This window comes from Sinocyclocheilus anshuiensis, unplaced genomic scaffold (assembly GCF_001515605.1).
Source record: "Sinocyclocheilus anshuiensis isolate Anshui unplaced genomic scaffold, SAMN03320099.WGS_v1.1 scaffold1865, whole genome shotgun sequence".
NCBI classification, from domain to species: Eukaryota; Metazoa; Chordata; class Actinopteri; order Cypriniformes; family Cyprinidae; genus Sinocyclocheilus; species Sinocyclocheilus anshuiensis.
The window spans coordinates 2,039-55,554 of NW_015541046.1; the positions used below are offsets into that span (position 1 = coordinate 2,039).

Sequence of the window (53,516 nt, forward strand, 5' to 3'; positions counted from 1 at the left end):
GAATGAAGAACCTGCTTCACAGACTCGCAGACAAACCTGTTTTTTAAACACGTCCACATCAAACATTCAAGTGTCTGTAATCAGATGGGTTCTTAAATGCTGCTTTCACACCGCTTTCAGTTTTTGTTGTGTTTATTTTGTTATTGAGAGGAAAGCACGAAGGCGCAGCATGTTTACATATTCATCCAAACACCACTCAGCAGCTTCAGGTTCAGCTGTGTTTGCTCTGAAGCGCTGTCTTCTCTTGAATTGCATCCAGGAGGGCTGAATTACAGTCTTGGGCTACATTGCCACACTGCTCAAATCACATTATTGCCACTTACATCAGGTCATATGAGATCAAACGAATACTCGACAACAAAAATTATTGTTGACAATTTTTATTGTTGACATTGTGATAATGTTAACTAATTGTTTCAGCCCTATATTGGACATTGTTCCCCAAGTGTATTCACGCAATGTGAGAAACCATTTCGAAAGAGAATGCTGGCTTCTGAGCATCATGGCCTACTAATCATCCCATATATCTACTGACGGGCTTCATCACTCTGTGTCCTCTCTACTAATAAGCTGGTGTGTGTGGTGGGTGTTCTGGTGATCTTATGTTAAACAGCTTATTCAGGGCAGCTCTAAATAAAACCAATAGGACATTTTTGTATCAATTAACTGTATCTATATAGCAGCCTTAAATATTTGTAATCTTTTAAAGAAATTCAAAATCTGTTTTAATAAACTTCACTTTTCTAGTTATTTCAACTGATTTTGACTCTACTTAAGATATGATTATCAGCATGTGTGTGTGTATAGGAGACTCTATAGGAGCAGGAATGAGGAAACTGCTACAAAGACTTGCAGACAAACCTGTTTTTTTTTTTTTTAAACACGTCACACAAACAGAAAAAAAAACAGGAGTCACCTGATTTCAGTAGAAGAGAAGCTGAAGAGTAGTTGAGCTGCTGTGTGTTTGTGTTTCTGTATTCATGCAGTAAAATGGAAGAAGACAGAATTTCAGTAAATAAGAAGGAGTTCTTGTGTCCAGTGTGTCAGGATCTCCTGAAGGATCCAGTGGCCATTCCCTGTGGACACAGTTACTGTAAGATCTGTATTACAGACTGCTGGGATCAGGAGGATCAGATGAGAGTCTACAGCTGCCCTCAGTGCAGACAAACCTTCAGTCCAAGACCTGCTTTAGCTAGAAACACCATGCTGGCTGAAGTGGTGGAGAAACTGAAGAAGACCAAACTAAAAGCTGCTGTTCCTAATGGACCTGGAGACGTGGAGTGTGACATCTGTACTGGAAGAAAACACAAATTTGTCAAGTCCTGTCTGGTGTGTCTGGAGTCTTACTGTCAAACTCACTTTGAGCGTCATGAAGAGTTTCGCTCAGGAAAGAGACACAAAGTGACTGATGCCACTGGACGACTGCAGCAGATGATCTGCCATCAACATGAGAAGCTTCTGGAGGTTTTCTGTCGTCTGTCGCACTGACCAGAAATGTATATGTATATGTGTGCTGTGTACGACGGATGACCATAAAAACCACGACATTATACCAGCTGCAGACCAGAGGACAGAGAAAAAGGTATTTAAAACTAGAAATCAAGTTAATACTCAGTGCAGTAATCCAACAATCTGTTTATTTTCTGTGTGTAGAGCCGCAGCTTAATTACACAGAACACAGAAACACTGTCAGTGTGAAGCTCTATGTCCGTGTCAGTTTCACTTTTATAATACTTACACTTGCAGCATGAAGCAAGCCTTAATCTTCATGTTAATTAATGTACGATGGTGGTAAATGATCAATCATCCTTTTTGGACTTTGAACTTACAGCCATTAGTTATCAGCTCCACTTTTACTGGATTCATCTGTTCACATGATGATTTAGTGCCAGTAGTTTTCTGTGATGTTCACTATCATCTGTTTGTCCTGCAGAAGCAGCTGAAGGAGACACAGAAGACGTTCCAGCAGAGAATCCAGCAGAGAGAGAAAGATCTTCAGCAGCTGAGAGAGGCTGTGGAGTCTCATAAGGTGAGTCTGGAGAAGAAGAGAAGTTTGTCTCAGTCTCAGTTCAGACTCACTGAAGCCTGAATCACTGTGTGTCCTAACAGCGCTCTGCACAGACAGCAGTGGAGGACAGTGAGAGGATCTTTACTGAGCTCATCCGCTCCATTGAGAGAAGCCGCTCTGAGCTGATACGGCTGATCAGAGATCAGGAAAAGACTGCAGTGAGTCGAGCTGAAGGACGACTGGAGCGACTGGAGCAGGAGATCAATGATCTGAGGAGGAGAGACGCTGAGCTGGAGCAGCTTTCACACACACAGGATCACATCCAGTTCCTGCAGGTAACAGAGATCTAGAAGAACAGGATCATAGTGGACTTGAGCAGATTCTGCTGTGACAGAGACTCACAGAGAAACATTTCAGAGCGTGTTTTATTATATAATCATCAGTCAGACTCTCATCTGATGATCTTCTTTTGAAAGAGACACTGCTTATAAATGGCTTTCAGCTCTGGAAATCTCTTAGGAATCATTTCTCTGAGCTCTTTCTTCTGGAAGATATATTTAGCTGTCAAACACCACTAGCGCCACCAACAGTTCAAAACTTCACTAATGTTTAGTTGTGTTTTTATCTGATTTTTCCTTCTGATTTATTACTTCATGGAGAAATCAGTGAACTCAATAGTACTGATTCTGAGTAATGTTCATCAAAATTGGATCAGGTGATCCTCAAAACTGATAAAACTGACATTGATGAATTTGTCCATGAAGACAGCAAACATGAAATCAGGCTGTATATTAGCAATGCTTCAGCGTATTGAAACCAAAGCAAACCTGAGCGTGTCTTAAGGGGCAGTGGTGGGAAGAGTACTAAAAATGTTTTACTTATGTAAAAGTATTGCTACTTAAGGAATCATTTACAAGTAAATTATTAGTAAATTTTTACTTGAGTACAAGTAAAAGTACTGACAAACAATGTGACTCAAGAGTAAATAAGTAGTTTGCTGAAAAACGTCTCAGGTTACGTATGTAACCATGGTTCCCTGAGAAGGGATTGAGACACTGCGTCCTCTAGAGGTCGCTATGGGGGACGCCTTCAGCGTGACCGGTGTCTGAAGCATACATCTAAAAACGACAATAACATTGGCCGGGCGACAGCCTATGATGTCATTACCCTGCACGATCACAGTATAAAGCTCTTGTTCTATCCAGGCTGGACTATTGCAATGCTCTCTTGGAGTGAACGATTATGCAGATGATGCATTACTGTGCCATGTCAAAGAGGCACAAAATCACTTTCACTGACTTTTACATTAACTGTTCCCTCCTGGTGGAATGACCTGCCCAACTCAATGCAGCGATTCGTACGTATAGGTAAATTTTTTCAGTTTTGCAGAAATGTATTTAGAGGCACGAATTTTTAATGAGCCTATGTTGCTTTATTTACATTCGCATTCTGATATTTGGCAACATTTTTGTGGACAGAAGTTTACAGCATTTCACCAATATTCTGCCAAACTTAAAGCTCAAGGATTTGTCACGTTAAAAGCATGAGTAAAGTGAAGTGAAGTGAAGCATGATTTTAAGTCTTAAGGTATTCACTGACAAATAAGTTTGGGAACCACTGATATAAAGGAAGGTGTGACCGCAACATAACATGCACTATTTTTCCAAGTTGCTTTCAAGTGCCAGTCCTCTAGCTGTATTTTTAAGATCTACTCAAAAACAGAAATTGATTTTTTTTTTTGTAACCTGCATGTGTCAAGCCACCAAACCAGCTGATGCAACGAATAGAATTTATATCTACACAGAAGAAAGCCCTGTCTAGACTCTGCCCCGGTACGAGTTGTGTCGAGCTATTCATTAGTCTGTTTGATGAGAAAAATATGAAATTGATCAAATGGGTTATTAATCCGTACAACTGCAGCAGTGGAGGACTATTATTCTGCTGTCTGATACTGCGGAAGAACTGATGAAGGCACGGTTTGATCTTCGGCTGACCAATCAGCAGAAAAGAGCGTTTAATTCCCACCCACATGTAGAAATCGAATATTCAAGCTGTTTATTCATTTTTCCACCCATGAACGAAAAACGAAAATTTAAGCTGAATTCTCATTTTTCGTTTTTTGGAAAAAAACAAAAAAACAAAAAAGGAGCCATTTTCTAATTTTTCTACTTTCAATATTAAATCAAAAAACGAATGATACATGGATTCTCTAACTCTAGCACTTTCTATTCTATTTTAATTCTACTTTATCTATTTATCATCTTTTTGTTCCCTTTTTTTTAAACTAGCTTTCTATTTTTTCTATTCTATCAATTTTTTTTCTTTGTGTGTGTGTGTGTGTTTATATGTGTATATATGTGTGTGTATTTTATTTATATATATATATATATATACCTTGCTACGTGTACTGCGATAAGCTAACCGAGACTTGTCATTTGCACTTATATATTGTTGCTCTTTTGTTAGTTTTGACTGCTTTTATTCTCCTCATTTGTAAGTCGCTTTGGATAAAAGCGTCTGCTAAATGACTAAATGTAATGTAAATGTAAATGTATAAAAGGGCGCCGGGATAACACGTCATCCACTTCTTCGTCTGAAGCTAGCATCCGCAGCATGGCAAGGAAACTAGAGGACGCAGTGTTTCGTTGCCTTCTCAGGGAACCATGGTTACATACGTAACCTGAGATGTTCCCTTTCGAGGGAACTTCGAACTGCATCCTCTAGAGGTCGCTATGGGGAACGGTATACCCACGCCACCATGCTGAGGGGAGTGCATGCCAAACCACAGGCTAGCATTAAGTACCAACTCTACCAAAGCTTTAAGGGAGTTGCCCCTGGACAGTTAGACGGCTGTCAGTGACATTATCCCCTACGGCCAAAGGCCTAAGCTACATACCCCATAAACTTACCTGTTAGGGCCAGGACTCCTGGGCCCAGGGTAGAGCTCAAAGGTTTGGAATCAGGAAGAGATTCCTTTAAGGGGATACGACCAAGCGCCTAGAACCGTAACTAGGTCTTGGCCTGTCACCCAGGGGGCTACCGCTTGCTCTGCATGAGCTTGCTGAAGGAACTGTCTCGACAGACCCCTAGTAGCAACACCCTGTTAAAGTAGGTATCACTGAGGATACATAGGTATAGTGGTGCCCAAGGTGGAACCGGGGCCTGAACGACTCAAAGTAAGGGCACGCGTGTAACCACTACCATACAGGATTTTTAGAAAGAACGCAAAATGCTTGATGTGCGAACTTACCACAGCATGGATTTTAGGAAGTGCACAGAGACTTTGTGTGCGCACTTACCATAACATGGATTTTAAAGATACCGTTGCTAAGGGGTCCTAGAGACTGTTTACCAGACAGATCTAGAGCTTATGTGAACGTGACACTCTGAGGGAGCAGTCCACAGCATACACAGAGCGCACATAGATGGAAATGGCGCATCCCATAGAACAATACGTCTGAGAAGTCACCAACTCATCATCATGGTCATAATGCTGGTCTGGCTAGCAGTAAGTTACCTAGCTGATGGAGCATAACACACAGCTCTCAGCCGAGAGAGGGAGGCAGATGCTCGACCTACATGAGGGGAGCACTGCTAAAGTCCACCACGAGAACAGCCCACGGAATGGGGAATTCAACTCCTCTGAAGGGGAGGGAACTCGACGCTCGGAAGGAAGCAGCATGCTCATAAATAACCCTCTACAGTGAGGGGAGCGATGCTGACTAGATTAAAGGCATTGTAACCCCAATCCAGCCTCGTGCTCTCTACCCGCTAGAGAGCATGGGTCCTGCTTTAACCAGACCCGCAGAGCCTGGAAACAACAGGGCCCAAACATGCATTTTTTTTCCACCCTGCTCAGAATGTATCAACAGAGATACATTAGTTGAGTGGAGCCCAAGGCGACCGGGGACCTAAGCCAACTCAGAGAAAGGGAACAAGGCTGACAGCACGTAACCCTTACTATACAGGATTTTAGAAAAATGGGCAAAGCATAACGTGCACACTTATGTGGATTTTAGAAAAGTGCGCAAAGCATAACGTGCACACTTACCACTTATGTGGATTTGTAGAAAAGTGCGCAAAGCTTAACGCACTTACCATAGTATTTGGATTTTAGAGTTTTCCAAGCATCTGCATGCTCATAATATCCCTCTACAGTGAGGGGAGCGATGCTAACTAGATTAAAGGCATTGCATTGAAACCCCAATCCAGTCTCATGCTCTCTACCTGATAGAGAGCTTCATACCTCAGAGAACCCAGTGTACTCAGACCCACTCCACAGAGGGGCAACTCACTGGCTCACCATGATGACCATACAGGATTTTAGAAAGTGCGCAGAATGCTTAGCGTGCACACTTACCACAATGTGGATTTTAGAAAGTGCACAGAGCTTAGCGTGTGCACTTACCATAGCATGGATTTACCCTGCTCAGAAATGTATAAAAGAAATACATTAGTTGAGTGGAGCCCAAAGCGAGTACCGGGGCCTAAGCCAACTCAGAGAAAGGGAACGAGGCTGACAGCACGTAACCCTTACCATACAGGATTTGAGAAAGTGTGCAGAGTGCTTAGCGTGCACAATTAGCATAATGTAGATTTTAGAATGTGCACAGAAGCTTAGCGTGTGCACTTACCATAGCATGGATTTAGAAATATCCCGAAGCATTTGCTCACAGATGCCCAGAAGTCCTCAAACACTCAATCGGGAGCGGCAGGCTCAAAGACAACCCTCTGAGGTGAGGGGAGCACTGCCTGGCTTGACCTGAATAGAGGCAGCTTATCAGGGAAGCAGCAAGCGGCCCAACTACCTGATGTCACTACCACGGAGCTCAAGAGCGGAGAGTTCAACCCCTAGCGAAGAGAGAGAGGAACCAAGCTCGACTGAAGCGACCAATAGCCCAGGATAGAGGACCTAACTCTCGAATCAAGAGGAGGACTCACCCAGTCTGTCCAGGACCGGTGAGCTCAAAGGGACCCTCCTGCAGTGAGAGGAGCACAGCCATGCCCAGGGCAGATAGATCACAAATGGGACATCAGAAATGGGATCCTGCTAGAATGGGATCACACATTACAGCCGGAGTGCAGTATAATGTGGTTATCTGAGAAGGACATGATATAAATCATCTGTCCAACAACTGCAGACAGATCCACACTATACACTTCCTATATAAACAAAAGGAAATTACTGATAGGGAGAAATTTCCCGTCAGGTCCTTTCCATGTTCTCACCGCGTCCGCAACGTGCAGCATGCATTCAGCTCCCGCGGGAGCTAAACACGCTCCGCCCAACCACTAGATTACCTTGGAAATCAAGCGCGAACAAAAACCGCTGCCGCAAATGCGTTGCTATTCCCGCGAACGCACTCATGCAAACACTATCTACAAACTCAGGTAAATGCTGAAGTACTCACATCCCCCTCAGTAGTCCCGCGAATGCATCACGATGAGTACAAGCCGTCTTCTCGTGAGACAAGCACGTTCAATTAATGCTTATCCCTCACAAGAAATAATCAATGAATGCAGAGCGCATCCAACTCCTTCGAGAGCTGAACGTGCTTGCTCTTCACCACACACACACAGCAAGCAAGCCATTTGAAACTGCAGGTATCAGAGCAAAGCCTCTGGCAAGAAAACATGCACTCCAAGTCGTGTTTAGCTTAACGCTAACGTAAACAAACGGTCAGTGAAGACGACGAAGAGGATGACGTGTTATCCTGGCACCCTTTTATACTGTGATCGCGCAGGGTAATGACGTCATTGGCTGTTGCCGGCCAATGTTATTGTCGTTTTTAGATGTAGGCTTCTGACACCGGTCACACTGAAGGCGTCCCCCATAGCGACCTCTAGAGGACGCAGTTCAAAGTTCCCTCGAAAGGGAACTACTGAAGTTACTGCGTTACAAAGTACTTTAGTATTCTTTTTCTATTTTTACCCAAAATGAGGCGATGTGAGCATTATGGATTATTAAACACTCTCATGTAATGTCTGTTTCATAAGTGAGACTCATGGACCCAATATATTACATAGATCCAATATATTGTTGCACATGTGTTTTCTTTCACAACTGTTTACGTTCACTTACATAACTGACTGCGTTTACGAGGATATTTTGACATATCTGTGTGTGTGTATTTGTCCTTTCAAATGTAAAAAGACATGGAAGAGGACTCACACACTAGTATCACACACTATACAGTATGAGAGGCAGCGCGCAGGTCTTGGATGTGTGTGCAGCAGAGAAAACAGTGCACGAGTCTTATTGGCTTGAATAGTTTAAAATAGCTTTTTTCTGTGCATGAGTCTTCTTGCTTGAGTGATTTAAAATCGTATTAAATTGGCACAAAGGAATCGATATAAGGAATTTAAATTTTTATTTTTATAACAGGTATCCAATTTTTGATTCCCAAGCCTAGCTACGGGTTAATGTTAAATCAAATATTACTTTTTCGTTCCACCGAAAATATGCCTGGAGTCCACCGTTGCTATTCTAACAAACAACACTTTTACGTGCATCTGATTGACAGAAAAATCATTGTTGATGTTGAGGTTATTTCAGCTTTGTACTAAGTTTGCTTTGTACAATTAGTTTAAATGTGCTTTACCATTCAGCTGAACTGTGTGCATGCATGCATTTTAGACACTTAAATTGTTCGTTCTCCGTCCATGCAATAACTGCGTCCTTCTTAGGGTTGGGTATCGTTTGGGGTTTTTTCGATACCGGTGCCAAATCGATACTTTTAAAACGGTTCCAGTGCCTAAACTGTGCCTGAACCGATACTTATTAAAAATAAATAAATAAAACTTTCCCCAAAAAATGATGGATTGGTCATTAGCACGTATGAACACATGATGTCGGTTTCATTCATACTGGACGCCAGAGAGCGCCCTCGCAAAGAAAATCGACATATCCAGTCACAGAGGTAGCGGAACTCATGACCCTCCAGGAAATCCCTTATATGGACAAAGGCATCGCTACTATAGCTGTAACTGAGTAAACAGAACATATAAACGGTGCCATATTGGTACCAGGTTTCGGTACCCAACCCTAGTCCTTCTATCAACCGAGTTTTCTCTTTACTTAAACTGCTGAGTGCTCTGGTAATATCAATGGTATGACCCATTTCAGGAGCTGTCAAAATTACAATTTCAAATGAGAGCATAGCTCATACATTCACTAAAACATTGAAACGTTAATGATACTGATTAAAAATGCCAACGCCAGTGATTGACTGTCAAAGCAAAGCGTGGTTTGAATGCCCCGCCCCCAGCTGAACTGGAAGTTTTGTTTGGTTTTGCACCCGAGTCAGACCTGTCTGTTATTGTCTGAAGCGCAGTGCCCATCAAACGCCAGCTTGCCCTGTTTCTCCATCGGCACCTTTGTCTATTTTGTACTTTTGCCGAAAAATAAATGTAGCGAAGTTGAATATTTTATTTTTATTCAACTCAAGTAAAAGTAAAAGTACCACAATTTAATTATACTCAAGAAAGTAGAAAAAAATGAAAAATGTACTCAAGTACTGTAACGAAATTATTTGTAATTAGTTACTTTACACCTCTGCTTAAGGGTCCTTGTGAAATTTCTAAAGTTATAAATAATGGTCAATCTAATCGTAGCCTTTGAGCTGCTTTTCCTGAGCAAATCTACTCAACTCTACAATGAGACTCCATTGATGTGCTTGAGCTGTTAGATGGACATTTATGTTCTCAGCAAATGTTTTATCATCCAAACTATTTCCTAGAAAATTCACATAGAGTGTAAGTGTCAAATACTAGAATCTGTAGCCCTACTGTGATATAATGAATATGAGAAGAATGAAGCTGATGTTGTGAAAGTGCTAGATTGAGGTGAGTTACTAAAGATCAGTCAAGTCAACAAGAGCTGCGCAAATCTGATGTCGGTGCAGGTAATTGGGTGAAGGGAGGAGCTGATGAGTTTTGATTTCTGTTTTCTGTAGAGTTTCCAGTCTCTCTCAGCACCTCCTGAATCTACAGACGTAAATGACGATCTCTTCAGTTCTCTCGTCTCTTTTGATGGCCTGAGAGAATCTGTCCGTCAGCTGAGAGACAAACTGGAGGATTTCTGCAAAGAGGAGCTCGAGAAGATCTCAGACAGAGGTAAAGTCCTGGAGATTCATCTGCTCTCAGAAATGAGTCCATCTTCATCTCATATCATGGAGAACATCGTATTAGAAATGCCTTAGGAATGGATGCAGGATCATGAGAATCACACTATTCATGTCTGTTGATTTCCACAGTCACATTCACCAACATTGTTCCCAGGACCAGGAACCACTTCCTACAATGTAAGTCAGTAAGAAAACCAGCAGAAAACTCACTCAGGACTAGGAACGACTTCCTACAAAGTCAGTAAGAAACCAAGCAGAAAAACTCACTGTGTTCATGTTCTTCCTGTAGAAGGGGAAAGTAGAATTTTATAAATGATGTAAATGATAGGGCTGCCCTTGACTCAATATTTTTTCTGATCGACTAACAGTAGTTCATTTGAAGCGATTAATCGCACATTTATATTAATTAACCATATAATTCATAATAATGAGACTTTAATTGCCTATAGCCTATCAGTGCTCAAGCGCACACATAAAGCTTGCCACAGAGCACAGTAGAAGTAATGATTATGAATGTTTCAGGGAAAAAAACAGCAAGAAGACTCATAATAATTCATTGATAAACTAGGGTTCCCTATCGATACTTCACTCGTACTGCATCTTGCTTAAGACGCTAAGGGCAAACTTATTTTTCTCCGAATACTGAAGCCTTTTTCAATCACGCAGTGAAACTGCACAGCCATTGGTTCGTGCAGTGTATTAAAAACGAACCAATGGCTCGGCAGCACCATTTTGGGTGGGCCATCTGGCTATATAAGCGTGCACTTCGCCATAGGATCCTCAGATTTCTTCTCCTTCAGCGACGACTACAGATCTTCGCACTACAAGACTATGAAGCCTTCGCCGTGAACAAGCCTCGCAGCAGATCAAGACCCCTCTCTGCTCGGCTGACTTTGCCACTCTTCAGCTGCCTTTGGCGTCTGCAGCAGCGTGGTCTCCCGGTCCCCTGCCGCTATCCGGCGACTATTAGAGCAAATTTCTAGAGCAAATTTCCGGCGTTGTTACAAATGCAGCGCCACTACTGTCGCTCGTGCAGGGCTCCCCTGCACACCGCTGATGGTCACGGCAAGTGCGTTTCATGCTTGGGCGCTGCCCACGCTGAAGCTGCACTTAACGAGACGGAATGTCCCCATTGCGAGGATATGAGTCTCTCCTCTCTGCGCTCGCGGATAGCTTTCTTTTCAGAAAGCGACTCCGCCCCTCGCCCTCCCACTTCCTTCCTCCCAGGAACCTGTGAGGAAAATGCAGCTGGGCAGAGGATCTCAGCGCTCGGTGATGAGTGAGCTCATGCCGGCTGAGCCCCCGCATGCCTCACTCTCTCCACATAGAGAGGCTTCCCCTGTCCTCTTCTCGCACTCGGACCAGCATCCCTCTGTGGCTACAAGTGATCTGGTTTCGTTCGGTGGAAGTGAGTGTGACGCCATGGACGACGGTGTGTCTCTGGCTGCCTCAAATGCGGAGGAGCTGTCGGGCTCGTCTTTCGCCCCCGCCCCCCCGCCATCTGCAAAGCCCAGCGCTGCCAGCACAGGCATGGACGCCGAAGTCTTTTGCTTTCTGTCTAAGGCTGTTCAAGAGCTGGGTTTGGATTGGTCTCTGCCGGAGTAGCCCACCCGCAGCCGCCCGGATGAATGGTTCTTCGGATGAGTGCCGTCAAGCCCCTCGACAACGAGCTTCTCCATTCTTTCCGGAAGTCCACGAAGAGATCACCAGATCTTGGCGTGCCCCCTACTCTGCCCGCCTGCGTACCTCCTCTTCGTCTGCCCTCACTATGGTCGACGCCGCCGAAGAAAAGGGGTATGACAAACTGCCTGCCCTGGATGAGTCAGTGGCCGTGCATCTCTGCCCGCCCATGGCCATCAGCTGGAAGACAAAGGTCGCCCACCTGTCCAAGCAGTGCAGGACTAATTCAGCACTCACTGGAAGGGCCTACTCGTCTGCTGGACAAGCGGCCTTGGTGCTTCACTCCATGGCGGTCCTCCAGGTCCTTAAGGCCAAACTTCTCCAGAAAATGGACCAGTCTGGACCGGACCCCGCGGCTTGCAAAGAGCTATCCAGCGTGACCGACCTGGCTTTACGCGCCACAAAGATGACGGCTCAGGCGATCGGTAGATCCATGGCCAGCCTTGTGGTGCTTGAGCGCCACCTATGGTTGACCCTCACAGAGATCAAGGACACGGATAAAGTCCCCTTCCTCGACTCTCCGGTCTCCCCCTCTGGCCTGTTTGGATAATGATAATTAGGCGATATTTTGCTGAGTGTGTTATTGTACTGTGGACAGCTGACTCCTAAAGTTTTTGATATTCTTCTTGTGTGGTGGTCAGTTCATAGCAGAGACAGAAATGAATCGTTTCCAATAAGTTTAAATAGATTTTTACCTTTTATGGGCATTATAAAAAAAAATAAAAAATACTTTAAATGTGAAATTAAAACTGCCAACAGGAGGCAGTAAGTCACTGTTAATAGGTGAGTCATTGCGACTGAATCGAATCATTTAAACAGTTGATTCATTCAGGAACGAAACATGTCATGTTGCTCAGAGGTACAAAACTGTGCTGTGGCTTTGTTTTGAATTATTTTTGTTGTCGAAATAGAGCAGAAACTGGCGATATGGTGTCTAAAACGTAAATCCCTTAATATTAACTAACTTCTTGTTTATTGAACTGTTTTAAAAAATCAATATCACATTTCTAATCATGCTAAATTTTGGAGAAGAAAAACGGCACTCTTCTTGTGATATTAACTTTATGAAATTATATAAATATATACATTTTCTGTCTCCATGTCTTGAATTTGTGATCATTCTAAATGTTTTTAATAGACTGAATCAAGCACTAGTCTAACCTGCTATACTTCATCACGTGATGAATGTGTGCACTCTGTAGTGTGTTTTGCATGGTTTTTGCGATATACTCGGTCAAATCGCACATCGTTAAAACAACGATTACGAAATTGTCGCAGACAATATATGTATCGCACACCCCTTGTTCTGACCAATGTTCTTAATTACCACACAGACCATCTGTTAATGACCTGTCCGTCACGGACTACTGACTTCACCACTTTCTGTGGATTTTTTCCCCCTGCGTCTAATAAAATTGTGATCGACTATGCCTCTATTACGGGGCAGCCCTAATAAATTATGATTTGCACAGATATCTGTTCATCTGAGACACTGATGATACACTGAACATGAAGAGTTCAGCTACATGAAAAGATCAAACAGATTCATAATTTCTGATTCTGATGTGTTTTATCTCCATCAGATTCCCATCAGCTCACTCTGGATCTGAACACAGTGAATAAACGACTCCGTCTGTCTGAGAACAACAGAGTGATTACTAACACTGGCACAGATCACCAGTATACTGATCATCCAGACCGATTTGATGAGTGGTCACAGGTGTTGTGTAGAGAGAGTGTGTGTGGACACTGTTACTGGGAGATTGAGTGGAGTGGAGATGTGTATATATCAGTGTCATATAAGAGCATCAGCAGGAGGGGACGAGCAGGAAGGGATATGGTAATGAGTGTTTGTTTGGATATAATAATCAGTCCTGGAGTTTGTTCTGCTCTCCCTCCAGATACTCATTCTGGCACAATAACATAGAGACTGCTCTCCCTGTGAAGTCTATCAGCAGTAGAATAGGAGTGTTTGTGGATCACAGTGCAGGAACTCTGTCCTTCTGCAGCGTCTCTGACACAATGAGCCTCATCCACACAGTCCAGACCACATTCACTCAGACGCTCTATCCTGGGTTTTGGGTTTGTATTGGATCATCAGTGAAACTGTGTTGATGGATCAGAATAGACTGACATTCTACTTATAATGTAGAGAGATTCTACTTATAATGCTTTGAGCCGCATGATGAATCAGTAACAGTGAGATGTTATAGAGTCTTTTCTTTTCTCTTTATGACATTAATATTGCAGCTGAACTTCAGTCAGTGAAATAACATGTCAGAATAAATGTGTAATAAATCCTCATATTCACTTTTTTCTTCACCGCGGAAGCAAGCCTATGAGCGAGACTTCCGGGTCATTAACTGCTATAAATAACGACAAGAATAACAACGTGCAGTAAACGGTAAAACTGTTTGCACTACAAACCAGTGCGTTAATAATTAAGATAATAGATTAAAATAATATGCTAAGACACACCGATTTTCAATATCAAGCCGCAAAACTAACTGTTTTATACAGCTAAAAATAGCTGGAAGCGGATGAGACCGGAAGCTAGACCCATAGAATTTATGGCAAGAAAAAGGTGGATAGACAGTAAGATCTGTGTGTGTGTGTGTGTGTGTGTGTGTGTGTGAGTGTGATTCGGTGACTGTGTTTCTGTGCTTTTCTCTGTTTGTGTTGATGGAAATCAGTCTTTTACTTTTATTTTAGTGTCACAATTTTTATTATTACTATCAAAATTACTTTTTTTAGTTCAAATGATCACACAGAGTCAATCATTAATTTTCATTATTCACCTTATAGAGCTCCAGCACTTTTCAGCGTTTTGCGTTCTTCTGTCTTCCAGCGTCACGAACCGCTTTTTTATTGTCACACATCTAGCTGTTATCCTCAGAATTCATTTTTAGGTTACAGCTTGTTAATAATTTGTGTTACAGTTTGTCTCGATTGTTAGCACACTTTAACTGATTAATTTGGACCAATTTTTCAAACCCTAAATTCTCAAAAATGTAAACACATTTCACCTGTTTTCACACATGATCCAATTTGCTCAATGCTTTCTGCAAATCTCTAAACTAGTGCCTTGTTCAGACTGTCAGTATAAATATGATTAGGAATGTGTGTGTCCGATTGGACTGTCCGCACTGTGCATAGTAAGTGTCCTGATCTGATCTGTGTGTCCCGTGGCGCTCTTTCATTTTGCTGACAATCAGACACAGTTTTAAAATGACCGTGTGTAAAAATATCATCCCTGTGTAACTCTAGAGATTGTGTGGTTTCTGGTTCTCTGTGCTGCTTTACTCTCTTCAGATGAGTATTTCTGATCTAATGGTATCTTCAGCTGACAGTTTTCATATGATGCAGCTGAGACCGAATATTATATTAAACAGAAACTTTTGTGAATGTGTTTACTGTGAGGCTCACACATCTTCACATTGTGTTTTAAGGCTGTTGTGATTGTTTGGGACGCTGGTTTAATGCTTGTTTAAAGTCGGCATGACATTTTCTGGAATGATTCTTTTATTTTCATTTATTTTTATTTTTACAACTGACTTTGCAGACAAATAACTTAATTTTTCAGAGTGAATATGTGAGTGTAACTCATCAAAAGAGGCTGATTGTTACATTTTACATTATATTTATGCATTTGGCAGACGCTTTTATCCGAAGCGACTTATTATATTCAGCATTGCTAGTGCCTTGTTTGCGCTACAGGAATACTTGCCTATTGTTTCCTCTGATGGAGGTGTGTTTGAGGTGAGAAAGCAGCTGTGTGTGTGAGTGTGTGTGTTTTGTGAGTCAGCGTGTTTAATGGTCACCTGGTTAAGCAGCTGAGTGCCTCTATTTGTGTCTCAATATTTTACGGTAAACGCGGCTCTTTTCTGCCACTGGTCACCATTGCTAACGGTGAGTCACACACACACACACACACACACACACACACACACACACTTAGAGCTCAACAGGTGAGACAGTAACACCTGGAGAGACGAAAGAGAGATAAATAAGTGCACTAAAAGAGACAGAGAATTACTTGTTTTCTTCAGTTCTTTTTGGTTTTGTTTAAAGGGGTTCAGAGAAAATCCACTCATCTTTCACAAATCCTCATTCCAAAGGGTTTAATGCTTGCGCAATAGAAGAATACCATTCTGTAGGCCTACCTTTAAAACAAAATACATTTGAGTAATTTTTTATTATATTTGTAGGTATTTCGAGTCATTTCTCCCACTTCCCTCTCACGCCGCACAAACTCGAAGCACCGTATCCTTTTACCTGCTACGACAAATGCAAAAGAAGAAAGGGGTCAGAAGAAATGGGACCCTGTAATCTGCCTAAATCTCTACCTGTGGGATAGCGGATGGGAAGAACAATTTAGCAGGAACAGAAAAACGTAAAAGTTGCTGGCAGGAGCGGGAAGAAATATAACTTGGTTTAATAGGTGAGGAACTGAATCTTGCATGAAAGGGACTGAATTTATTTATTTATTTAAAGGACAACTCACATTAATCAACATTTCTGTAAATGTGCCAGTGTTAGCCAGCCGGCTAATTTTCAACTGCAGTCCTTTGGCAGGATGTTTCAGAACCCTGTAAGATATCAAGAATAAACAAAAAACAACAAGACATCAGTACACTAACACACTAACAACATGTTATCCATGTGTTTAGTGCTGTTTTATGTTTGATAATTAAAAGAGTTTCTGGTAAGTCGGCTAGTATTGTGGTTACCACTGGCTGAAGTATGAATAAGAGATATAAGTTAATGTGAAGTTAATTTGAAATGAATTAGATAATATATTATTATTAGTTAGAACAACTTAATCTTTTTGAGTAGAAGAACTGATGCTTCAAGAGACCTCCTGCAAAGCTCCTGAGAAACTCTGCTCAAGTGCACCGAGGACAAAAGCTGTTTTAAAGGCAAAGGATGCTCACACTAAATGTTGATTTAATTTAGTTAATAAAAGTTAATTAAAAAATAAAAGCTATTTATGCCATTATTTTTGAAAGCATCCTCACTTTACAGCATTTTTACACAAGTGCCTACAACTTTTAACAGCACTGTAGCTTTGCAGGAGGTTTCTTGAAGCGTCTCGGAGACACAGTTCTTCTGGATTGAGTCAGTCTCAGTTTGTTCTGTTTCTTCATGTCATTCCAGACAGACTGCTGATGATCAGATCTCTGTGTGGAGCACACAAAAAATTAATGGCAAAATTAATGTTTGAAAATGTAAACAGATATTTCCTACTGACACACTACAGCAAAAGATAGAAATATCTGATTTAAAACATTTTTTTTTTTTGGTGAAAATACTAGTGGCCTAAGACTTTTGCACAGTACTGTATATATAAATATCCTGCTATTCCATAAACACTAGGCTTGCTGCAGTAGTCTGTGTTACACGGTGTTTGGTTGTACACAGATTACATTACTTGCCCACTGCGCCACCACCCTCACTTTTGTATAGAAATAAAAATGTAGTTCAGCTGGTAAACATACGCTACAATTCTAAACTGAAAGCGTCTGCTCTGCTCCATACAGCCAGGATTGCCAGGTCTGCGTGACAAAGTATGTGACCCATACTCTGAATTTGTGCTCTGCATTTAAAACATCCAAGTGCACACACACACAGTGAAGACCTGGTATTGAAGGTGGAAGAGAGCGCTGGTCATTCACTCCGCCCACCGACAATCCCTGCCGGACCTGAGACTCGAACACGCAACCTCTGGGTTACAAGTCCGACTCTCTAACCATTAGGCCATGACTGCCCCCAAAACTAACCCATGCCAGTCAAAAATAGCCCAAAGTAGCACAATGGACAAATATCAAAACTCAAAATATATAATTTCAATACCTAAACATGTATTTTACAGCCACTGTTATCCACATTATGAACGATCCCGCACAGGGCTCTAAATGGAAGCCTCACACATAGATTACAGGAAACAAATTTAAGTTATAAAACATTGTGGGAGCATTATTTAGACATGTTTTTAAGAGTGTACTGTATCTATAAATTTATCAATATCTGATCATATGCTTTATTTATGTAAGATAGAAAGAAGAGGAGCTCACACATCACATAATTCACTTTATTAAACATTTTTAGTCAGTTATTATGAAATAAACAGTGGTAGCATTTTGATAGCTATATGAAATTTTACTTGTCAGATTCAGTGACAGCCAACTGCAACATTATTGAGTAATTACATTAACTAGTAATAAGAATAGAGATAAGATGTACATTTATCAGGAAATCAGAATATGTTATACAAGCGCTAAAACATCTCATAAGGAAACCATTCTTAGTAGTAGACTATCACATTAGCAGACAACAGCAGCAGCATTAATGTTTCATGTCTTTTCTATATAAGCATTTAGATGCTCGTGACAATATCTAGCTTGTTTTCTTTAGTCTTAAGACATGAAACATCTTTTCCAGCACTGATCATTCGGCTTCAGCGTCTGATCTAACGTGTGTGCTCCCGCACGAACATTTGCTGAACAGCGACCCCTGCTCACAGTTTTCGCTAGGTCACCGATTTCGGCACAACACCGGTATTCAGGAGCAGCGAGGAGAAGATGTCTGGAAGATTCTATTCGATTTGTTCAGTAAAGTTTCTCCTCAGATAGCAGACCAGCTCCTCTAAATGCTTGACTTCACACATAGACTGGGTCCTCGCTCTGAGGGAGCTCGCTCAAGCTGCTGCATTATCATACAATTTCTTTCACGCAAAGTCTGAGATCAAATCTGGAGGGATGTCAGAACCGCAACCGTTCTCAAAGAAAGGAAAATCAGGAGTTTTGAAGACTTGACGCAAAGCACCAAAGACACCAGGAACGATCTTTGGCCCCTTGTCGAACAAGCGAGAAAGCAGGGGAAGAGAGCAGGCTTCAGAGGGGAATAGAATCTAAAATTATAATAATCCGAAAGCAATGAAAACTGTATCTCTTTATTCATCATTTGTGTCCTTTTGAGATGTAAATATATTACTTTGTTGTTGTTTTTTTTTGTTAGCCTGGCAACACATCTGTTTGTATGTATATTCTTTTATTTTTTTTATTTTCTTTCTGTGTGTAATTGTAGCCTACTGCTTTTTTGCTTTAATGTTCATACCGTTTAATAAAATCTGGAAAAAAAAACAAAAACAATCTGATCTTCCGATCTGAAAAATTGGCGAACCTGCTCCCAGGCTGCGTTCCACTCCACTTTTAGGGTGCGTCTCAATCAGCTCCCTAGCTCCCGAGCTTGTGAATCAGCATATCTGTCACAATTCACTCGGGGAGCAAGGAACGAGGAAACGAGGAGTTCTTGAATAACAGTCTTTAATAATCCACAGGAAAACCGAGAACAAGGAGGACATTCAACAAGTAGACCAGACGAACAAGAACTGAAAGGACTAGGGCTTTCAAAGACAGGATAGAGACACACCTGGAATCAAATTAACACAATCAACATGAGGAAAAAACTGGGTCACAGGGGCAAAAACACGCACAGATAAGTCCATAATCCGGACAATATCGTGTACATGAATCTGGGCACTGCCGCTGTCGCCTCTGGCTTGCTTAGTTGGGGACACTTAATATCCAGCAATATTGTTGACTTGATTGCACAGATACTATTTAAACTGAACTGAGCTGCTTGATGACATCACTGAATTCAATAATGAACTGCCTTTAACTGCTCTCACATTGTCTGTTCTCTTCCTGTAGAGACATTAATCCTGACAACATCCTGCTGACGGCGGACGGTCACATGTGATTGGCTGATTTTGGCTCCTCTCCGGCTGTAGGATGATGGACTGCTGATGTTTGCGCTAGCGGTGAGCTAAAGGATCTGAAGCCCTGACTGTTTTATTACTATGCCCTGTAAGCATCATCACTGAGTTTTCATGCACATTAAAATCATTTCTATTAGAACCGCATGTTTGCTCTCTGCACATCCAACAGTGTCTACTTACATGTAGATACTTACATGCTTACATGTGTTCACTCCAGACAAGAACCGTCACTGAGGCTCTACTTCTTACCGACATGTAAACTGACCAACCATCTGTAAAAACTTACAGCAGCTGCTTCAGGAATCTGTAACTTACTGTAGAACTTATCGCTATAATACAGGTCTGTGACAGACTTTTCTTCGTGTCAGTGCAACAATTCAATAAACAAGAAATAAATATTAAGTGACTTAAATTGTTGAGACAATATTGTCTTTTTTACACTATTTCGCTAAAGAAAATGGTTCCAAACAAAGCCATGTTGTGTGACTCTGCAGCAACACACAACGCTGTTTCCTTACTGAATGAATTTGCGTTTCACAAATCAGGTAAACAAAATCTTATTGCAACTTTTTATCTGACAGTTCGGACTTCTCACAATTGCACAATTGAGTTTGTCTTGCAATTATGAGTTTATTTACGTGATTTGTCTCCTTTCTTTTGACGAAAATAAAGAGGTTTTTGGTAAAGTTTTTATCTTTTTGAATACCTTTTAGTATCGTCTTATTTAGTCAAAGAAATTGCATGTTGATATAGTCTTAGTTATCGTTTATTGACCTTATTGTCTTCTCGTCTTCGTCTCGTCTTAGTCAAGGGAAAAAAGCTCGTCAACGAACATTTTCCGTCATTGTCTTCGTTAACGAAATTAACACTAGCCCTGACAAAATCAAGCTTCCACACTCTAAAAATGTTGCTCATATTAAAAATTTAAAAATTCTACCTTTAAAATCTTACATTACCTTAATATTTATCGAAATATTTTAATTTAAAAATAAATGTAAAAAATATATTATACTGGCTTATACAAAAAAAATGGTGTAGAAACAGTTTTCACTCAGAAATTGAAAGTTAATTTCACGATTAATTACAAAGAAACGTCAAGTAACATGTTGAATTAAACATTAAATTTTGATGTAGAAAAACTGAAATTGTATTTTATTTTAAACTATACTTTCTTTGTTTTATTTACAACTTCAAAAAAGTATTTTTTTACAGTGAACATTTACTGTATAATACTGTACATGTTTTTTTTAAGTAAAGTGTATGAATGACCATTTCAACAGAATTTACAGTAAAAACCAGATGTCCAGAAGTCCCTCAGAGATGCATCACATTTGATTACATTGTTATTCCTTTTTTTAGGCAACTGTCACAATAGAAGAAGAGCACAGACAGTTATCTTCCAAAACGGGTGTTTATTAACATATGGGCAGAAACACAAGCAGGTTAGTGACTGGTTTCAATGAGCAGCAATGTAACTGAGTTGAGGACAACAGTCCTTTTAAATCCACAGGTGCAGTAGGACAGAACGAAGAAGACTGAAGACCGGATATAAACAGGTGTGTATCACAGGTAGGTAGTCAGGTGGGTAGTCCGGTAGGAAACAACAAGACCTGACAACTGTGAGTGACTGAGAGTGCTTATGTAGGAGTCCTTGATGAGCTGGTGCAGCTGATCAGAATTCAGGTGATCAGGTGATGTGTTAACTGCATTATTTTAGTGTCTTGCGTGTTTTTTGATGGAATGCACTGAAATGCCACTCCGTAATGCACTGTAAAGTAATTTTTTTTTAAATGTTTGTAAAACAAAGATTATTTGTGGTATATTTTACAAGAAAATACTATTTTTCATTTTTAATTCAAAGTATTTACTTGCTTTTCCTTTGTAAATATCTGTGAAATTGATGAGCAATTTCTGAGTGAAAATAGTTTCAAAATAAATCCATTGCGTCTGAAATGTTATCGCCATATTTTTACAGTGAATTTGTGGCGTCCACAGCTGCCAGATTTTTTCTGTTGTAACATACTGTAAATACGGTGGATTATTTTTACGGTGCATGATGGTAAAGCCGGGTGCAGAGTATTTTTAACACTTGACACATGAGACAGAGATTCTGCACATCTATCAGACCGCAGGAATATGAAGGTGTTACAGTACGAGAGAATGAGCACGTCTGGAATCTGAAACAGTGAGTTTTTGTGCTGACTGTGTTTCTCTGCCACTAAAAGGAATACATGCTATTAGAGAAACTCAATCCTCCAGCATTAAAACAGTGACGCAGCAGAGCTTCTTCTTCTTCTTCTTGGTGTTTAATGGCGGATGGCATACAACTTTTAGGTGCATTACCGCCACCTACTGATTAGGAGTGTGGATCAGGACCGTACTCTTCACTAAATTCGATTATATAATCCCATGTCCTTTAAATAACGCATTAAAAATTGAATGTTTTTATCCCCTGATTTATTCCCCAAAATGTTCATCAAATTAAGTTTTTCTTTATTTTCCTTGAGGACATCAATCTGTATCTTTCTTTCCTTTCCGTATCTTGAACACTTCATTATAACATGCTCTACATTTTCCTCCATAATACAATATTCACATTTTCCAGTTTCATGTCTCCCCATTCTCTTTAAACTGCTATTAAGAGCAGTATGGCCAAATCTAAGCCCTGAGATTATAGTTTCCTCATGTCTATTTCTTCCTGTTATTCTGTACTTACCAACAATTCTTTGAATGCTATAAAACCATCTCCCTGCTCTTTCTTCTTCCCAATATTTCTGCCATCTATTCTTCACATGTTGCTTGATTAAACACTTCATTTCACTCTTACCATACTTTATCTGCATATCTATGTCTACTTTCTTTGTTGCTTCCTTTGCATATTCGTCTGCTAACTCATTTCCTTTTACTCCCACATGCGCTGGTACCCAACAGAAAGCTACATAAATTCCCATCATCTGGATCCTATATATTGTTTGAAGAATCTCAATCATTATATCTGCTCTGCTCTCTGAATGACATGTTTTAATTGTAATTAAAGATGAACTTGAATCAGAACATATGAATGTCCGCATTGGCTTATTTTCCTCCACCCATTGCAATGCCAGTAAATTGCAATAATTTCACCAGTGTAAATTGACAAATTATCTGTGATTCTTTTACTGGACGCAGCAGATCTGACTGCGGCCCAAAACCTCCAGCGGCTCCTGAAGGCCTCTGTGTGTCCCAGCAAACTAAAATATGTTCTAAGAACGTTTTTCTAACGTTCCATTAATGTTATGAAAACGTTATTTCTGAATGTTCTCTCAAGATCTAGTTTTTAAATGTTTTAAAAAAATTCTCGGTTATGTGAATGATAAAAATAACATTGGAATATTATATTTTGTTGCAAACATTATAAAAATTTTATTTTTGAATTGTTCAGACTGTCAGTTTAAATCTGACTTTTGTGCATATCTGATTGGAATCCGATCATGTTTAGACAGTGTGAACAGAAATAAATCCCATGTTACCATTAGGACTCTTTTATCAGGTCTCTGGGGCTGGGCTCGCAGGACGGCTTTTTATTCTGAGCTTATTAAACCGAGGTCTTGACTTTCTGTGGTTATAAAAAAAACCCAGGATGTCTTTCGAACAGAGTAGACGTGTGAAGCTCAGCATCCTGGCAAATATGCCCATTGGCCTCTGAGCATCATGACCTCCTAATCATCCCCTTATATCTACTGATGGGCTTCATCACTCTGTCTCCTCTCCACCAGTAAGCTGCTGTGATTTGGGTGTTCTGGAGCACTATGGCTGCCGTCTCGTCGTCCAGGTGGATGCTGCACGCTGGTGGTGGATGAGGAGATCCAACCTCACAATGTAAAGCACTTTGAGTGTCTAGAAAAGCACTATATACATGTAACAAATTAATATTATTATTGTGAAGAGCAGTAATAAATTGTTAATTTGTGTAAAAACTAGCTAATTTGTGTAAATACAGTTAATATGTTGTCTTATGGACTATAAATAAGCATCTGTCATGTCAAACAGCTTATTCAGGGCAGCACTGAACAAACAAAAAAAAACAGGACATTTTTGTATCTGTCTTTCAAACGTCAAAATTTGTAATCTTTTAAAGAAATTCAAAGTTGATAAACTTCACTTTCTAGTTAAAAATTGCTTTGTATTTGAAAATGATTTATATTCTACTTCCTAGCATAATTCAAATTCATTAATTGTTTAGTAATTTAAAGGTGTTCTCAGTTAATTTTACTGACGCACAACACTGACATGAATAGAACAGACACTGTAAAAACTCACAACGCACTGCACTCTCAGTGTGTGTGTTTGTGTGTGTGTGTGTGTGTGTGTGTGTGTGTGTGTGTGACTACTGGAGCAGGAACGAGGAACTTGCTTTACAGACTCGCAGACACACCCCTTTTACTCACATGACTCAAACACAGAACCAGGAAACAGGAATCACATCAGTTCAGGGAAAGAGAAACTGAAGTGTAGTACCTGCTGACTGTGACGCTGGAGCTGGAGATATGCAGTGTGACGTCTGTACTGGAAGAAATTACAAAGCCGTTAAGTCTTGTCTGATGTGTCAGGAATCTTACTGTCAAAATCATTTTGACCATCATGAGGAGTTTCATTCACATAAGCCACACAAAGTGACTGATGCCACTGGACGACTGCAGGAGATGATCTGCCAGAAACATGAGAAGATCCTCGAGGTTTTCTGTCGCACTGACCAGGAATGTATATGTATGCTGTGTACGATTATTGAACATAAAAACCACGACATTATACCAGCTGCAGACCAGAGGACAGAGAAACGGGTATTTAAAACTACCGATCAAGTTTATACTCAGTGCAGTGATCCAACAGTATGTTTGATTTAGTGCCAGTAGTTTTCTGTGAGGTTCACTATCATCTGTTTGTCCTGCAGAAGCAGCTGAAGGAGACGCAGAAGACGTTCCAGCAGAGAATCCAGCAGAGAGAGAAAGATCTTCAGCAGCTGAGAGAGGCTGTGGAGTCTCATAAGGTGAGTCTGGAGAAGAAGAGAAGTTTGTCTCCGTCTCAGTTCAGACTCACTGAAGCCTGAATCACTGTGTGTCCTAACAGCGCTCTGCACAGACAGCAGTGGAGGACAGTGAGAGGATCTTTACTGAGCTCATCCGCTCCATTGAGAGAAGCCGCACACCACTAGCGCCACCAACAGTTCAAAACATCACTTTTTCCCATTTCCACATTTCAGCTTTTCACCTAATTTTTCCTTCTCATTTATTATGTCATGGTGAAAACAGAGAACTCGATAGTACCAATTCTGAGTAACATTCATCAAAATTAGATCAGGTGATCTTCAAATATGATAAAATAGATTTTTATTTGCCTGTAAAGCCCGAGACACACTGCATGATTTTCGGTTGTCCCAGACGAAAGACTGGCATCGTGAAACAATTGTGGCAATTTTTGTGATCGTGGCTCCTAATCCGTTGTCCTGTGTCTACAGTGAGAGATCACAGAAATTGCCACGATTGTTTCACAATGCCAGTCTTTCGTCTGGGACAGCCGAAAATCATGCAGTGTGTCTCGGGCTTAACACATTGATAAATTTGACCATGAAGACGCCAAATATGAAGTAAGGCTGTATATTAGCAATGCTACAACGTATTAAATCCAAACCAAACCAAACCTGAGTGTGTCTTAAGGGTCCTTGTGAAGCTTCAGTGTCTCTAACCGCTCTAAAGTTATAAATAATGGTCAATCTAATCGTAGCCTTTGAGCTGCTTTTCCTGAGCAAATCTACTCAACCCTACAATGAGACTCCATTGATGTGTTTGAGCTGTTAGATGGACATTTATGTTCTTAGCAGATGTTTTATCATCCAAACTATTTCCTAGAAAGTTCACAGAGTGTAAGTGGCAAATACTAGAATCTGTAGCTCTAATGTGATATAATGAATATGAGAAGAATGAAGCTGATGCTGTGAAAGTGCTGGATTGAGGTGCGTTATTTAAGATCAGTCGAGTCAACAAAAGCCGCACAAATCTGATGTTGGTGCAGGTTATTGGGTGAAGTGTGGAGCTGATGAGTTTTGATTTCTGTTTTCTGTAGAGTTTCCAGTCTCTCTCAGCACCTCCTGAATCTACAGACGTAAATGATGATCTCTTCAGTTCTCTCGTCTCTTCTGATGCTCTGAGAGAATCTGTTCATCAGCTGAGAGACAAACTGGAGGATTTCTGCAAAGAGGAGCTCAAGAAGATCTCAGACAGAGGTAAAGTCCTGGAGATTCATCTGCTCTCAGAAACCAGTCCATCATCATCTCATATCATGGAGAACATCATATTAGAAATGTCTTAGGAATGGATGCAGGATCATGAGAATCACACTGTTCATGTCTGTTGATTTCCACAGTCACATTCACCAACATTGTTCCCAGAACCAGGAACGACTTCCTACAATGTAAGTCAGTAAGAAAACAAGCAGAAAAACTCTCTGAGTGTGTTCATGTTCTTCCTGTAGAAGGAGAAAGAAGAGTTTTATAATTATGTAAATGATGATTTGCACAGATATCTGTTCATCTGTACTGAGACACTGACGATACACTGAACATGAAGAGTTCAGCTACATTAAAAGGTCAAACAGATTCATAATTCCTGATTCTGATGTGTTTTATCTCCATCAGATTCCCATCAGCTTACTCTGGATCTGAACACAGTGAATAAAAAACTCTGTCTGTCTGAGAGCAACAGAGTGATTACTGACACTTACACAGATCACCAGTATCCTGATCATCCAGACAGATTTGATTATTATTTTCAGGTGTTGTGTAGAGAGAGTGTGTGTGGACGCTGTTACTGGGAGATTGAGTGGAGTGGAAATAATAATGTGCGTATTTCAGTGTCATATAAAAGCATCAGCAGGCAGTAGAATAGGAGTGTATGTGGATCACAGTGCAGGAACTCTGTCATTCTACAGCGTCTCTGACACAATGAGCCTCATCCACACAGTCCAGACCACATTCACTCAGCCGCTCTATCCTGGGTTTGGGTTTAATGATGATAAATCATCAGTGAAACTGTGTTGATGAATCAGAATAGACTGACGAGAGATTCTACCCATAATGCTTTGAGCTACATGATAAATCAGTAACAGTGAGATGTCATAGAGTATCTTCTTTTCTCTTGATGACATTAATACTGCAGCTGAACTTCTGTGAGTGAAATAACATGTCAGAATAAATGTGTGTAATAAATCGTCATATACAGGTGCATCTCAAAAAATTTGAATATCGTGAAAAAGTAAATTTTTTCTTCTAACTAATTTCAAAAAGTGAAACTTTCATATATTCTAGATTCATTACATGTAAAGTAAAACATTTCAAAAGTTGTATTTGTTTTAGTTTTGATGATTAGTTTTTTTTGTTTTAATTTTGATGATTAGAGCTTATAGCTCATGAAAGTCAAAAATCCAGTATTTCAAAATATTAGAATATTTAAATTTGAGTATCATTAAATGACCATCCCTACAGTATAAATTCCATGTATCTCTTGTTCTTTGAAACCACAATAATGGGGAAGACTTGCTGACTTGCAATGGTCCAGAAGACAATCATTGACACCCTCCACAAAGAGGGTAAGTCACAGAAGCTCATTACTGAAAGAGCGGCTGTTCACAGAGTGCTGTATGAAAGCATATTATATGCAAAGTTGACCGGAATGAAGAAATTTGGTAGGAAAAGGTGCACAAGCAACAGGGATGAGCGCAAGCTTGAGAATACTGTCAAGCAAAGCCGATTCAAACACTTGGGAGAGCTTCACAAGGAGTGGACTGAAGCTGGAGTCAGTGCATCAAGAGTCACCACGCTCAGACGTCTTCCGGAAGAGGGCTATCAAGCCACTTCTGAAACAGAAACAACGTCAGAAGCATCTTACCTGGGCTACGGAGAAAAAGAACTGAACTGTTGCTCAGTGCTTCAAAGTTCTCTTTTCAGATAAAAGTAAATTTGGCATTTCATTTGGAAATCAAGGTCTGGAGTCTTAAGGAAGACTGGAGAGGCACTGAATCCAAGCTGCTTGAAGTCCAGTGTGAAGTTTCTAAACATAACTTTACATAACTTGAACTTTTCTGTTTTGCAGATCCTTTTTTTGATTGATCTTAGGAAATATTCTAATATTTTGAGATGCTGGATTTTTGACTTTCATGAGCTGTAAGCACTAATCATCAAAATTAAAACAAGAAAACTTTTGAAATGTTTTACTGTACATTTAATGAATCTAGAATATATGAAATTTTCTCTTTTTGAAGTAAGTTACAGAAAAACATGAACTTTTTAACGATTGTTTTGAGATGCACAGACAGTAAGATCAGTGTGTGTGAGTCTTGCTGAGTGACCATGTGTTTCTGTGCTTTTCTCAACCTCTATTTGTCTTGAAATCGGTCATTTAGTTTTTACTGTAGTGGTACAATTTGTATTATTACTATCAAATGACTTTTTAATTTAAATGATCACACACAGTCAATAAATAATTTTCATTACTCACCTTATGTAGCGTCCCTTTTCAGTGTTTTGTGTTCTTCTGTCTTCTGTCACCTTTATTTATATAGTGCTTTTTACAATATAGATTGTGTCAAAGCAGCTTTACAGTATTAAACAGGAAAATAGTGTGTCAATGCAAAAGGACTGTAACGCCCCTGTGGACTGTTTGTTGTGGTTTCTTCCCTTTGTGTTGGTTTAGCCCATCTAATCATTAGTTAATCACCGTCATTGTGCTCACCTGTCTGCCTCTAATTATTCACCCCATATTAGTTCCTGTCTGTCTGAGCATTGGTGTCGGTTATTGTTAATGTTACCCCGAGTGTGTGTCTCACCTACCTGAACCTGCCTTGTTGTGTCTACAATAAATGTCATTATTGGAATCCTTGTCGTCTTCATCGTCCTGCCTGCCTCCACACACCCGTTTCCGTGACAAGGACAGTAGTAAACACTCAATTTTTAAAGTCAGTTCATCATTGATTCAGTGATGTCATCATCCAGCTCAGTTCAGTTTAAATAGTATCTGTGCAATCAATTTGACTATATTGCCGGAAAATGTCATACATTTATGTGTTGACCTCAGAATTATTTTTTTATTTTTAGGTTACAGCTTTTCTCAATTGTTAACACACTTTAACTGATCCATTTGGACCAATTTCCAAACCATTCATTCAGTTCTTGAAACAAAGACACATTTCTCAAAACTTTTAACATATTGCACCTGTTTTCACACACGTTCTAATTTTCTCAATGTTTTCTGTAAAACTACACACAAAAATGCCCTCATTTTGCACAGGTTTGACCATGTTCAAATTCAGAAAACAAAAGTGCACAATATAATTAAAGAGATAGTTCACCCCAAAATGAAAATTCTGTCATTAATTACTCACCCTCATGTCGTTCCAAACCCGTAAGACCTTCATTTATCTTCAGAACACAAATTAAGATATTTTTGATGAAATCTGAGAGCTCTCTGACCCTGCATAGACAGCAAGGTCTACCACGATCAAGGCACTGAACATTTTATGAATCAGAATCAGAATCAGAATGAGCTTTATTGCCAGGTATGTTTACACATACGAGGAATTTGTTTTCGTGACAGTAGCTTCCGCAGTGCAACAGAATGACAGTGACAGGACAAAAACACAGATAATAAAAGTATAACAATAATAAGTAAATAAAAACATAGAACAAGTAAATAGTGAATAACAATATACAAATTGACAATTGTATGTACAGGTATATTATGTGCAAATTTGAAGCGTAAACTAAGTATGTATGTTAGATAAATAAGTGTATAAGTGTATAATTAGTGTTGTGTGTTCCACGTTTATTGTCAAGTGTTCATGAGATGGATTGCCTGAGGGAAGAAACTGTTCCTGCGTCTGGTCGTTCTGGTGCTCAGAGCTCTGTAGCGTCGACCAGACGGCACAGCACAGGATTTCAGACAGGCTGGTGTCACATCGTCTGGGCCTGGTGCTTTCTTTCTCTTCTGCTTCCAGAAGACTTGGCGCACTTGCGCAACAATACTTTTTAACAGGATGTCACAGATGGCTGCACCAGTGCATGACTCCAGGGCTCGTATGTATAAAACTTCTCAGAAATGCTCTTAAGAATAGACTTCAGCTTTGACTTAAGCATCAAAAAATTCTTAGTAAAAAGTAGGACTTTTCTAAGAGTAGGAGACTATTATAAAGAAGTAAAAACAACTTTCAGTAAAGTCTATGACTGATTCTTAAGTGTTGACTGAGGTGACACTTAAGTGTTGTGAACTAAGGACTTTTTTTTTTTTAATGCTTTGCACTGAGCAAAATTATCACAAATTATTACTGTTGCCTTGAAATGTTTTTTTATCGGTGTGTCTCCTCATTTACAATTGGAGCAATGATGTGAACATGAGTTCCATTAATCATGGCTCCAACAATTCTCTCTAGGAAAGCCCACAATCCTCATAAAATGGCTTGTTTTTTCAGCATGGTTTGATGGTCAGTTGTGGACCATATAGTTGTGGACAAAAGTGATGTCCGGCCTAGGAAATTCACACTTAATTAAAAAAAACAAATGTGTTAAAGGTTTTGTAAGCATATTGCCTAGAGTCAATTGTTTTATTTGTTATAATAATGCAATGAAACATGCCAAATTGTGTGGTCATAATTTTTGGACATTCTGTCATACAAAGAAATTATGAACACATGCAAAAACAAGAGAGGACCAACATAATATTAATAACTGATTATGTTGTAGCCATTGTCGATGTTGCCAATTTAGTGATTTTGTCACTAGATTTAGTGACTTCCTCACCCCTTTTGAGACAATTTATTGGACATATCTAGATTCCGAGAATCTTCCACCTATTTATATTTATATAGATCAGTGAACTCGCCTTTATGATGTAATCTAGCAACATTTACCGACTGTTTTAGCTACTTTCAATTAAAAGCAGTTGGCAACACTGGTCAGTGTTCTTTTTCCCCTTCATATTTTTTTTTATATTTTTATGGTTTAAGTGAAATGCGGGGTCATAAAAACCCCTCCAAACATCACGTTTGGCCATTGTTGTGATTGGTGGGTTTAGTGCCACAATATGTTAGACCCTGCTTACTGTGTCATCACTGGTGCATTGCTGCATTTTTCCAATTTTCCAGCCCAAAAAAATGTAATCACTTCTGCAGTTAGAGCATTGATTTGTAGAGTGGAAGAAGTTATTAAATGTCTTACTTTGTCAGTTACAAAAAAAAGACTATCATAACGATCAAGTTTGTATCGTTTTATCAGCTCCGTATTATCATATACTGTAACTCCAATACGTCATATCTTCGTTGGAAAGTGTGTGTCTCCTCCTCTTTGCTGCCATCTTGTTACTCCTAACTAGGTTAGGAGACCTCTTCAGCTCTCTTAAATAATTTAGGAGCTTAGACCTAATCTTAACACTTAGGAATCCTTTATGAATCACTCTTATTCTTAAGTCTAGGAATGAGAGTAAAATTACATCATTCTTAGAATTTTGACATACTTAAGATTAAAATTTTACTCTGAGCGCCTTTATACATATGGCCCCTGATCAACAAGATGAAAGAAGTAGATCTCACCTTCATAAGGAACTCTAATGTAGCTGATCAGGCATGCTTTATTTGACATAGACGCGCTCTCATTAGTGAGAATACTGCATTTTTCAGCTAACTTTTTGATGAAGTTCACTAACTGAGCTGTCATTTTTTCCTTCAATAGACATGAGCATATTACGACAAGCCTTGTCAGAATGAAGCATGTTTCCCAGGTTTACGCCATTGAGTTGTTGCAGTTCTACCAGCCGTGGCTGGATTTTAACTGAGAGGTCGTTTTGGAAGATCATATACTGTACACATGCAATTTTCAGTTGCTTTTAAACTCTTCTCATTATGCTTTGTCCACAGCGCTGAACTGCTTTCCATTGCGGTCTCTTGTCTTCCCTGCTAAATTTCTATGCACTTCACATGGGACTGGCACTTCTGATGTTTATTTTTTTTATGCCGTTAATGAATGCAGAATCAATGTGAAGCCTCTCTTTTGTATATGGCCCTAAATCTCTAATATCAGAGCAAGCTGTACACTGAATTGACCCAGCAAGCCTCTATCGACCCTCTCTCCATTTTGCAAAGCGTCATGCATCAATTTCGAAAAGACGTGCATGGAAGGCCACTGGAAGAGGATTGCGGTTTTCTCAGCTCTGTTGTCACATGAGCAGGACTGATCGTGAAAGTCCATTTCTTGTTTTATTATTGTTCACGCTAACAGCCTTTCAGATATATTTTTAAAATAATTTAATATTTTAGGCATTTTAAATAAGCTTTTTCTAAGGAAGTATTAATTACTATGATAAATCTTGTCCCCACCGGTGATAAGAATAATTCAGCAGAGGTATGGATACAGGGCAAATCACTCCCTGGGAATATACTTCAGAGATATTTTACTCATAAGAATTTCTAGGGGTGCCAATAATTGTGGCCAACATGCATTAGAGAAGGAGATTGATTTCATAATGTAAGTTGACCCCCACATTCAATTGTTTTACTTTAATGAAAGGTTAGAATTTTGTAAAAAAAAAAGAAAAAGAGCCTTTCCTCATATTTATCAAGAGTGCCAATATTAGTGCAGGGTACTGTATGGATGTCTGTAAGCCCCGGATATCTACTCACTCTATAACCACCGCTGGTCATGACATTCGTGAACAGCACTAAACACACACTTTAGCTGTACAACTGTAAATATATTATTCTTTTAAACTTTTCATTATTGGCTGTACAACAAATGAGTTGTAATTGTCTGTTTTTCTACAGAAAGCTAAACGTCTGATGTTTTCTGGATGATTTGTTGGTAAAGGTAAAGGCTGAGAGAGCCACATAATTTCTGTCGAAGAGCCCGGTGTGACTCACAGAACAGCGCCACCTGCAGACACAAATCAGCACAAACACAAACACCATGATGCTCTTTACAGAAGAAAGTCTTTCAGTGTGAAACAGCACGCTCATATTTGACAGCTGTCTACCTGCTGCTGCTCTGTTGCTGAAAATAAATCATTAAATAACTGAATTCTGAAATGAAAATGGAAAGTATAAAAATAACAGCTAATTTAAAATATTAACTATAAACTAGTGAGATGTGGCCAAGTATGGTGACCCATACTAGGAATTAGTGCTCTGCATTTACCCATCCAAAGTGCACACACACAGCAGTGAACACACACACACACCGTGAACACACACCCGGAGCAGTGGGCAGCCATTTATGCTGCGGCGCCCGGGGAGCAGTTGGGGGTTCGGTGCCTTGCTCAAGGGCACCTCAGTCGTGGTATTGAAGGTGGGAGAGAGTGCTGTACATTCACTCCCCCCACCTACAATCCCTGCCGGTACGAGACTCGAACCCGCAACCTTTGGGTTACGAGTCCGACTCTCTAACCATTAGGCCACGACTTAACTATAATAGTATACAGTATATTGAATACTAAAATTACTGCTATGTTAGACACTTTCACAGTATTTGTCATTATATTTAATAATTATTTATTTTTGATGGTTCTGGTGGCTAGAAAAATAATCTCTGTTTTACTGTAGTAACAATAAGTAACTTTAAAGTTATTGTTACAAATAAATTCAGCAACTACAATTCTTTAAACATTTTGTGGATGTTATTGTTTTCCTAACAGTCATTTGCAGTTTGTTTTAATTATTGTTAATTATGGACTCAGTGAGTTTTTCTGCTTGTTTTCTTACTGACTTACATTGTAGGAAGTCGTTCCTGGTCCAGAGAACAATTTTTTTTTTTTTTTTGCCAAATTTTTTTTTTGCATTTTTAATTGCATCTCTCAGTTCTGACATTTTCTCACAATTTCAAGTTTATGTCTTGCAATTGTGAGATTTTAACTCAGAATTATGAAAAACAGAATTGTGAGAGGAAAAGTCACAATCATGAGATTAAATTTAGAATTGACAGAAAAAGAGTCAAAAAATGTGAGATATGAACTCAAAATTGCAAACGAAAGTCAGAATTGTGCAATAAATTATTTATTTATTTATTTTAAGGTGTGGTGGAAACAAGCTTTGTTAGTTTGTCTCCTTATGGCCTTTTGATGTAGCCTATTCTTTATTGTTCTCTCAGATGTTCTCATCATCATGCAGTGAATTAGAGAAGCACTAGAGGCGCCGTTGAGCAACATATGAGCAACTTCTCTAATGCTGTCTCTTTAGAGTCTGAGACTGAGCTCACTGCTTGAGCTGCTAGATACACTGACATTATACATGCTGAAGGTATATTTCTACAGGAGAAGCTCATCTCTACACAAGCGTGTGTATCTGCTGAGCTATCATTGAGCTCCAGCTAATCTGAGATGAGACTGAATATGATCTCACACATGATCTGAGAGGAATGTGCTGTCGAGGAGAGAGAACCAGAGAGAGACAAAGACACACAGATTTATATCCCTAAACGCTGATAACTCTCATGAATGGAGTGAGAGAGAGTGAATGTGTTCATGAACGAGCCTCAGGTGCTTCATTTACTCTCTTTGACTAATTTTTAACGTCGCTGTAGTATCAGATCACCAATGAAAGCTCAGCCAGGTTTCCTCAGATTCTGACACAAACTCCTGCAACATCCTTTCAGCAGTTAAAGATGATGCTGAACAACTCTGTACAGATTCACACAGATCACGTCTCAGACTGTTCATTATCTCTTTACTGTAACCTTCTGAAGAAAACATGTAATTCATCATCTTAATCAAGCTTCCACACTGTAAAATATGTTGGTCATTATAAAAGGACTTCTTACAATTACCTTAATACGTGTATTTTTTATTTTTTTTATATTAAAAATACATTTAAAATAAGATTATACAGGTTTACACACACACACACACAAAAATGTGTAGAAATAGTTTTCACCAAGATGTGAAATGTTAGAGAGTCGGACTTGTAACCCAAAGGTCCTGGGTTCGATTCTCGTACCGGCAGGGATTGTAGGTTGGGGAGTGAATGACCAGCGCTCTCTTCCACCTTCAATACCACGACTGAGGTGAGACCCTCCCATTTACTCCCTCAATTCAAAATCATTCACTGGTTTGTAATTTAAAGGTGTTCTCAGTTCATCTGAATGATGCACAACACTGACGAATGTATATGTATGATGTGTACAATTATTGAACATAAAAACCACGACATTGTATCAGCTGCAGCACAGAGGACAGAGAAACAGGTATTTAAAACTAGCAATTAAGTTAATACTCAGTGCAGTGATCCAATATTCTGTTTATTTTCTGTGTAGAGCCACAGCTTAATTACACAGAACACAAAAAAGAGTGTGAAGCTCTATGTCTGTGTTAGTTTCACTTTTATAATACTTACACTTGCAGTGTAAAACAAGCCTTAATCTTCATGTTAATTCATGTACAATGATTGTAACCGATCATGACTTCTGGAGTTTGAACCTAACTTTTGAACCTTAAACTGCCTCACCCTATGTTTACTGGATTCATCTGTTCACGTCATGATTTAGAGCCAGTAGTTTTCTGTGACATTCACTATCATCCGTTTGTCCTGCAGAAGCAGCTGAAGAAGACGCAGAAGACGTTCCAGCAGAGAATCCAGCAGAGAGAGAAAGATCTTCAGCAGCTGAGAGAGGCTGTGGAGTCTCATAAGGTGAGTCTGGAGAAGAAGAGAAGTTTGTCTCCGTCTCAGTTCAGACTCACTGAAGCCTGAATCACTGTGTGTCCTAACAGCGCTCTGCACAGACAGCAGTGGAGGACAGTGAGAGGATCTTTACTGAGCTCATCCGCTCCATTGAGAGAAGCCGCTCTGAGCTGATACGGCTGATCAGAGATCAGGAAAAGACTGCAGTGAGTCGAGCTGAAGGACGACTGGAGCGACTGGAGCAGGAGATCAATGATCTGAGGAGGAGAGACGCTGAGCTGGAGCAGCTTTCACACACACAGGATCACATCCAGTTCCTGCAGGTAACAGAGATCTAGAAGAACAGGATCATAGTGGACTTGAGCAGATTCTGCTGTGACAGAGACTCACAGAGAAACATTTCATGACTGTCTTATTATATAATCATCAGTCAGACTCTCATCTGATCATCTTCTTCTGAAAGAGACACCGCTTACAAATGGCTTTCAGCTCTGGAAATCATTTCTCTGAGCTCTTTCTTCTGGAAGATATATTTAGCTGTCAAACACCACTAGCGCCAGCAACAGTTCAAAACATCACTTTTTCCCATTTCCACATTTCAGCTTTTTACCTAATTTTTCCTTCTGATTTATTACGTCATGGTTAAATCAGTGAACTCAATAGTACTGATTCTGAGTAACATTTATCAAAACTGAATCAGGTGATCCTCAAACCTGATAAAATATATTTTTTATTTGTCTGTAACACATTGATGAATTTGACCATGAAGACCCCAAACATGAAGTAAGGCTGTATATTAGCAAGGCTACAACGTATTGAAACCAAACCAAACCAAACCAGAGCGTGTCTTAAGGGTCCTTGTGAAGCTTCAGTGTCTTTAACTGCTCTAAAGTTATAAATAATGGTCAATCTAATCGTAGCCTTTGAGCTGCTTTTCCTGAGCAAATCTACTCAACCCTACAATGAGACTCCATTGATGTGCTTGAGCAGTTAGATGGACATTTATGTTCTCAGCATGTTTTATCATCCAAACTATTTCCTAGAAAGTTCACAGAGTGTAAGTGTCAAATATTAGAATCTGTAGCTCTAATGTGATATAATGAATATGAGAAGAATGAAGCTGATGCTGTGAAAGTGCTGGATTGAGGAGAATATCTGTTCATCTGAGACACTGATGATACACTGAACATGAAGAGTTCAGATACATGAAAATATCAAACAGATTCATAATTTCTGATTCTGATGTGTTTTATCTCCATCAGATTCCCATCAGCTTACTCTGGATCTGAACACAGTGAATAAACGACTCCGTCTGTCTGAGAGCAACAGAGTGATTACTGGCACTGACACAGATCAGCCGTATCCTGATCATCCAGACAGATTTTATGTGAATTATCAGGTGTTGTGTAGAGAGAGTGTGTGTGGACGCAGTTACTGGGAGATTGAGTGGAGTGGAGATGAAGGTGTGTGTATATCAGTGTCATATAAGAGCATCAGCAGGAAGAGTTGGCTTAATTCCTGTGGGTTTGGAAATAACAATAAGTCCTGGAGTTTGTATTGCTTTTCCTCCAGATACTCATTCAGACACAATAACATAGAGACTGCTCTCTCTGTGAAGTCTATCAGCAGTAGAATAGGAGTGTTTGTGGATCACAGTGCAGGAACTCTGTCCTTCTACAGCATCTCTGATACAATGAGCCTCATCCACACAGTCCAGACCACATTCACTCAGCCGCTTTATCTGGGGTTTTGGGTTTCTATTGGATCATCAGTGAAACTGTGTTGATGAATCAGAATAGATTGCCTTTCATTCTACCCATAATGCTTTGAGCTGCATGATGAATCAGTAACAGTGAGATGTTATAGAGTCTCTTCTTTTCTCTTCATGACATTAATACTGCAGCTGAACTTCTGTCAGTGAAATAACATGTCAGAATAAATGTGTAATAAATCCTCATATAGACAGTAAGATCAGTGTGTGTGAGTCCTGCTGAGTGAGCATGTGTTTCTGTGCTTTTCTCTATTTGTGTTCATTGAAATCAATAATTTAATTTTTATTGTAGTGTCACAATTTTTATTATTACTATCAAAATTACCTTTCATTTCAAATGATCACACACAGTCAATAAATAATTTTCATTATTCACCTTCTGGAGCTCCGGCCTTTTGTAGCGTTTTGTGTTCTTCTGTCTTCCGGCGTCACGAGCCGCTATTTATACTGTCATACATTTATCTGTTAACCTCAGAATTAATTTTTTATCTTTAGGATACAACTAGTTAGTAATTTGCATTTCAGTTTTTCTCGATTGCTAACACTATAACTATTAGTTATATAATCCCACCCACTTTGAAGCAGTACTAAACTGCAGTGGAAGCAGTGGTAAAGCACCATAAATGATGATTCTTCATTAAAGACAAATGCCATGCAACAAAACAATAAAACTAAACTAATCTGGAGAAGAGATCTCCAAAAAGATCCTTGCCCAAACTTCTCTCCTTACTCATTTATGATCCCCTTTCTCCCCTCTCCCCCATCAGGCTTCACTGAAAGTTCACTAAGAATATCTATATACCACATATGAACTATTTTGAGAATCTTTTGTTTTTTCCTTCATGTTTAGTATCATTGTAAAGGTCTCTGTGCAGTTTGTAAAATGATCTCAATTTCACAGCAGTCACTTAAATTATGAGATAGATTGAAAACTTTTTTAAGAATTCTGTTCTGCTTCTGAGGGGTGTGTATTCTGGATTGGATATATAAGGGAAGTGGCATTATAGTAATTTGGGATTCTGTAATCAGAAAACCCCCACACAGTGTGTGTTAGTCTCCGGAGCTCTGCACTAGAAATCTCACCTCTCACATACTGTTGTGTGTCTCTCTACTGTCAGGTATGCATTTATTTTTATTTTCAAATGTGCTCAAAGAACACATTCTAGTTGTTTGTGCTACTACATGTGCACATAGACTAGTCAGGATTATTCTTTAGAATACATGATTACTTTGCTGTAAATGTTGGTTTGTAGATGCTATGCATTTTAGACCACATGCCTTGTGTGAAATTAGAATAACTGTAACACTGGAATGGTCCAGTAATTTCAAGTTACATGTGTGACTATGTTGAATTCGTTTTGTGACTATGTTGAAAACCCTTTTGACTGCTGTACATTTTTGACAATATAGACATTAGTTATGTGGTGACTGCATTCATTTTAGGGGTGTAACGATTCATCGATATGGATCGATACATCGATGCCACGCATAAAATATCGATATTTGTAGTATTAATAGGCACCTTTATTTTGGCACTGTCCACATTTTCAAATAATGTCCGTCTAAGCATTACCGCCAACGCATGCATTCACCATGCAAATACTAAATTGAGCTCTCTTCAGCTTTTTTTGCATGGATGAATAAATACAGACAAAATTACTTCAAAATGTGCGTTTTGGCAAATATCCTAGAAAACACAGTCGGTTAGGCATGCATCTTAACGTAAAGAGTTGAGAAAGAAAAGGCATGTGTATCAGTATATTAAATCTGTGCTTTCCTTCTTAAAATGAAAGCAAACGAATAATAAATCTAATGCAGTCAAAGAAAAATACAAGTGCTCACTGCTCCTGACTAAATAACCTTTGTAACATCAAAAATGATTAATCTATATTTAATTTATACATTGAAGACTATGCATGTTGTGACAAGTCAGAAGCATGTGGATCCATTTGCAGCTTTATTAGAATAGTCAGACAATACAGGGTCAATACCGGCAAGGGAGAACAGCAGAGGCAAGGCTGAGACAGAGTCATGTACCAGGCAAGAGATCGGGGCAGGCGGCAAGCAAACAGAGTCCAGGTGAAACAATCCAAGTCGGGGCAGGCAGATAACAATCAGAGTAACAGGAAACAGTCCAAGAACAGATGCACAGAAAATCAAAAACGGGTAAACGCTCGGAAATGACAGCCAGGGCAAATCAAGACTTCGCAGAGAGTCTGTGTGTGTGAGTGGTTTATATGTGTGTGTGTATATGAGGTGCAGGTGTGGATGATTAATCAGTCCCAGGCATGGGGGTGATGGGATTTGGAGTCCGAATGGGAATGGCTAATATTCGGGAGACAGTTCCCTCTGGTGGTGCGGAGGAGGCGGTACGGGAGCCTCCTCTGTAACAATGCACTTATTTTACATTTGATTATTACATTTCTGTAGCATACCTGAAAATTGATTTTAGACTGAGCTGAAAAACCTGAAAAGCACTGTTTATTATTGAACTTGTGTCTTTGTTGTATTGTATTTATTTTCTGCTATTACTTGTAATTTGGTTATCTGTAGAAAAGATTTTTAGCACTGAGCCCATAGTAGCAGCCAGAATTGTTTTTCCAATGGTTGATTTTCTTTATTATTATAAAAAAAAAAAAGAAAAAAGTGTAGGCCTATTTTTTTGTTGTGAATGTCCCAATTGGGGTACAGGATGTGAAAATTTCAGATAAATGTTGATGTTATATATTTTGGTTGCATTTGTGAGTTAATAAAAATGTAGATGGTGGTTTAAAATAGGTATATACTATCATAATATCGATCGATATACTGTATCGAATCGAATCGTAATCGTATCGTAGCATTTTTTGAGGTATCGGCAAATATTGTATCGCTGGGTATGAGAATCGATATCGTATCGTATCATGACGAACCATCCAATTTACACCCCTAATTCATTTCAGATGTATAATAACTGTTTTCCCCAAAGACTTAAGTTATAGTAGCTGAAAAGTATTTAAAGTGAAACAGATGTATTGTTATAGATCAGGAGTGCATCCTGTTCCTGGAAATCTACCTTCCTACAGAGTTCAGTTCCAACCCTGATTAAACAAACCTGTCTGTAATTATCAAGTGCTCCTTCAGATCCTAATTAGTTGGTTCAGTTGTGTTTGATCAAGACCAGGTTGGGCACCCCTGTAGTAGATTAATATTGTTGGCTAAGTGAGGGCTGCCCATGCAGGGCCAGCACTAAGGGGCCAACGTTTTGCCAATGAGCAAAATCTCTGAGGCCCTGCGCTGGCAGCCCGCTGGGTGCCCTTGGACTAGCCCTAAGTGGGCCCGTAAAGGGCCGGTGCAGGCTTGTTTGCAGGGGAGGCTGATGTTACCTCAAATCTGTGTCCAGGATAGAGCAAACTGAAGGCTCATGGATGAATGGAGCAGTAGGCACATCATCTGTGATCTTTTGATTTCTGTCTATCATCGACTTAGCAAGTTAAAGTGACCTAATAAATTACACTTTTTGATCTGAGCAAGCAGTAGGCAGCTGGTTGAAAGGTAAAGGTTAACCTTGCACTCTCTGACTAAGTTCGGACTGGCGAGTTTGTGATTGTGAGATCTACACTGGCCATGTGAGACTCAAATGCAGCATCAGGTCCCTGATGAAATATCTAAATGAATACATAATCGATATTTGTGATCAGTTTTTAATTACAAATACAGTCTAAATTGAATAATCACTTGACAATTAGAGTCTGATTAAACACGGAGCTAGACTAGAATTGAAACTAAATCCTGATAAATTAAGTGAACTTTGCAGAAGCACAAGTAAAAGACCTACACGCATTATACCTTCTCCCATGACAATGGATTCTGTCGTCGGTGCAATTGGGTGGTCCTTACACTTGCTTTAGTAATACATGTCAACTAATTCCCTTTAGAGTAATAGTAGACTGTCTGCTAAATATCTGCTAACACTTTATTTTGATGATTCCCCAACTCACATTCTACTGACTATAGGTAACTTTGCAAGTATCTGTAAAATTATTCTACTAACGCTAACCTAACAGTATACTAATACTCAGCTGATACTCTAATGAGAGTTAGCTGACATGTAGGTGCAACATTAGCGGATGTCTAAAATGAACCATCAAAAAAGTGTAACCATAATATTTACGAGGAATGTACTAAGGCAGATTTAATTAAGAATTAAGCAGATATCTTGAAGTGCAAGTGACATGAACATGAGCACGAAAGACACACTTTATTCATAGCCCATAGTCTTACATCTATACTCAATGCAACTTGCAGAGCACCTTGTGTCCTTTCCTTTCGGAGGAGTAAAGGCAGATGATGATGGACAATTAAAGAAATGAGAAGCACCCTCCTAATAATGGTGACAGTAATTATACGTTATGAGAAAGTGGCTGGCAATTAAATTTTGTGACATTTAAGGAGATTAAGGTCTACATAAGATATATCTTATTAGTTTATGTATAGACTAATGTTCCTATCCCATACTTTTTCCTATGAGTAATGGTCATAACTTAGAGGTTGCCACCTTCGTGCAGAGTTTAACTCCAACACACCTGACTGGAAGTTTTAAGTGATCCTAAAGATCTTAATTAGCTGCCCAGCTCAATCCAAGCAGTCCTTAATATTTTCAAGAAACGGCTGAAAACTCATCTCTTTCATCTTCCACCCTCTAACTCTAGCACTCTCTATTCTAATGCTACTTCTAATTTTATCTGCTTGTTTTTTTTTTTTTTTACCTCCTTTCTGTTCTATTGAATTTTTTTATTTTTATTTAAAAATGACCCTCTAACACTAGCATTCCCTATTCTTTTTCTATTCGTTTTACTTGTTTTCTTTGTATTTATTATAAAAACAAAATAAGCAAACAAACAAACAAAAAAACCTTGCTACTTATACTGTTAGGTGGAGCACCGCCCACGAAACCCGCCCCCTACTGTCCTTTTTTTGGAAAACTAAAATATGGTCACCCTATTATAAATATACCTAATTATTATGAAAATACCAGAGATTGCTTAAATAACACAGATAAACTATATTGTTGCAGTCGAGTGTTTATTGTCTTTGTTTTATCATTCAAAACGTTTATATGTTCTGTTTACTCAGTTACAGATATAATAGCAATGCCTTTGTCCATATAAGGGATTTCCTGGAGGGTCATGAGTTGCTACTTCTGTGACTGGATATGTGGATTTTCTGTGCGAGGGCGCCCTCTGGTGTCCAGTTTGTATGAAACAGACATCATGTTTTTATAGTGCTAATGGCCAATCCATCATTGTTGGGGGGGAATTTTTATTTATTTATTTATTTATTTTTAATAAGTATCGGTTCAGGCACCGTTTAGGCACCGGAATCGTTTTAAAAGTATCAATTTGGCACCGGTATCGAAAAAAACCCAAACGATACCCAACCCTAATCATTAGTGAAACTGTGTTGATGAATCAGAAAGGATTGACGAGAGATTCTACCCATAATGCTTTGAGCTGCATGATAAATCAGTAACAGTGAGATGTTATAGAGTCTCTTCTTTTCTCTTCATGACATTAATACTGCAGCTGAACTTCTGTGAGTAAAATAATATGTTTCTTTTCTCTTCATGTCATTAATACTGCAGCTAAACTTCTGTCAGTGAAATAACGTCAGAATAAATGTGTAATAAATCCTCATATAGACAGTAAGATCAGTGAGTCCTGCTGAGTGACCATGTGTTTCTGTACTTTTCTCTGTCTGTGTTGATTGAAATAAGCCTTTTAGTTTTTATTGTAGTATCATAATTTGTATGATTACTATCAAAATGACGTTTCCATTCAAATGATCACACAGTTAATAAATAATTTACATTATTCACCTTATGGAGCTCCAGCACTTTTCAGCGTTTTGTTCTTCTGTCTTCCAGCGTCACAAACCGCTGTTTTTATTGTCATACATTTAGCTGTTATCCTCAGAATTCTTTTTTATTTTTAGGTTACAGCTTGTTAATAATTTGTATTACAGTTTTTCTTGAATATTAACACACTTTAACTGATTAATTTGGACCAATTTTTCAAACCCTAAATTCTCAAAAATGTAAACACATTTCACCTGTTTTTACACTATACAATCTGCTCAATATTTTCTACACTAGTGCCTTGTTCAGACTGTCAGTATAAATATGATTAGGAATGTGTGTGTCCGATTGGACTGTCCGCACTGTGCATAGTAAGTGTCCTGATCTGATCTGTGTGTCCCGTGGCGCTCTTTCATTTTGCTGACAATCAGACACAGTTTTAAAATGACCGTGTGTAAAAATATCATCCGTGTAACTCTAGAGATCGTGTGGTTTCTGGTTCTCTGTGCTGCTTTACTCTCTTCAGATGAGTATTTCTGATCTAATGGTATCTTCAGCTGACAGTTTTCATATGATGCAGCTGAGACCGAATATTATATTAAACAGAAACTTTTGTGAATGTGTTTACTGTGAGGCTCACACATCTTCACATTGTGTTTTAAGGCTGTTGTGATTGTTTGGGACGCTGGTTTAATGCTTGTTTAAAGTCGGCATGACATTTTCTGGAATGATTCTTTTATTTTCATTTATTTTTATTTTTACAACTGACTTTGCAGACAAAGAACTTAATTTTTTTGAGTGAATATGTGAGTGTAACTCATCAAAAGAGGCTGATTGTTACATTTTACATTATATTTATGCATTTGGCAGACACTTTTATCCAAAGCGACTTATTATATTCAGCATTGCTAGTGCCTTGTTTGAGCTACAGGAATACTTGCTTATTGTTTCCTCTGATGGAGGTGTGTTTGAGGTGTGTGTGAGTTTTGTGAGTCAGCATGTTTAATGGTCACCTGGTTAAGCAGCTGAGCACCTCTATTTGTGTCTCATTATTTTACTGTAAACGCGGCTCTTTTCTGCCACTGGTCACCATTGCTAACGGTGAGTCACACACACACACACACACTTGGAGCTCAACAGGTGAGACAGTAACATCTGGAGATTAAAGAGAGACAAAAGAGAGATAAAAAAAAGTGCACTGAAAGAGACAGAGATTTGGTTGTTTTCTTCAGTTCTTTTTGGTTTTGTTTAAAGGGGTTCAGAGAAAATCCACTCATCTTTCACAAATCCTCATTCCAAAGGGTTTAATGCTTGCGCAATAGAAGAATACCATTCTGTAGGCCTACCTTTAAAACAAAATACATTTGAGTAATTTTTTATTATATTTGTAGGTATTTCGAGTCATTTCTCCCGCTTCCCTCTCACACCGCACAAACTCGAAGTACCTTATCCTTTTACCTGCTACGAGAAATGCAACCGAAGAAAGGGGTCAGAAGAAATGGGACCCTGTAATCTGCCTAAATCTCTACCTGTGGGATAGCGGATGGGAAGAAAAATTTAGCAGGAACAGAAAAACGTAAAAGTTGCTGGCAGGAGCGGGAAGAAATATAACTTGGTTTAATAGGTGAGGAACTGAATCTTGCATGAAAGGGACTGAATTTATTTATTTATTTAAAGGACAACTCACATTAATCAACATTTCTGTAAATGTGCCAGTGTTAGCCAGCCGGCTAATTTTCAACTGCAGTCCTTTGGCAGGATGTTTCAGAACCCTGTAAGATATAAGATATCAACAAAAAACAAGACATCAGTACACTAACAACATGTTATCCATGTGGTTAGTGTTGTTTTATGTTTGATAATTGAAAGTTTCTGCTAAGTCGGCTAGTATTGTGGTTACCACTGGCTGAAGAGTACTGCGCAAATGCCAAGAAATCTTACATATTCTTAATATGAATAAGAAATATAAGCTAATGTGAAGTTAATTTGAAATAAATTAGATAATATATTATTAGTAGTAGTAAGAACAACTTCATATTTTTCAGTAATCAATTTAGGGTTAGGTTGTACATGTTCCAAATTAATTTCCTGTGGAAGGAAGGAAGGAAGGAAGGAAGGAATGAATGAAGGAATTAATGAATATACACACACACATACACACACACATATATACACACACACTGTGCAAAAGTCTTAGAACACTCTTCAACAAAAAAAAAAAAAAAAGGGTTAAGTCAGTTATTTCTCTTTAGTGTCAGTAGGAAGTATCAGTTTACATTTCCAAACATTAATTTTTACCATTAATTGTAATAATCCAGTTTTTGTGCTCCACACAGAGATCTGATCATCAGCAGTCTGTCTGGAGTGACATGAAGAAACAGAACAAACTGAGACAGACTCAATCCAGAAGAACTGTGTCCAAGACGCTTCAAGAAACCTTCTGCAAAACTCCTGAGAAACTCTGCTCAAGTGCACTGAGGGCAAAAGCTGCTTTAAAACGCAAAGGATGGTCACACCAAATGTTGATTTAATTTTGTTAATAGAAGTTAATTGATAAAGAAAATATATTTATGGCATTATTTTTGACAGCATCCTCATTTTACAGCATTTTTACACAAGTGCCTAAAACTTTTAACAGTACTGTTGTTACAGAAGGAGACTCACAAAGAGGATTAGAATACAAACTGGTTGTTTATTAACAGCAAGTGATGCAGATGGTAATGGCAGGCGAGTAATAAAGGCAATGTAGCAGTTCTTTGTATAGATGGTGAATATGACAGTTTCTGGTTTCACAGGAGATCGCACACACCTCAGATGACGACTGAGATCCACTGAGATGATCACTGGAACAGACGAAGGAATGGAACACAGGCGAACACACAGGAGGCAAGTACAACAGGCAGGTAGGTAGTTCAATGTATCGCACGGATAGCATAGAGAGTCTACTTCGTATGAACGAGAGCGGACACTGGAGTGACGTGAGGTGTGTGCTTTTGTTTTAGTCTTGATGAGAGTGCAAATTCCAAACAGGTGCGTGCAATCAGTACTCAGGTAATGGTGTTCGCTGTGATTGGGTGGTGGCTGAGCCTGGCCGATCTGTGACAACTGTAGCTTTGCAGGAGGTTCCTTGAAGCGTCTTGGAGACACAGTTCTTCTGGACTGAGTCTGTCTCAGTTTGTTCTGTTTCTTCATGTCACTCCAGACAGACTGGATGATGATCAGATCAGATCTCTGTGTGGAGCACTAGCTGCTGTCAGACAATCTCACTGGATTGTTGCAATTAATGGCAAAATGAATGTTTAGAAATATAAACTGATATTTCTGACACACTACAGCAAAAGATAGAAATAACTGACTTAAAATGATTATTTTTTAGCAATACTAGTGTTCTAATAATTTTGGCCACCACTGTATATATTCCCTTAAAATAATTCATTATATTAAGGATATAAATTATGATAAATTATGAAAGATACAAATATAAAATGTAGTCTAATTAATATAAAAAATAATGCATAACATATAAAATTTAGTACTGAAAATATATATGAATTATATATATTTGATACAGATCTCTGTGTGGAGCACAAAAATCTCCCTGCATTATTACAATTAATGGCAAAATTAATGTTTGGAAATGTAAACTGATATTCCCTACTGACACACTACAGCAAAAGATATATATGAATATATAAATATATATATATTATATAAATATATACTGTATATATATCACGCTATTCCATAAACACTAGGCTTGCTGCAGTAGTCTCACTTTTTTATAGAAATAAAAATTTAGTTCAGCTGGCAAACGTACGCTACAATTCTAAATTGAAAGCGTCTGCTCTGCTCTGCTCCATACAGCCAGGGTTGCCAGGTGTGCGTGACAAAGTATGTGACCCATATTCTGAATTTGTGCTCCGCATTTAAAACATCCAAGTGCACAAACACAGTGAACACCTCATGGTATTGAAGGTGTAAGAGAGCACTGGTCATTCACTCCACCCACCGACAATCCCTGCCGGATCTGAGACTCGAACCCGCAACCTCTGGGTTACAAGTCCGACTCTCTAACCATTAGGCCACGACTGTCCCCAAAACTAGCCCATGCCAGTCAAAAACAGCCCAAAGTAGCGCAATATGTATAGGTTGTATAATATAAGTAAGCAAACTGGGATGCAGTATAAGTTTTTGCAGTGTAACGGATGAGACGGCTGGTGTTGGTCATTCAGTGAGTGGGCAGACACACACACACACACACACACACACACACACTCGTTACTTAACCCGTCTCTGTGGATAATGAGCGAGTGGGCCGTTGCTCTTAACACACACATTAATGCTTCCAGCCTTCATGTCCTGAAGTGTCTCACTTACAACGTCTTTTCAGTGTCTTTTCATAGTTCTTCTATGAAACCCGCTTCTGGAGCCTTTGTTTTTGTGAAAAGACGTGACTGTTCAGACAGACAGATGTGATAGTGGACGTGTCTCTTCTTCAGTCCTGGTCTCTGACAGACAGACAGAGAGACACTGGTCTCCATTACTGCTGCGGTGATTGTATTATCCTTCCAGTTAATGGAATAACAACAAAACGATGATTTGATGTGTTTCCTCTGCTGCCTTTTAAAAGGTGATTCACACTAATGTGTTTTAAAAAGTCTGCACAGACAGTTCACTGATAGATTTGGTCAGACGTGTGGGACAATCCCATAAGTCTGTGTTTTTGAGCTGATGTTTTCTACTGTTCCCATTATATGAAAACATTATTTCTGAATGTTCTCTGAAACATTCTGAAATGTTTTTAAAATGTTTTTTCTTGGTCATACAGATGTTAAGGGAAAATTCCATTTCATAATTTTGCATTAGCATTATGGGAGTTACTTTTGAATGTTCTCTGAATGTTTTGAAACAAGTAGTAACATTTAAAAAACGTTAGACAAAAATCCAACCAAAACCTTTTAGAAGAAAACCGTTTCACGATTTATAGATAACATTTTTGTATTAATTGTATTGCAAAATGTTAGGTTTTAAAAATGTTGTGGGAACATTGTTTTAAAATATTTCTAAAATGTTGAAATGCCCTGTTTTCTTGTCATGATATAACGTTATTTAAAGATTGCAAAACCATTTCTTAGAACATTCTACTAATAACTTATTTTTTCCCCAAAACGTTTATCTGAATCAGAATCAGAAAGAGCTTTATTGCTTGAGCATACAAGGAATTTGTTTTAGTGACACAAGCTTCCAGTACACAGAGACAACAACAACACACAGACAATAAAAATAAGATGAGAATAAAAATACACACATATGTAAATATAAATAGAAAAAAATATATAATAATTAAAATAAAATAAATTGTATGTACAGTTGAAAAAAAGTACATTTTTAATATTCTAAGAATGTTAAAATGCCCAGTTTTCTTGCCATGATTATAACATTTCTTTTTTTATGTTTCTTACAACATTCTACTAACTTTATTTTCCCCCAAAATCTGTTATTTTAATTTTTATTTTATATATTCTATATTATTATATTATTTTATATATTCTAAGAACATTATGGGCCCTATCATACACCCGGCGCAATGCGGCGCAAGTGTTTTTGCTAGTTTTAGCCTGACACAGTTCTCATTTTGCCGTCCTGCGCAGCGTTGTTTAAATAGCAAATGCATTTGCGCCCATTTGTGCGCCAATGGGCGTGCTGGTCTGAAAAAGAGGTGTGTTCAGGAGCATTGTTGGCGCGTTGCTATTTTGAGGAACTGAAAATAGACTGCGCCATAGACCAACTCAAACCTGATCTAAAGTCTGGCGCAATATTTTTTCTTTGTTATTTAAAGAGCGTGTTAATAATATGCGCCTATAGGCGGGCGCACAACGTGCATACACTTTGCTTATTGCACACACAGGGCCGCGCAACAGCACACAAACATTTTTAAAAATAAAAAATTACATTCTACCATGTAAATAGCGAACCAGCCATGGTGTGAGCGCAACTGGCTTTTAAAGGGGATGGGAGATGAGACTCTGATTGGTTTATTGCACGTTACGCCCAAAACACACCCATTACTCGTTAAGAGAATAGGGTCAACCCGTTTAGACAATGCGCCTGGGCGCGCCGACCGTTTTCCCGTCATTAAACTAGCAAAAGTGGATTCGGACACGCCCTGAGCGCACCTGCACCGTGCGCTTTAGACCATGCACTTAGATTAGGGGTGTCAAACTCAGTTCCTGGAGGGCCGCAGCCCTGCATAGTTTTGTTCCAACCCTGCTCCAACACACATACCATGTAGTTTTCAAACAAGCCTTAATGACTTGATAAGCTGGATCAGGTGTTTAATTAGGGTTTCATCTAAACTGTGCAGGGCTGTGGCCCTCCAGGAACTGAGTTTGACACCCCTGACTTAGATCGTTAAAAATAGGGCCCTAAATGATCCAGTTTTCTTGTTGTGATTAGAACATTATTTAAAGGTTACAAAAACATTTCTTAGAATGTTCAAATGACACCATAATAAGGTCATTTTGAGAATGTTGATCTCAAAACGTTTTCTCTCAACGATATAAAATATATCAAATATTAATGCTATAAGAACATTGCATGGACATTCCAGTTTTTCCTAACTTTAAGCAGTGTTCCCCCCTTCTTATTTATTTAATAACTAAATAAATAAGTACTTTTTAATTTTCATAATTCACAATGTATGTATAGTGCCACAATCAATCAATCAATCAATTAAGAATTAAATAAATGTTTTCAATACAAATAAGCACAATGACCCCTCCTGGTAGTGTGACTGATTTATATAGTGTCATAATCACCCAGACACTAACACTTTGACTCTGAGTACCGGCAACAGAAGTGTCAGAAGTGCTGGTATGCACGAAAGAGGGCCGGTACTCTAAAGACTAAAATATCGAAGTACAGAATACTTCGTATAGTATACAATACTTTGGCCCACTTCAAGCACTGACTTTGAGAGAACATTGCCAGAATGTTCTGAAAATGTTAGTCACTTCATACATGTATAGGCTGTAGAGCAGGTGTGGAAGAATATATGCAGACTATTTTTACACTTAGATTTGTTGCATAATAATGTTCATATTTGCCGGACTCGCATATTGAAAAGACCTTTGAGCAGCAAAGGACCTACAAATCAAATACAGAGAAACTCTCAATATGCTGCAAAAATCTATTTCTTGATCTGCGTCTTTGAATTAGACACTAAACAGCTTTAAAACAAGACCAAATTACTAAGCGAGACTGTGAGAGCTGTGTTCTGGATGCGAGGTGACCCGACCTGTTGAACGTGAGGGTAACAGTATCAGGCGTGGTGCAGAGTGAGTTCACACTGCTGTTAGAGGAGCTCAAGCGTTCTGTCTCCACACTGATATAATCTGAACCGCCGCAGTCAAAACAGACAGTGTTCAGAGTGAAAGAGCCACATACTGCTGATAAGACTTAACACACACTTACACTCCACCACAAACCCTCAAGCACACACACCTGGGGCTTCATGTACCCGCATTCAACACAAACACACGCAAACTCAGCTTATAAGTGTTCCTTATGAAATTCCTCGAGAAATAAAACTAGACAAATGCTAGATAACCCATAATACTCAGAAAAATCTATTTTTTGGAATGGTTGAGTATTTAATCCATCAGGCTTTTGTGGCTCATATAGTCCGATATAGTGAGAATATTAAGGTAAAGCATCTCTATTTTATTCAGAGACTCAAACTGAGCAAAAATATGCAGTTTGGTGCAGATGCAGATATTTATATGATGAAATTCTGATGCTTGTGATGTAAATCAATGAGATCTTTATAAAAGTACAGCATGAAACTGACATAAACTGATCTAAATATCAGTCATCGCTCTATATCTCCAGTAACATGTCTCAGTGAGATGAGATTGAAATGCTCCAAACATATAATGCAGTGATTGAGAGCTGAAGAAATAAAGGCTCCTCAGAAGATGTGAGATGTTCTGGAGGCTTGTGAAGATCATTCCTCCGCTGAGGAACAGTGAAAGTAAAGCTTCTGGAAACAAACGCTCCTCAAAAGATCCTGAGGATCAGATTTGAGACTCTAAAACATGATTGATGGAGAATCAAGTAAAGCTGAGCTGCTTCAGTCCAGTAAGTGTTCATCTGGAAATATTACTAACAATATCAAAGTTATTCAAAACTGTTTAATCATCCTTATACATTAACAAGCATACAGTCTTCATTTGCTCAGTTTGCAGTGCTGGTGACAGGACGGAGATGAGAGGTCAGAACACTGTTAACCTTTGACCCTTACACTTCAGAGGTCAGAGTGATGACACAAACCCTTCACTGGACACCGAGCAGAGAGACAGAGAGAAACTGTGTGTGGTTCAGACGAGTCTTTGACCTCTGATTGGCTGTAATTTTTCCTCTCTTCATCTTCTGCTTTACCTGATTGGTAATTGTCCCTCATTTACATGTGATTATTTATTTATTATCTTTCTCTCATCCACATCAACACACTCATGCTTTTTTGTTTGTCACGAGCATCTGATGTGCTTTTTTTGTCACTGTGAATTTAACACAGGCTTTAATGAGAAACACAAACCATCCGAGGATAACGACAACAAACACACTTGATTAGTTGAGAAAAATATGTTCTAAGAATGTTTTGCTAACATTCCCATTAAGTTATGAAAGCATTATTTCTGAATGTTCTGTGAACAAGCGTTAAAGTAACATTCCATTTTAGAATTTTGAAACATTATGGCAACGTTACTTTCAAATGTTCTCTGAACATTTTGAAAACAAGTAGTAACATTTAAAAAAAAAAAAAAACATTAAAAGAACTTCCAAGTAAAACATTTCAGAAATGGAATGTTCTATGAGTGTTAATGTGTTTGTGCTAACATTTCAACAACATTATTAAAGACCAGGGGTGTGTTATTTGAACATTTATTTTTAACATTCTAAGAACGTTAAAAATGTCTTGTTGTGATTACAATATTATTTCACGATTACAAAACCATTTCTTGCAACATTCTACTTATTTTATTTTCATTCATTTTTTTTTATATTCTAATATTCTCCAGTTTTCTTGTCATGATTATTTACAGGTTAAAAACGTTTCATAGAAGGTTCATCAAGTACAAATAACATCATTGTCACGAATTCGGTCCATGGACTTCCGTTTATTCACCACCAGAGGTCACCCTTTCCATTACATTGACTCTCGCACAACACAACATGAAGACATTCCGGGAATGTTGTTCTAAGACCGTTTTCTCTCTACATTATGAGAACGTATGTCAAATATTAATAGTTATAAGAATGTTTCATAAACACTAAGAACGTTTTGTCCTAACATTTATATAACGTAAAAAAAAAAAAAAGTGGTGAGAATTAGGGATGCACCGATACCGATACTGGTATCGGTATCGGGCCCGATACTGAGCTCCTGTACTCGTACTCGTTAAACATTATACATACTCTTTTGGTTTCTTTACCCAATATTTAAAAAATGTACAAATGCAATAAAAATATCGGTATCGGTACTCGGTATCGGCAAGTACCAAAAATAAAAGTAACCAAAAAAAGAGTAAAAAAAAAGAGTAACGCAATATTGTAATGCATTATTTTTAAAAGTAACTTTCACCAACACTGAATGTCAATGAACATTATTTATGTCTTTCTGGTTTGTAGCACAAATAATATTCCTTTACGAATATTAATCATGGGTTTACTACAAATAAAAACAAAAAGCCATGGTTACTATAGTTAAACCATGGTAACTACAAATCAACCATGGTTTTGCTTCACTAACCATAGTTTACCCATTTATTTGTAGTAAATCTGGTTATACAAATGGTAATCAATACACCATGGTTAATTTTCGTAAGGGTTATTGTTTATTTTTTATTTATTTTATAACGTGACTTTATTTATGTTTATGTACGTTCTTCTTTTTTCTTTCTTTCATTTGTATACAACAATGTTTGTATTGTTTAACGTTGAGAAACTACAACGTCTGCGTGCGTACATATGACGGAACTACATCTCCCATCATCCTCTGCGCATGCGTCATTGCGTCATGATATATGGGCGGAGCCTCGGCGAGCGTCGGTCTGCGGGAGGAGCTCCGCAGAACAAACCGACACACAACCGGAGCGGAAAATGTGAACGGGAGATTCGGGATTGGGAATAACGACAGAAAACCGTCACAAGAGTGTTTCTTTGTGGACGAGATATGATATCTGAGAGAACAGACGCGCTGGAGGTGAGATATTTGACAGATATTTACAGCGTTCGGCTGAAGTTCCTCTCAGAGTCGCCGCGAGTGACGCGACGCGACAAACTAGAACGACCCCATTATGATCAACCGTTCTGGCGTCAGCGTTCTGGCGTTGACGCGTGGCGTCGCGTCGCGTCGCTCGCATTTAGAGTAAACGGGATGTTTCAGTTAGAATAGCCGTTAAATAACTGTTTACACAGCTGTTGAATAACCGTCACGATTCAAATAACGTTACATGTTTTTAAATTTGAAGATGCATTTCTAATGAACGGAAACCGGGAACCCGTGTGTGTGTGTGTGTGTGTGTGTGTGTGTGTGTGTGTGTGTGTGTGTGTGTGTGTGTGTGTGTGGGTGT

At 39.0% G+C, this 53,516-nt stretch overlaps 2 protein-coding genes, 2 long non-coding RNA genes and 1 pseudogene across 5 annotated transcripts in view; 4 read left to right on the forward strand and 1 right to left on the reverse strand.

The window, feature by feature from the left end:
- Positions 1 to 940: 940 nt before the first annotated feature.
- Positions 941 to 37,260, forward strand: LOC107690587 (tripartite motif-containing protein 16-like protein; annotated as a pseudogene).
- On the reverse strand, positions 1,175 to 24,120 carry LOC107690589 (uncharacterized). The gene is made up of 3 exons (XR_001634459.1): positions 24,092 to 24,120; positions 11,008 to 11,011; positions 1,175 to 1,242 (listed from the first exon to the last, which is right to left on the reverse strand). It is a non-coding gene; the product is annotated as an uncharacterized LOC107690589 (long non-coding RNA).
- On the forward strand, positions 19,532 to 21,137 carry LOC107690588 (uncharacterized). The gene is made up of 3 exons (XR_001634458.1): positions 19,532 to 19,636; positions 20,954 to 21,036; positions 21,105 to 21,137. It is a non-coding gene; the product is annotated as an uncharacterized LOC107690588 (long non-coding RNA).
- Positions 34,743 to 35,630, forward strand: LOC107690592 (tripartite motif-containing protein 29-like). The gene is made up of 3 exons (XM_016488962.1): positions 34,743 to 34,841; positions 35,189 to 35,284; positions 35,365 to 35,630. Exons 1-3 carry the CDS (start codon positions 34,743 to 34,745, stop codon positions 35,611 to 35,613), a joined length of 444 nt encoding a protein of 147 aa, XP_016344448.1. The 3' UTR covers positions 35,614 to 35,630.
- A 15,744-nt stretch (positions 37,261 to 53,004) lies between the features above and the next one.
- Positions 53,005 to 53,516, forward strand: part of LOC107690590 (ankyrin repeat domain-containing protein 50-like) — a 27,753-nt gene continuing 27,241 nt past the window's right edge. For both annotated transcript variants that reach the window (XM_016488960.1, XM_016488959.1), the window contains exon 1: positions 53,005 to 53,146. The gene's annotated coding sequence lies outside the window, so the exon portion shown is untranslated. The remainder of the gene's footprint in view (positions 53,147 to 53,516) is intronic.

What these genes read in the sequence shown, in the direction of transcription:
- LOC107690592 (XM_016488962.1), top strand. Translation starts at nt 34,743, where the DNA reads ATGCACAACACTGACGAATGTATATGTATGATGTGTACAATTATTGAA. An exon ending in CACAGAGGACAGAGAAACAG is followed by an intron (nt 34,842 to 35,188) that starts GTATTTAAAACT and finishes TTTGTCCTGCAG; the next exon opens with AAGCAGCTGAAGAAGACGCA. An exon ending in AGGCTGTGGAGTCTCATAAG is followed by an intron (nt 35,285 to 35,364) that starts GTGAGTCTGGAG and finishes GTGTCCTAACAG; the next exon opens with CGCTCTGCACAGACAGCAGT.